At 38.9% G+C, this 72,089-nt stretch overlaps 3 protein-coding genes across 13 annotated transcripts in view; 2 read left to right on the top strand and 1 right to left on the bottom strand.

Annotated features, from left to right (window-relative positions):
- Positions 1–20,628: 20,628 nt before the first annotated feature.
- On the top strand, positions 20,629–34,937 carry LOC107759740 (putative late blight resistance protein homolog R1A-3). 4 transcript variants are annotated; one of them, XM_075223038.1, is made up of 5 exons: positions 20,629–21,755; positions 30,317–30,352; positions 30,434–30,896; positions 31,584–33,839; positions 34,646–34,937. In XM_075223038.1, the coding sequence occupies exons 3-4, from the start codon at positions 30,462–30,464 to the stop codon at positions 33,807–33,809; spliced, it is 2,661 nt and encodes an 886-aa protein (XP_075079139.1). In that variant the 5' UTR covers positions 20,629–21,755; positions 30,317–30,352; positions 30,434–30,461; the 3' UTR covers positions 33,810–33,839; positions 34,646–34,937. The 4 variants fall into 4 exon arrangements, with proteins under 4 accessions (XP_075079139.1, XP_075079140.1, XP_075079137.1 ...); XM_075223039.1 differs by lacking the exon at positions 30,317–30,352; XM_075223036.1 differs by having other exon boundaries at positions 20,630–21,755; positions 30,317–30,896.
- A 13,253-nt stretch (positions 34,938–48,190) lies between these two features.
- On the top strand, positions 48,191–61,195 carry LOC107759386 (3-hydroxyisobutyryl-CoA hydrolase-like protein 1, mitochondrial). Of its 8 annotated transcripts, none has more exons than XM_075223027.1 (8): positions 48,191–48,392; positions 50,366–50,449; positions 52,477–52,598; positions 53,305–53,365; positions 59,518–59,616; positions 59,700–59,800; positions 59,884–59,925; positions 60,912–61,195. In XM_075223027.1, exons 1-6 carry the CDS (start codon positions 48,303–48,305, stop codon positions 59,736–59,738), a joined length of 495 nt encoding a protein of 164 aa, XP_075079128.1. In that variant the 5' UTR covers positions 48,191–48,302; the 3' UTR covers positions 59,739–59,800; positions 59,884–59,925; positions 60,912–61,195. The 8 variants fall into 8 exon arrangements, with proteins under 8 accessions (XP_075079128.1, XP_075079131.1, XP_075079132.1 ...); XM_075223028.1 differs by having other exon boundaries at positions 48,380–48,506; XM_075223034.1 differs by lacking the exon at positions 48,191–48,392 and adding an exon at positions 48,513–49,929.
- Positions 61,196–71,548: 10,353 nt separating this feature from the next.
- The window catches only part of LOC107780508 (outer envelope protein 64, mitochondrial), a 14,315-nt gene continuing 13,774 nt past the window's right edge, over positions 71,549–72,089 (bottom strand). The window contains exon 13 of the mRNA XM_075223026.1: positions 71,549–71,989. Coding sequence (XP_075079127.1) covers positions 71,907–71,989 — 83 coding nt within the window. The 3' untranslated portion in view covers positions 71,549–71,906. The remainder of the gene's footprint in view (positions 71,990–72,089) is intronic.

Raw genomic sequence — 72,089 nt, 5'->3', positions numbered from 1 at the left:
ATTTTCCAAAAAATTAAAAAAAAAAAGAGAAAAAGAAAATCCAAAAAAGATTTTACATGTTTCATCATATTTCAAAAAAAAAGACAAAAAATATATTTTCTTTAAATCGGTGTTCTTTTTAAATTGTATCTTGTATCCAATCTTCCCGAACTACGCATACCTGATTCTCGTCTTTCGGGACGAGATACGTAGGCAGCTCACCTAGGGTCCGGTCTGCCTAGTAAGTCTTAGGTTTTTGGCTTCGCGGGGTCTTAGCCAAATCTTGTATGTTTAGCCACATTTGGCCACATCGACCGTTTTTTGCAGAATAGGGATATTCTCTCAAAGTATTTTGTTATCTCATATCTTAGAGTCTTTTGTCTACAATAAGGTGTCCTTTCAGTTTTAAGGTCCATTCCTATTGAATTTGCATATCTCGCCACTTTTGGCCACATCGGTCACTCTTGCAAAATGGGGTCATTTCCGCAAAAGTGGTTCATTGACCCATATCTCAGAATCCTGAGTTCGCAACTAAGTATCCCACTACCTTAAAGTCCGTCCTTTTGAGTTTGCATCTTTAGCCACTTCTGGCCTTATCGGTCATTTTTGCAAAATAGGGCATTTTCGCAAATTAATTTTGGGCCATGATATTGGGAGTTTGAATTCATATAAGCCTTAGTGAGTTATTTTCCATGTCTATGAGGTCAATCTTGTTGAGTTTATAGTTCTAGCCACTCTTGGCCACATAGGTTAATTTTCACAAATAGCTCAATCGTGTCTTGCATGTGTCCCGTAAGAGGTGTTGTGGCATCGCATAGTGTTTTGAGTCGCTAACTCTATTTGGTCTTATTTTTCTCATTCAGGTTTGGTCTTATTTATATTCTGAGTTCGTTTTCATATTTTCTTTTACTTTCTTGTCTCTCTAGTAGTTTTAATTCTTTTAGGTGGTGTAAGAGTTTGTCAAGTCTTTTGTCATCGCACTTCCCATTTGTATTCGAAAACAAAAAAAAAATAGTTATAAATGAAAAATCCAAAAAAAAAAAAAATTTAGTTTATTTTTTCCACTACTTTTCTAGAATTATGCTTGATCTGATTTATGTGGAACATGAAACGTAGGCAACCTACATAGGATTCGATCAAATCATTATTTTAAAATTTAAAAAAAAAAGAAAAAAAAGAGAAAAAAGTTGTGGGGTGTGAGAAATGAGAGAAAAGAAAAGAGTGACAATTAAAAAGAAAAAGAGGAAGGAAAATGAGCGAGCCAAGAAGTACTAGAAAAAAAAGAAAAGAGAAAATTGAAATAAACAAAATTGGGATAATGCCAAATGACCTTGTGACACTCGAAGCCATTCTAGAACCATTAATTGTTGCTAGGGGCATTGCATACAATGTGATATTTATATCTGATAAATGCCCAAATGCTAACATGTTGGCTTTGTTTTGCTCCCCTTTGTTACTTTCATTATTATCATAACAGAGGGTGGTTAGTTTGTGGCATTTTGACGAGTCATCTGTACAAAATAAGGTCAAAGAGCAAGGTAGACATGGCTAGCAAAGACGTGGACATAGGAGTTGTAGACCCACCGAGGGATATTGTCGAGTCGGAATCGAAACTGAAAGAGGAGGTCCGAAGGTTGAAAAATCATATGGCAGAAATGTATTAGGCCTAGATTAAGGGACATCCTCCACCTTCATTCCCTACCAATTATACAGAAAACCATGCATCCATTCCACCGCTGTCCCAAACCCAAATGCCCACTACCGTTGACCTTTCTCCTCAATATGCACCGGGAATTACCCCTTACCACAATTACCCTGACACTTCATCCCAAACTTTCCATGCTCCACCAGCCAAAACAACCGCGTTCCCAGCTCCAAATACCCAATACTATGCCCCGGAACCCACCTTCAAAGTCCCAGATCCTTACCCCTACACTCCCCACCTTGAGCCTCATGTTGAAACTGAGAAACCACCCAAGAACGTGGAGCAAGAGGAGAAATATGCAGGGGTTAGGAAGCCAGGTGAGTGTGGCTTATAAGGATATGTGTTTGTTCCCTGATGTTCAACTGCCTGTCGGGTTCAAGATGCCCAAGTTTGACTTGGATGACGAACATGGGGATCTTATAGCTCATCTGAGAGGTTACTGCAGTAAAATGAGAGGCACCGGGGGAAAAGATGAATTACTGATGGCATACTTCAGCCAGAGTCTGAGTAGGGCAGCTCTAGAATGGTACACCCAGCAGGACGCCAGTAGGTGGTACATATGGGATCATTTGGCTCAGGACTTTGCTCGGCATTTTCAGTACAACATAGACATTGTCCTGGATAGCCATTCCCTAACCAAGGTAGAAAAGAAGCCTAGTGAAAGTTTTAGAGAATATGGGTTCCGATAGAGGGAGCAAGCTACACGGGTCAATCCTCCGATGGAAGAAGATAAGATTTTTGAATACTTTCTTCAAGCCCTAGAGCCTACTTACCTCGGCTATTTGATCTCAGCCATCGGTAAGCCTTTAAATGATGTGGTAAAGATGGGATAAATTGTGGAAGAGGGACTAAAGTCAAGCAAGATCATGAGCTATTCTGCCTTAAAAGCCACAACACATGCAATTTAGAACGACACAGGAAGCTTGCTGGGTCAGAAGAAACATAATGATGTTGCCATGGTTGTCTCAGGATCGCGACATGGCCCAACGGGTCCTCCTCACCAATATACTCAGCCTCAACCCCGACCCCAAACCTATCCTCAAACTCCACATAATCCACCTCAGTATTATCCTCCGAACAACGTCCAATCATTTGTTCAACCACTAGGTCACTCCTTATGGCGAGCACCAGCACCGCATAATACTCTTTCGCCTTCACAACATTTTTGAGCACCCAACAACCCTAGGAAACAGGGGTATAGAGGGTAACAAAGGCAAAGAAATAGTTTCACGCCAATTGAAGAATCCTACACAAGCTTGTTTGAAAAGCTAAAGCAGCCTTGCCTGATTGAGCCGCTCCTCGGCTATACTCCAGACCCATATACAAAAGGTTTTGATCCTGCTGTATGGTGCATGTACCACTCTAATGTCCAAGGGCATATCATTGAAGATTGTCGTGCTTTGAAAAGGGAGATAGAAAGAATGATTCAAGAAGGGATAATTGTGGTCCAGGACAGTGACACCCAGAATATCGCGCAGAATCCTTTACCTGCACATGATGATGCACACTTTGTGGGGGGGTGTGTGGTGACAGGGAGTATGAGAATCCTCTTGGTAACTTGCTGACTGACGTTAATGATATTGAAATCGGTGAAGGCCCCAACAATTTTGATGTGCAATCTAGTGGCTAAGATGTCGAGTTTGGTAATTGGAAAGATACTCCTTTCTTGGCCAACCAGTGAGGAGTTTTGGTGGTTTTGTTTTGTTTTCATTTCTGTTTTTCGGGTCATTTCAGGGTTGTAGTCCGGACATTGTCTTGTGGCTCAAACTCTTCTGCTTCTTATTTTGCCAAGTTCATTTAGTGGTAGTAACTCGTCTAGTGTTATCTAGGATTGTTCCAGGGTTGTAACCCATGTGTATTCTGCTTGTTTTGTTCAAACCCTTTTCACCGTCTGTCTAATGCAGTCTCCTCACTCCTGTTTCCTGTTAGTTCTAGTCAGTTTTTGTTATAGGTCACTTTTCCTTTTATCGTTCTTTTCATGCTGACTCTAGTGACATGACATGCAACCATAATTCTCAGCCTGGTCTTGAAAGTTAGTTTAATCTCACAAAGCAATGACACAGTTTTGAATATGATAAAAGGATGTATTTGAGAAAACAAGTAAAGATTCACGCATTCTGAGATAACCTGAAGCTTGAATGGAGTGAAACTAAGGCAGTTAGTCTGAGAAATCAAGAGGTTGATAAGAGCATACAACAAGGAAATGTCTCTCAAGCAGTTTGAGGTAGATCAGTCAGTGTTGAAATGCATTCTTCCACATCAAGATAAGGTTGAGTCAAGTTTGCTTCTAATTGGCAAGGATCATTCATCGGGACAAAGGTATTGCCCGTCAGCACTTTCTGTTTGTGTTGATGCCATCACTAGATACTATGTATGATTTCTTTGCTTACCTTCAATTGCATGCCTGTACCTGACATTTTTAAAGTTTGGTATGACGAAGACATTTTATTTTGCTACCCAAACACTTTTATCTTTTGCTACCTCGTTTGAGCCTTAATTTGTTTTATTTCATACCCCTCTTTTGGAATCAAAAGTAAAGTTAGGAATAAGAAAAGAAAGAGAAAGAGAAAAGGAATAAAAAGTAAAGAAAATAGAAAATGAAGAAAAAGAACAGAAAAAAAAGAAGAAAAAAAAAGAAAAAAAGGAAAAGGAAAAAAAGGGAAAAAAAGAAAAAAAACAACTTTATGTTGGAACTACATTCGACCTGATTCCTTTCAAGGATACGTAGTCAGCCTTACTCTGAGGTTCGGTCCCATCAAAGCAAAAATCTAAAAAAAAAAAAAAGAAGAAAAAAAATCCAAAAAAAAGAAGAAAAAAAAATTCCTCAAAATCCAAGAAACTGGAGCAGAAATTTTAATTTTGGCCAAAAGATCTGATTCCAAAAGTTGTAATTTTGAACCCTTTCATCTTAAATTATTTTGAGCCTTCATGTCACCCTTTCTTTCCAACCTTGTCCAAAGGCCTACATTACGGTCCAAAGAAAGATATTTCGACCAATCTTTGAGGATGTCAAATCAAGTGTGTGGTGAAAGTATGATCTTCCTACATCATGGGTAATACCTTGTTCTCATCGCAAAGAGAGAAAATGATAAATGAGAGAGTCTTATCGGTGAAAACCCTCATGGGCACCGTAAAGCGACGGTGAGTTCAGAAAAAGAGCAAAATGAGAGAGGTTTGATGGTAAAAACCCTTTAGGGCACTACAAATCGACTGAGGATTGTGGATCAAATGGGACAATTGGAGTGTTGAAGCCCAGTTTCACAGCTTAGAGGCACAACAAGAGTTGAACATTAGACTTGCTTAACAGATTAGGCCACTTTAATCCAAAATGCGTGTCACAGTAATTAGAGTTGGTATTTACATCTTACAAGTTTCTAGTCGGTGATTTTATTGTTAGATGTCATCTCTTTTTGTTGTCCCCTTAACTCTGTTATTCTTGCTTTGTTTAAGTTCTCTGGAGTCTATTTTGTCAGAACAAGTAAAAAAATGACTTCAGAATCTACTACCAGCTTTCCAATTGCACAAAGCGGAGTCTGGATAGCATATTAAAGTGGCATAAGTCAGGAAAGAAAAGTATGCGCACTGAGTTGGTAACAATCAACATGCTTTGGGATTCATGTGAAATGCAAAGATTCGGTAAATGACAATTCGTGAGCACAATGCAAGAGATAAAGGGTATTGGGTTTGAACGGATCAGAGGTATTTTTTGTGATAAGGGTGATAGAGAAAGTGGTTAGTCAATAAACGAGCAAGGTCTTTCAAGTTGAAATCAAAGTTATCATGGGAACTGAAGGAGCAATTGCCCTCAAAGTCAATACCACAAACTAACCACCATGTTTTAAACTCACAAGTTTTCTTTGTCTGAAACAGGCATGAAGGCTATGTTCATATCAAAGCTTGAATTTTTCAGGTGTAATGCCCCAATTCTGCTTATGCAAAGGCTACTGAGAAGATCACACATCACCCCTAGGAGACGCACTTCCTAGTCTGGGTCTTTCAAGTTATATTTTTATTTTAGGAGACACACTTCCTAATTTGAGATTTTACTCCTAGGAGACACACTTCCTAGTTTTGGGTCATTTAAATTCATTCCTAGGAGACGCACTTCCTGGTTTGAATCATTGAAGTTTTACCCTAAGGAGACACACTTCCTAATCTAGGTCTTTCAGCTTATATTATTGTTATAGGAGACGCACTTCCTAGTTTGAGTCACTGAAGTTTTCACCCCTAGGAGACGCATTTCCTAGTCTAGGTTTTTCAGGTTATATTTTGTTTTAGGAGATGCACTTCCTAAATTGAGGTTTTACCCCTAGGGGACGCACTTCCTAGTTTGGGTCATTTAAGTTCACCTCTAGGAGACGCATTTCCAAGTTTGAGTCACTGAAGTTTTCACCTCTAGGAGACGCACTTCCTAGTCTGGGTCTCTCAGGTTATATTTTTGTTTTAGGAGACGGACTCTTTAAGTTGAGATTTTACCCCTAGGAGACTCAATTCCTAGTTTTGGGTCATTTATGTTCATTCCTAGGAGACACACTTCCTAGTTTGATTCATTGAAGGTTCACCCTTAGGAGACACACTTCCTAGTCTAAGTCTTTCAGCTTATATTGTTGTTATAGGAGACGCACTTCCTAGTTTGAGTCACTGAAGTTTTCATCCCTAGGAGACGCACTTCCTAGTCTGGGTTTTTCATGTTATATTTTGTTTTAGGAGACGCACTTCCTAAATTGAGGTTTTACCCCTAGGAGACGCACTTCCTAGTTTGGGTCATTTAAGTTCACCCCTAGGAGTCGCACTTCCTAGTTTGAGTCACTGGAATTTTCACCCCTAGGAGACGCACTTCCTAGTCTGGGTCGTTCAGATTATATCTTTGTTCTAGGAGACGCACTTCCTAAATTGAGATTTTACCCCTAGGAGACGCACTTCCTAGTTTTGGGTCATTTAAGTTCATTCCTAGGAGACACACTTCATAGTTTGAGTCATTGAAGTTTCACCCTTAGGAGACGCACTTCCTAGTCTATGTATTTGAGCTTATATTGTTGTTCTAGAAGACGCATTTCCTAGTTTGAGTCACTAAAGTTTTCACCCCTAGGAGACGCACTTCCTAGTCTGGGTTTTTCAGGTTATATTTTGTTTTAGGAGACGCATTTCCTAAATTGAGGTTTTACACTTAGGAAACGCACTTCCTAGTTTGGGTCATTTAAGTTCACCCCTAGGAAACGCACTTCCTAGTTTGAGTCATTGAATTTTCACCCCTAGGAGACGCACTATCTAGTCTGGGTTTTTCAGGTTATATTTTTGATTTAGGAGACGCACTTCCTAAATTGAGATTTTTCCCCTAGAGATGCACTTCCTAGTTTTGGGTCATTTAAGATCACCCCTAGGAGATGCACTTCCTAGTTTGGGTCTTTCAGGTTATATTTTGATTTAGGAGACGCACTTCCTACATTGAGATTTTACCCCTAGGAGACGCACTTCCTAGTCGGGGTCTTTCAAATTATATTTTTGTTTTTAGGAGACGCACTTCCTAAATTGAGATTTTACCCCTAAGAGACGCACTTCCTAGTTTTGGGTCATTTAAGTTCACCCCTAGGAGACACATTTCCTACATTGATATTTTACCCCTGGGAGACGCACTTCCTAGTCGGGGTCTTTCAAATTATATTTTTGTTTTTAGGAGACGCACTTCCTAAATTGAGATTTTACCCTTAGGAGATGCACTTTCTAGTTTTGGGTCATTCAAGTTCATTCCTAGGAGACGCACTTCCTAGTTTGAGTCATTTAAGTTCATTCCTAGGAGACGCTCTTCTTAGTTTGAATCATTGGAGTTTCATCCTTAGGAGACGCACTTCCTAGTTTGGTTCATTCAAGTTTCATCTCTAGGAGACGCATTTCCTTGTTTTTGTTATTTGAGTTCATCCCTAGGAGACACACATCCTAGTCAAGTCTTTAGTTTACTCTCACCATTGCATCAATAGCATAAGCGATTTACAGTTTTGCTAATAACTCACAAATCTTCCTAGTGCAAACTAGGACAGAAAATTTTGTTTGTTTTGTTGTTTTGTTTGCAGGCACCCAACAGGAGAACGAGTGAAGGCATTTCAGAGTCCATTTCAGAGTCATTTCAAGTTTCAAGTCAGTAGAGGCGCCCACCTGGAGAACGAGGGAAGTCATTTCAGAATTCAATTCAAGTTAGAAGTAGCAGAAGCTCGCCTCAAGAACGCGAGTCAACAGTCCGAGGTGACCAACAGAAATAGTCTCTTTCAGAAAAAAATGAAAAAGAAGAGATAAGTAAATCCAAATGCCAAAGCAGATGAAAGATGTGAACTGCTCAAGACATGGTTGAAGTTACGAGCACTACATGTCCGGTCTTGATCTGAAGAAGTCGTGGAAGAATGAATCAACACCTGCAGCTAGCAAGCATCAAGGTTCAAATCAAAAGTGTGCAAGAAGAACCATTCAAGATTCAAGATCAAGCTTCAGTAGACTTATAGATAGGAATCTTGTAACTCATAACTGATAGGCTTGCTTAGTTCTTTTAGATTTTGATTTGATGTAATAAGAGGACCGCGGACTGGAACCTCGGCGGCACCTCAATTGGCTCTCCACCTCGGTATACTCCATCACTGTTTCTACTCTTGAACTACACGTGGCCTGATTCCTTTATACAAAAGGATATGTAGGCAGCTCAGATATCAGGGCTCGATCACATTCTCCTCTCTTTTAGTTTTTGGTATCTCTAAATAAGGGTAGGGTCAAAAAACATGTCTCGTCATTCATTGTCTGAAAAATCTTCGTGTTTCCAGTCAAAGAGGGGTAGTTGTAGACATATAATTTTTGACTCTCCCAGGGACTTCTACACCTTGTAGTGCTAAATATTTCTTTTAGTTATAATATTGTTACTTTGCCTATTTTTGATACTTTTGCTTTATTTTCTCTTGAAAACAAAAACTACAGAAATATTTTTTGTTTGTTTTTTGTTTATTTATTTTAACTAACAGATATTATGCCTCATTATTTTAGTTTATCTTACTTTTAATAAAATTAAAAATTACAAAAATAATCACATGTGTTTTCTTAATTATTTCATGGAAATTTAGCATTTTTTTCTTATTTCTTATTTCGTGACCGTTTCTTTCCCAAAAGAAAAATAGAAAAAGAATATCATCTCCTTGGTTTTACCCAATCTAAGAAAGTTTTGTTTTGTAAAATAATTTTCGACAGTTACACTTAGTTGAAGTGTTTGCATTTGTTTAGCTAAAATATCTTTGTATTTTTTTAATTGAACAATTGAAAAAAATGAAGAAAAAAAAAAGGTAAAAGCAAAGACAAAAATCCTTATTTCTTTCACGTGGCCACTCAACTTGGGACCACTTCTTTTTCAACCTCATCAATTCATTTACATTACACATTCACATAAGCTTTGCCCACAAATTATTCACTGTGCATTTGTTTTTGCTTATATTCCTACAATCACATTCCACACACTTTGCACTTATTTTCTTTTATTGTGATTTTGATTTTATTTTTAATCCACCTGCACTCTTTTGTTTTGACCTCACTCCACTCACACCCACATTTTGGCAGTTGGCACAAAAAATATTTCTTATCATCCATACACTTCACACGGCAGATAATTATCAAGGAGGGGACCACACACTTTCTTCACACATTTTTCTTTCTTCTTGTCCAAGCACTTCAGATAGAAATAAAGATATATATCCATCATTCACACGAAAAGAGGGGGAGTATTTTGCAGAGAGATAGAAGGGATACACAAAAATACAGTAAGTCAGGGGGAGACATAGGAACTGGGAAAAAATTAGGAAAAAACGTAACCTTCTTCTTTCTTCTCTAGCATCGACAATACCATTTTCTCATCACCCAAGAATTCTCATCTACTCAACTAATCTCTAACAAAAACTAGTAGCACACACACTTGACTAATCTAGAGGACCTTAATCTCTTAAGAGACCAAAAAGAGAAGGCCAGCCGCATCAGAGATAAGAAAAACGGGATAGTTGCACCCCATTTTTGGACCTCTAATTTCTTTAATTTCATTAACCACCACACAACCGTCTTCCCCTCTAACTCCATCTTCCTGAACCTAATGCCTTTCCCTTTTTACATGAATCTTCATTCTCTCGAAAATACAAAATAGACACACACACAAACTAAAAAACAGAAAACAGAGTGAGTGAACGGACAACAAAGACAAGGAACGATCGAAAATCCAAAGAGAAAATTAAGAGAAGGACACGAAGCAGAGGGAACGGGGGGGTCGAGGAGGTTCCGCTGGGTGTTGTTCGAGTTTCTATTGCAATTTATTCGATCCGATTTCAATAGATGTAGTTCAGTTTTGCTGTTGGAATCTCTTGTGTGTACTACTCGGAGGAAATTTTTAATCGGAAAGCTTGTCTAAAGGTTCGATTCTTACTCTGCTTCCTGAATGTTTATTGTGTGATTTTGCTTAATATCATACTTAGTATTTGATATATTGCTTATTGCTCTATTTTAATAACGTCTTGTTATTGGTTTGCTCTCTTTTGTTCTTGTTGTTTAAGTTTAATATGTGTTTGAATTTGCAATGGCTAAGATGAATTTATAATTACCGTTGCAATTCTTTATTAAGAGATACTGTAAGGCTTCAAGATTACCATTTTTGTGACGGAAAGTTAAATTAATTAGTTAATGATTGGTTGGTGGCTTAGATTGTGAAACAAGTATTATGCCATGGGAGTTAGGCTCGGATTAAAGAAAGTTGGATTTAAGAGTGAATGTCCATGGGATAGTTTATTTCTTTTTATTTATTTATTTATTTATTTAATCTGGATCACTAGCATCATGTTTAGGTCGACCATACTCGGGTAGGAAAAGTTTAGGTTTTATTTTTCTCTTTTATTTGAGGTAAGAGGTCGTTCTCTTAGTTTAATTTATCCGGGGAATGCCTCGAAGGATTTGTATATATGTTATTCCAGGCAATGCCCCGTAGTATTCTATAATTGGAGGCCGAAAACGAACTCATAGTACTTTTATTCTTATTTTATTTTCATTTTTCTTTTATTATGTGGGAATAACTTCGAGCCTCTTGTGTGTTTATTTTTCTTTTATGTGTTTAGTTTTACCTCAATTCGAATATTTTAAAAGCCGATTTGATCAAGTGCGCAACCGTACTAGTTATGGGACTTGGGGAGTGCCTAACACCTTCTCCCCGAGTCAAATGAACCCCCTTACCCGAATCTCTGGTGCAGACTTAGTTTTGGAGTCTAACGTTTTTCAAAAGGAAAAATTATTTTTAAAAACGGTGACCTGACACACCGAAACCAATGTCAGGTGGCGACTTTGAAAAGTCCTTTTGAACAAATTTTTTTCATTTTCTAATTGGAAAACCCTTTTAGCTTTACTAATCTTTTTATTTATTTTAAGAGGGTTAGTGAGGTTGTAAAAAAGGGGTGTGACAGCTCTGGCGACTCTGCTAGGAAATTGCAGGTTCGAGCTGATACTTGATCTCGTTGGCTTTTAGGATTTTCGGTTAAGGTATTTTTTTTATTTGGTTTGTTTGTCTTATTTCCTGTTTTGTTAGTTATTTGTTTATCGCTTTTCCTTATGTGTTTACTGCTTTATAACTATCATCATTTGCATAACCATGGGTCTTCTTTCTGCAACAAATCTTCTAGAGTACGTTTGAGCGTACACGGCCTTTTTGTGAGTCACACGTATCTTTAGGGGTGGCGTGGGAGCGTGGAGTGGGCAGACAGCTAGAGCAGCCGCCATCGACCACGTACCGCCCTAAATTGTCTTGTTAGTAAACCCTAAGCTTAGGTCAGCCTTTAGGCTATTCTTATTTGCATCATGTCATTTAGACCTAGTAGGGCTCAGTTCTAGGTACCGTGTCCCTTTTTAGGAGGCCTATCCAAATTATGTCAAAACAGGCCCATGGCCTAGAAAGACATTCAATCATCCATGTGTGCTACAAGCTGCATTCTTTAAGGGTAAAAGGGTCATTTGGTGGACCAATGATAGTTGAGGGCAAATAAATAAGAAAAGAGGGTGAAGTATAAAAATGAAGTAAGTAGGGCCCAGTTATGATTTTCTTTCACAACTTTTTCAAGAAAAAGACAGAAAAAATGAATGAAAATGAAAAAAAAAATCCAAAAAAGATTTGCACTTTCCCATCATTTTCCAAAAATTAAAAAAGAAAAGAAAAAGAAAATCCAAAAAAGATTTTACATGTTTCATCATTTTTCAAAAAAAAAAGACAAAAAATATATTTTCTTTAAATTGGTGTTCTTTTTAAATTATATCTCATATCCAATCTTCCCGAACTACGCATAACTGATTCTTGTCTTTAGGGACAAGATACGTAGGCAGCCCACATAGGACCCGATCTTCCTAGTGAGTCTTAGGTTTTTGGTTTCGCGGGGTCTTAGCCAAATCTTGCATGTTTAGCCACATTCGGCCACATCGGCCGTTTTTTGCAGAATAGGGATATTCTCTCAAATTAGTTTGTTATCCCATATCTTAGAGTCTTTTGTCTTGAACAAGGTGTCCTTTCAGCTTTAAGGGTATTCCTGTTGAATTTGTATGTCTAGCCACTTTTGGCCACATCGGCCACTCTTGCAAAATGGAGTCATTTCCGCAAAAGTGGTTCATTGATCCATGTCTCAGAATCTTGAGGTCACAACTAAGTGTACCACTACCTTAAGGTCTATCCTTTTGAGTTTGCATCTTTAGCAACTTCTGGCCATATCGATCACTTTTGCAAAATGGAGCATTTTCGCAAATTAATTTTGGACCATGATATTGGGAGTTTGAATCCATATAAGCCTTAGTGAGGCATTTTCCATGTCTATGAGGTCAATCTTGTTGAGTTTACACTTCTAGCCACTCTTGGCCACATAGGTTAATTTTCACAAATAGCTCAATCGTGTCTTGCATGTGTCCCGTAGGAGGTGTTGTGGCGTTGCATAGTGTCTTGAGTCTATAACTCTATTTGGTCTTGTTTTTCTCATTCAGTTTTGGATCAATGTACCAGAGCTCGAGCATGACAAATACCCCGGAACCATTGCATTTGGAAGCTTGTTTGAAGAGACTTTTTATATTTTGAGTCCATTTTCATATTTTCTTTTACTTTCTTGTCTCATCTAGTAGTTTTAAGTCTTTTAGGTGGTGTAAGAGTTTTTCAAGTCTTTTGTCATCGCACTTCCCATTTGTATTCGAAAACAAAAAAAAATAGTTATAAATGAAAAATCCAATTTTTTTTTTAGTTTATTTTGTCCACTACTTTTTCAGAACTACGCTTGATCTGATTTATGTGGAACATGAAACGTAGGCAACCTACATAGGGTTCGATCAAATCATTATTTTAAAATTTAAAAAAAAGAGAAAAAAGTTGTGGGATGTGAGAAATGAGAGGAAAGAAAAGAGTGACAATTAAAAAGAAAAAGAGGAAGGAAAATGAGCGAGCCAAGAAGTACTAGAAAAAAAAGGAAAGAGAAAATTGAAATAAACAAAATTGGGATGATGCCAAATGACCTTGTGACACTCGAAGCCATTCTAGAACCATTAATTGTTGCTAGGGGCATTGCACGCAATGTGATATTTATATCTGATAAATGCCCAAATGCTAACATGTTGGCTTTGTTTTGCTCCCCTTTGTTACTTTCATTATTATCATAACAGAGGGTGGTTAGTTTGTGGCATTTTGACGAGTCATCTGTACAACATAAGGTCCAAGAGCAAGGTAGACATGGCTAGCAAAGACTTGGACACAAGAGTTGTAGACCCACCGAGGGAGAATGTCGAGTCGGAATCGAAATTGATAGAGGAGGTCCGAAGGTTGAAACATCATATGGCAAAAATGTATCAGGCCTGGATTAAGGGACATCCTCCACCTTTATTCCCTACCAACTATAAAGAAAACCATGCCTCCATTCCACCGCTGTCCCACGCCCAGATGCCCACTACTGTTTACCTTTCTCCTCAACATGCATCGGGCTTTACCCCTTACCACAATTACCCTGACACTTTCTCCTAAACTTTCCATGCTCCACCAGCCAAAACAACTGCATTCCCAGCTCCAGATACCCAATACTATGCCCCGGAACCCACCTTCAAAGTCTCAGATCCTTACTCCTACACTCCCCACCTTGAGCCTCATGTTGAAACTGACAAACCACACAAGAACGCGGAGCAAGAGGATATATTTAGGAAGGTAAAGAGTTTGGAGCGATCATTGATAAATATGCAGGGGTTAGGAAGCCAGGTGAGTGTGACTTATAAGGATTTGTGTTTGTTCCCTGATGTTCAACTGCCTGTCGGGTTCAAGATGCCCAAGTTTGACTTGTATGACGGACATGGGGATCCTGTAGCTAACTTGAGAGGTTACTGCAGTAAAATGAGAGGCATCGGGGGAAAAGACAAATTACTGATGGCGTATTTCAGCCAGAGTCTGAGATGGGCAGCTCCAGAATGGTACACCCGCCAGGACGCCAGCAGGTGGTACACATGGGATAATTTGGCTTAGGCCTTTGCTCGGCATTTTCAGTACAACATAGACATTGTCCCGAATTGCCTGTCCCGGATCGCCTGTCCCTGAACAAGGTAGAAAAGAAGCCCAGTGAAAGCTTTAGAGAATATGGGTTCCGATGGTGGGAGCAAGCTGCACGGGTCAATCCTCCGATGGAAGAAGATGAGATGGTTGAATACTCTCTTCAAGCCCTGAAGCCTACTTACTTCGGCCATTTGATCTCAGCTATTGGTAAGCCTTTCAATGATGTTGTAAATATGGGATAAATGGTGGAAGAAGGACTGAAGTCAAGCAAGATCATGAGCTATTCTTCCTTAAAATTCATAACACGGGCAATTCTGAACGATATAGGAAGCTTGTCGGGTCAGAAGAAATATGATGATGTTGTCATGGTTGTCTCAAGATCACGACACGGCCCAACGGGTCCTCCTCACCAATATACTCAGCTTCAACCCCGACCCCAACCCCAAACCTATCCTCAAGCTCTACATAATCCACCTCAGTATTATCCTCCGAACAACGTCCAGTCATTTGTTCAACCACTAGGTCACTCCTTATGGCAAACACCAACACCACATAATACTTTTTCGCCTTCACAACATTTTCAAGCACCCAACAACCCTAGGAAATAGGGGTATAGAGGGGAACAAAGGCAAAGAAATAGTCTCACTCCAATCGGAGAATCCTACACAAGCTTGTTTGAAAAGCTAAAACAGTCTGGCCTGATTGAGCCACTCCTCGGCTATACTCCGGACCCATATGCAAAAGGTTTTGATCCTACTGTATGGTGCATGTACCACTCTAATGTCCAAGGGCATGGCATTGAAGATTGTCGTGCTTTGAAAAGGGAGATAGAAAGAATGATTCAAGAAGGGGTAATTGTGGTCCAGGACAGTGACACCCAGAATATCGCACAAAATCCTTTACATGCACATGATGATGTACACTTTGTTAGGGAGATGCGTGGTGACAGGGAGAATGAGAATCCTTTTGGGAACTTGCTGACTGAAGTTAATGATATTGAAATTGGTGAAGGCCCCAACAATTTTGATGTGCAATCCAGTGGCTGAGATGTCAAGTTTGGTAATTGAAAAGACACTCCTTTCTTGGCTAGCCAGTGAGGAGTTTTGGTGGTTTTATTTTGTTGTCATTTCTGTTTTTCGGGTCATTTCAGGGTTGTAATCCGGACATTGTCTTGTGGCTCAAAATCTTCTGCTTCTTATTTTGCCTAGTTCGTTTAGTGGTAGTAACTCGTCTAGTGTTATCTAGGATTGTTCCGGGGCTGTAACCCATGTCACTTCTGCTTGTTTTGTTCAAACCTTTTTCACCGTCTGTCTAATGCAGTCTCATGTTTCCTGTTAGTTCTAGTCTATTTTTGTTATAGGTCACTTTTCCTTTTATAGTTCTTTTCATGCTGACTCTAGTGACATGACATGCATGCATAATTCTCAGCCTGGTCTTGATAAATAGTTTAATCACGAAGCAATCACATAGTTTTGAATATGATAAAAGGATGCATTTGAGAAAACAAGTAAAGATTCACGCATTCTGAGATAACCTGAAGCTTGAATGGAGTGAAACTGAGGCAGTTAGTCTAGGAAATCAAGAAGTTGATAAGAGCACACAACAAGGAAATGTCTCTCAAGCAGTTTGAGGTAGATCAGTCAGTGTTGAAATGCATTCTTCCACATCAAGATAAGGTTGAGTCAAGTTTGTTTCTAATTGGCAAGGATCATTTATTGGGACAAAGGTATTACCCGTCGGCACTTTCTGTTTGTGTTGATTCCATTAGTAGATACTATGTATGATTTCTTTTCTTACCTTCAATTGCATATGTGTACCTGACATTTTTAAAGTTTGGTATGACGAAGACATTTTATTCTGCTACCCAAACACTTTTATCTTTTGCTACTCCTTTTGAGCCTTAATTTGTTTTGCTTCATACCCCTCTTTTGGAATCAAAAGTAGAGTTAGGAACAAGAAAAGAAAAAGAAAAGATAAAGGAATAAAAATAAGAAAAAGAACAGAAAAAGAGAAAAAAAAAGAAAAAAAAGGAAAAGGAAAGAAAAGGAAAAAAAAAGAAAAAAAAAACCAACTTTGTATTGCAACTACGTTCGACCTGATTCCTTTTAAGGATTCCTAGGCAGCCTTACTCTGAGGTTCGGTCCCATCAAAGAAAAAATCTATAAAAAAAAAAGAAGAACAAAAATCCAAAAAAAATCCAAAAAAAAAAGAAAAAAAAAAGAAAAAAAAATTCCCCAAAATCTAAGAAACTGGAGCAGAAGTTTTAATTTTGGCCAAAAGATCTGATTCCAAAAGTTATAATTTTGAACCCTTTCATCTTAAATTATTTTGAGCTTTCATGCCACCCTTTCTTTCCAACCTAATCCAAAAGCCTACATTATGGTCCATAGAAAGACCTTCCGACCAATCTTTGAGGATGCCAAATCAAGTGTGGTTAAAGTATGATTTTCCTACATCATGGGTAATACCGTGTTCTCATTGTAAAGAGAGAAAATGATAAATGAGAGAGTCTTATCGGTGAAACCCTCATGGGAACCGTAAGGCGACGGTGAGTTCAGAAAAAGAGCAAAATGAGAGAGGCTTGATGGTGAAAACCCTTTAGGGCACTACAAATCGACTGAGGATTGTGGATCAAATGGGACAATTGGAGTGTTGAAGCCCAGTTTCACAGCTTAGAGGCACAACAAGAGTTGAACATTAGACTTGTTTAACAGATTAGGCCACTTTAATTCAAAATACATGTCACGTCATTAGAGTTGGTATCTATATCTGACAAGTTTCTAGTCGGTGATTTTCTTGTTAGATGTCATATCTTTCTGTTGTCCCCTTAACTCTGTTCTTCTTGCTTTGTTTAAGTTCTCTGGAGTCTATTTTGTCAGAACAAGTAAAGAAATGACTTCAGAATCTACTACTAGTTTTCCAATTGCACAAAGCGGAATCTGGATAGCACATCAAAGTGGCGTATGTCAAAAAAGAATAGTATGTGCACTGAGTTGGTAACAATCAACATGCTTTGGGATTCATGTGAAATACAAAGATTCGGTAAATGTCAATTCGTGAGCATAATGCAACAGATAAAGGGTATTGGGTTTGAATGGATCAGAGGTATTTTTGTGATAAGGGTGATAGAGAAAGTGGTTAGTCAATAAACCAGCAAGGTCTTTCAAGTTGAAATCAAAGTTATCATGGGAACTGAAGGAGCAATCGCCCTCAAAGTCAAGGCCACAAACTAACCACCATATTTTAAACTCACAAGTTTTCTTTGTTTGAAATAGGGATGAAGGCTATGTTCATATCAAAGCTTGAATTTTTCAGGTGTAATGCCCCAATTCTGTTATGCAAAGGCAATTGAGAAGATCACACATCACCCCTAGGAAACACACTTCCTAGTCTGGGTCTTTTAAGTTATATTTTTATTTTATGAGACACAGTTTCTAAATTGAGATTTTATCCTAGGAGACGCACTTCCTAGTTTTGGGTCATTTAAGTTCATTCCTAGGAGACACACTTCCTAGTCTAGGTCTTTCAGCTTATATTGTTGTTCTAGGAGACGCACTTTCTAGTTTGAGTCACTGAAGTTTTCACCCCTAGGAAACACACTTCCTAGTCTAGGTTTTTCAGGTTATATTTTGTTTTAGGAGACGCACTTCCTAAATTGAGGTTTTACCCCTAGGAGACACACTTCCTAGTTTGGGTCATTTAAGTTCACCCCTAGGAGTCGCACTTCCTAGTTTGAGTCACTGGAATTTTCACCCCTAGGAGACGCACTTCCTAGTCTGGGTCGTTCAGATTATATCTTTGTTCTAGGAGACGCACTTCCTAAATTGAGATTTTACCCCTAGGAGACGCACTTCCTAGTTTTGGGTCATTTAAGTTCATTCCTAGGAGACACACTTCATAGTTTGAGTCATTGAAGTTTCACCCTTAGGAGACGCACTTCCTAGTCTAGGTCTTTCAGCTTATATTGTTGTTCTAGGAGATGCACGTCCTAGTTTGAGTCACTGAAGTTTTCACCCCCTAGGAGACGCACTTCCTAGTCTGAGTTTTTTAGGTTATATTTTGTTTTAGGAGACGCACTTCCTAAATTGAGGTTTTACCCCTAGGAGATGCACTTTCTAGTTTGGGTCATTTAAGTTCACCCCTAGGAGACGCACTTCCTAGTTTGAGTCACTGAGATTTTATCCCTAGGAGACGCACTTCCTAGTTTTGGGTTATTTAAGTTCATTCATAGGAGACGCATTTTCTAGTTTGAGTCATTGAAGTTTCATCCTTAGAAGACGCACTTCCTAGACTATGTCTTCCAGATTATATTGTTGTTCTAGGAGATGTATTTCCTAGTTTGAGTCACTGAAGTTTTCACCCCTAGGAGACGCACTTCCTAGTCTCAGTTTTTCAGGTTATAATTTATTTTAGGAGACACACTTCCTAAATTGAGGATTTACCCCTAGGAGATGCACTTCCTAGCTTGGATCATTTAAGTTCACCCCTAGGAAATGCACTTCCTAGTTTGAGTCATTGAAGTTTCACCCCTAGGAGACGCACTATCTAGTCTGGGTTTTTCCAGTTATATTTTTGTTTTAGGAGATGCCCTTCCTAAATTGAGATTTTACCCCTTAGAGACGCATTTCCTAGTTTTGGGTCATCTAAGTTCACCCCTAGGAGATACACTTCCTAATCTGGGTCTTTCAGGTTATATTTTGGTTTAGGAGACGCACTTCCTACATCCGAGATTTTACCCCTAGGAGATGCACTTCCTAGTTCGGGTCTTTCAAATTATATTTTGTTTTAGGAGACGCACTTTCTAAATTGAGATTTTACCCCTAGGAGACACACTTCCTAGTTTTGGGTCATTTAAGTTCATTCCTAGGAGACGCACTTCCTAGTTTGAGTCATTTAAGTTCATTCCTAGGAGTTGCACTTCTTAGTTTGAGTCATTGAAGTTTTATCCTTAGGAGACTTCTTAGTTTGGTTCATTCAAGTTTCATCTCTAGGAGACGCATTTCCTAGTTTAAGTCGTTTGATTGCATCCCTAGGAGACACACATCCTAGTCGACTCTTTAGTTTACTCTCATCATTGCATCAATATCCTAAGCGGTTTACAGTTTTTCAAATAACTCACAAATTTTCATAGTAAAAACTACAGTAGAAAATTTTGTTTGTTTTGTTATTTTGATTGCAGTCACCCATCTGGAGAATGATGGAAGGCATTTTAGAGTCCATTTCAGAGTCAATTCAGGTTTCAAGTCAGTACAGGCTCATACCTAGATAACGAGGGATGTGATTTCAGAATTCAATTCAAGTTAGAAGTAGCAGAAGCTCGCCTCAAGAATGCGAGTCAACAGTCCGAGGTGACCAACAAAAGTAGTCTCTTTACGAAAAAAAACAAAAAGAGAGAAATAAATCCAAATGCCGAAGCAGATGAAAGATGTGAACTGCTCAAGACATGGTTGAAGTTATGAGCACTACATGTCCGGTCTTGATCTGAAGAAGTCGTGGAAAAATGAATCAGCACCTACAGCTAGCAAGTATCAAGGTTCAAATCAAAAGTCTACATGAAGAACCATTCAAGATTCAAGATCAAGCTTCAGTAGACTTATAGATAGGAATCTTGTAACTCATAGCTGATAGGCTTGCTCAGTTCTTTTAGATTTTGATTTTATGTAATAACAACACAGCGGACCGGAACCTCGGCGGCACCTCAATCGGCTCTCCACCTCGATACTCTATCACTGTTTCTACTTCTGAACTACACGTGGCCTGATTCCTTTATAGCCAAGTATATGTAGGCAGCTCATATACCAGGGTTCGGTCACAGTTTCCTCTCTTTAGTTTTTGGTATCTCTAAATAAGGGTCAGGTCAAAAAACCTGTCTCGTCGTTCTTTGTCTGAAAAATCTTCGTGTTTCCAATCAAAGAGGGGCAGCTGTAGACATGTAATTTTTGACCCTCCCCGGGACTTCTACACCTTTTAGTGTTAAATATTTCTTTTAGTTATAATATTGTTACTTTGCTTATTTTTGATAATTTTGCTTTATTTTCTCTTGAAAAAAAAACTACAAAAATATTTTTTGTTTATTTATTTTTATTTATTTTAACTAACTGATATTATGTCTAGTTATTTTAGTTTATCTTACTTTTAATAAAATTAAAAATTACAAAAATAGTCACAAGTATTTTCTTAATTATTTCATAGAAATTTAGCATTTATTTGTTATTTCTTATTTCTTGTCCGTTTCTTTCCCAAAAGAAAAATAGAAAAAGAATATCATCTCCTTGGTTTTATCCAATCCAAGAAAGTTTTGTTTCGTAAATTAATTTTTGACAGTTATATTTAGTTGTAGTATTTGCATTTGTTTAGCTAAAATATCTTTGTATTTTTTTAATTGAACAATTGAAAATATGAAAAAAGGTAAAAGAAAAGACAAATATCCTTATCTCTTTCACATGGCCACTCAACTTGGGACCACTTCTTTTTCAACCTCATCAATTTATTTTACATTGCACATTCACATAAGCTTTGCCCACAAATTATTCACTGTGCATTTGTTTTTCCTTATATTCCTACAATCACATTCCATACACTTTGCACTTATTTTCTTTTATTGTGATTTTGATTTTATTTTTAATCCACCTGCACTCTTTTGTTTTGACCTCACTCCACTCACACCGACATTTTGGCAGTTGGCACAAATAATATTTCTTGTCATCTATATACTTCACACCTGCAGATAATTATCAAGGAGGGGACCATACATTTTCTTCACACATTTTTTTTTCTTCTTGCCCAAGCACTTCAGATAGAAATAAAGATATATATCCATCATTCACACGAAAAGAGGGGGGAGTATTTTGCATAGAGACAGAAGGGATACACAAAAACACAGTAAGTCAGGGGGAGACATAGGAACTGGGGAAAAATTAGGAAAAAAACGTAACCTTCTTCTTTCTTCTCCAGCATCGACAATACCATTTTCTCATCACCCAAGAATTCTCATCCACTCACCTAATCTGTAACAAAAACCAGTAGCACAAACACTTAACTAACCTAGAGGACCCTAATCTCTTAAGAGACCAAAAAGAGAAGGCCAGCCGCATCAGACACAAGAAAAACGGGACAACCGCACCCCATTTTTGGACCTCTGATTTCTTTAATTTCCTTAAACACCACACAACCGTCTTCCCCTCTAACTTCATCTCCGTGAACCTAATACCTTTCCCTTTTTACATGAATCTTCATTCTCTCGAAAATACAAAATAGACACACACACAAACTAAAAATTAAAAAACAGAGTGAGTGAACGGACGACAAAAGACATGGAACGAACGAAAATCCAAAGAGAAAATTAAGAGAAGGACACAAAACAAAGGGAATAGAGGGGTCGAGGAGGTTCTGTTGGGTCTTGTTCGAGTTTCTATTGCGATTTATTCGATCCGATTTCTGTAGCTGTAGTTCTATTTTGTTGTTGGCATCTCTTGTATGTACTGCTCGGAGGAAATTTTTTATCGGATAGCTTGACTAAAGGTCCGATTCTTACTCTGCTTCCTAAATGTTTATTGTGTGATTTTGCTTAATATCATGCTTAGTATTTGATATATTGCTTATTGATCTGTTTTAATGACGTCTTTGTGTTGGTTTGCTCTCTGTTGTTCTTGTTGTTTAAGTTTAATATGTGTTTGAATGTGTAATGGCTAAGATGAATTTATAATTATCGTTGCAATTCTTTATTAAGAGATTCTATAAGGCTTCAAGATTACCATTTTGGTGACGGAAAGTTAAATTAACTAGTTAGTGATTGGTTGGTGTCTCAGATTGTGAAACGAGTATTATGCCATGGGAGTTAGGCTCGGATTAAAGAAAGTTGGATTTAAGAATGAATGTCCATGAGATAGTTTATTTTCTTTTTATTTATTTATTTAATTTTGATCTATAGCATCATGTTTAGGTCAAACATACTTAGGTAGACAAATTTTAGGTTTTCTTTTTCTCTTTTATTTGAGGTAAAAGGTCATTCCCTTAGTTTAATTTATCCTGGGAATGCCCCGAAGGATTTGTATATATTTTATTCCCGGGAATGCCCCGTAGTATTCTGTAATTGGAGGCCGAAAGTGAACTCTTAGTACTTTTATTCTTATTTTATTTTTATTTTATTAGGTGGGATCGACCTTGAGCCTCTTGTGTGTTTATTTTCTTTTCTGTGTTTAGTTTTACCTCAATTTGGATATTTTAAAAACCGATTTGATCAAGTGCGCAACCATACTAGTTACGAGACTTGGGGGGTTCCTAACACCTTTTCCCTGAGTCAAATGAACCCCCTTACCCGAATCGCTAGTGCAGACTTAGTTTTGGAGTCTAAAGTGTTTTAAAAGGAAAAATCGTTTTAAAAAAATGGTGACCTGGCACACCGAAACCAATGTCAGATGGCGACTCTGAAAATTTCTTTTGAACACAAATTTTTGTCACTTTCTAATTGGAAAACCCTTTTAGCTTTACTAATCTTTTTATTTATTTTAAGAGGGTTAGTGAGGTTGTAAAAAAGGGGTGTGACAGAGTAGGTAGTTGTGTGGGTCAAAATCTGATCACAGGTGGGTTATCATTAAAAGAAATTATAAGGGGTCGACCAAGCCATAGTCGTACCCATGGGACGTAACAACGACGAGTAACTCGGCCATTGCCGAGATCGAGCCATCAGAAGGCTTACACGGCAGAACACATGTCGTAACACTTGGGCGAGTAAGGAAGAGTATAGTCAAGAGAGGGTATGCTGGTTAAAGACCGTTATATAAAGATGAGGATTGGTAATATATGTATGACAGAAGAAGACAAGAAAATGGGGTTCCAAGAAAAAGGGAAAAAGGAACTGAAGAACGGGATGAGACCTCCAATAACAAAGTAAAAGCCTAGATTTTGGTTACAAACCTTTGTAATCGTCTTTGTTTAATTAAAAAAGATAGATCTTATTGTTTTCAACGACATTTCTTCCTTTCCTTCTTTGCGCTTACAAGTACAGAATAATATATCAAAGATGTAAACTTATCATTTACGTTTGATGTCTTTTAATCATCCTAAGAAATGTTGTACAAGCTCGGCTTCATTCGATTCTCGCATTCAATATGCTTTGATCTAAAGTTATTTATATTTGGCTAAACTTTATCCTCCATTTTATTTATTATTAGTTTAACGAAAAGCTTAGCACTTTTAGTCAAATAATTTAGCGCCGTCTGTGGGGATTTATTAGCCAAATTTTTTAGTTTCCTTTAGATCTAAAACCAACCAAGTGTCACATTCAGGTTGTCATAGCCTCACCATCTCGGGATAAACACCAACTCAAAAGAATAGTAGATAAGCTTTTGAGATAACCGTACCAATCTAGGTCAGATCTCTACATAAAATAGAAATTGTGACCAATGTCTATGCAAAACCCATGCCTCACCTGTAGCGATGGGTTTGGCACGTCATGTGCATGTTTAAAGTAGAATCATGGTCACTATGCGCTTGGCATGACCGCAATCCCATTTGATGTATTCACCTTATATACCGACACGTACTTCCACCTCTTAGGAAGGGACAATAGCCTACTGTGTGATCCTTTGAAATAGCGGTCATATCCTGCCTTATTTTTGTACCCACATGCACTGGATGATTTATGAACAAAGTATGACATGTTTCCCTTATTGTTTGCGCATATCAGACTGGGACTTGGTCTCGATATCCCAACGGGCGAGGTAAGTCCAACCCACGAGAAACCTAGACGTGATTAACGATGAAGCCAAACACGGCTGCCAAATCTGAAACCATCATTCGAGAACAAGGCGAAGCGAGCGACCCTACAGCTCGTTCCTCCTTTCACCGACTTGCTAGGCCAAGGTAAGGCAATTTCGTTTGGATTTAACTTATCACGCTCTCTTGTTGGTTCAAAATAGGAACACGAGCACTCTCGTAGGTGCACGAACAAGGGGCGAACGCCATCAAAACACCCCAGGAAAAGGTTCCGTACCATGCCATCTCGCAAGCAACAACCGAGCAAAGCCCTATAAGCCGTACCATACAACAAATAAAAGAAACGGTTCGGCACGGGTCGACTATTGAGAAATAACCTCCAGAATAAGGGACTCACCCATGAAACACAGAGTATTCTCCAATGAAAGCAAAGTTAAGCAAACTGGAACTCACCCATGAAACGAACAGTGCCTGGGACTCACCCATGAAACACACAGTATTCTCCAATGAAAGCAAAATTAAGCAAATCGGAACTTTCCCCGATGCACGCGTAAACAATACGGCGACGAGTAATGTTCTCCAATAAAAATAATACAATGGGTTACAATTCCGACTTCGCTCGAATTAACACCTTTATGGCATCAGTCATTGCCAAACGAAAGGAAAGTTTGACCTCGCTCGAATTTACAATGGGTTATAATTCCGACCTCGCTCGAATTAACACCCTTACGTCTATTGGCCATAGGTCATCGCCAAGCAAAAGGAAAGTTCGACCTCACTCGAATTTACAACGGGTTACAATTCCGACCTCGCTCGAATTAACACCTTACGGTCACCGGTCATCGTCAAATGGGTTACAATTCGACCTCACTCAAGTTAACACCTTACAGTCATCGGCCACCATCAAATAAAAGAAAATTTTGACCTCGCTCGAATTCATAACGGATTAAAATTTTGATCTCTCAAATTTACATCTTACGGCCATCGACCACCGCTAAGTAAAAGTAAAAATTCGCCCACCCGAATCGACAACTTGAAGTTCGACCTCGTTCGAATATATAAGTCAGAAATTGACGTCGCCCAAGATGGCGACTCCAAGTTCGACCTCGTTCGAATATATAAGTCAGAAATTAACTTCGCCCAAGATGGCAAGTCCAAGTTCGACTTCATTCGAATATTTAAGTTAGAAATTGACTTTGCCTAAGATGGCGACTCTAATTTAAACCCCGTTCGAATATATAACTCAGAAATTTTCGCCCAAGATGGAAACTCCGAGTTCGACCTCGCTCGAATACATATGGAAAAATTGACTTCGGCTAAATTGGTAAGTCCGAATTTAATCCCACTCGAATATGCAAGTCGAAACTGACTTCGTCAAAGATGGCGAGCCTGAATTTGACCTCGTTTGAATTAAGGTTGATTCTGCCTAAGTTTACAAATCAGAAGTCAACCTCGCCCAAACTTGCAGATCCAAAGTGACTTCATTCAGACTCACACGATGAGATCCTACTCGATCCGGGCAAGGTCGAATTCCCAATTAAAAAGATCAGGGACTCATCACAAAGAAATATGAAGGTCTACGCAAAAAATATAACAAATGGGAGGGAAGGAAAAGAAAATCAAAAGACACACAAACGAAGCCGAAGCAACTATTTCATTCAAATTTACATGCGCAACAGTCGCACCTTACAAAAGGCCAAAACATGCCCTCAAGAAAAAGATGAAAATAAATAACAAAAGAACAAAAAAAACTAATTACAAAGGTTGCAGCAAAAGTTTCACTCGGCGTCATCCCCACCGCCGTTCTCCCTAACATCATCATCATCATCAGAAGAGAGCCCGTCCTCAATATCAATGCCCTCACCAGCCTCCGGCGTTGCAAGGTCGTAACCGTAGGTAGCACGAGCCTCGTGCACCTTCGCCCGAGCATCTTCAAAGGCGGCCTCTGGAACATTCCACGCCTCCCATAAACCCTTGTATATATCACGTTGGGCCTTGGCATGGACCCATAACTCATACATGCGGCAGGGAACAGTGGCTGAAGCAGACTCTTGAGGGGGAGCTTGAGCCAATAATTGTGCCTTCTCAGCTTCAAGAGCCGCAACTCGGTCTCCCAAGATCGAAATGTCCCGATCAAGTTCACCAATTTGCTCCTCGAGCCGTGCTTCCCTTAGTGTGGTCGTCACTTTCTCAAACACCTGCTCAGACTTAAGGATGCAGATAGTATCCTCTAGTGCCGCCGCCCTTGCTTAAGCCGACACTTGAGAATTCTCGGCTCTCTCCATCTCGGCCACTTTCTTTTCTACCTCGGCTACCTTCTCCGTCCATTCTACACGCAGAGCATCGACTTTAGTAGCATTTTGCTCAAGCTTAGCTCGTAAAGATAGCACCTTCGCCTGAAGGTCCTATCGTCCTTGGCATGAAGCAGCTCCTCAAGCTCACTTCATCTGCGGATAGACCGAATCAGTTCCTTATCTCTTTTCTCCAACACCTCCCTGGAAGACTGGGTACTGGCGCCCGCTCTGAGCTGCTTGTGCATCTCACGACATCTATTGCAGTACAGTCGATACTTCTAGACCATCTTCAGAAAAATCTCTGCTCGCGTCTCGGCCCTACGAGCACTCTTGACCTCCAACATGTAAGTCTAAAAAAAGAGGAGGAAGAAGAGAGGGAAGAAAAGAGTCAATAAAGACAAAGGTCACAAAGCAAAGAAAACAAAAAGGTACTCACCCTTAGGCCCATCATGGCCACACCGCGTGACAACTCGGTGTCACTGACATCCTGAAGAGCTCCATTTTCAGCAGCGGAGCACAGAAGATCGAGCTGCGGCACCAAATCCACTATGTCTTGCAGCAGGTTGAGATCCAATAGAATTTCAAGTATTCGGGAATGGCCTTCCGCTCTTACCACAGTTTGGGTAAAGCCCTCCTCGAACATCCTCATGTCCTCGGGGTCAATGTAAGATTCGGATTCATAATCCTCAACCATGACGCCCTTCCCTTTCTCATTGGCCAAAGAGGGGGCACGGTTCTGCCGAGATGTTGAAGGTCCACCCGAAACAACAACGGCAGCCTCGGAACTCTGTCTCTTCTCCATATTAGCCCCTTAAAAGCTCGCAACAGGCGTTGTCTCCACGGCCGGGTTGGCACCACCGCTGGTTCCGGGCATCATTGGGGCAAGGTCGCCCCTCAAAGATGTTTCGGCTGGAGAAGCCTCCTTCAACACTACCCTTCGTCTCTTCGACGGGGCCTCTCCACTACCAACGCGGTAAGATTCACCCGTTGAACGAGCTGTGGGAATCGGTGTCTCTAGCTGAGAAGTAACCTCAAAACGTACAGCTTCAGCCACGGACGTAGGTCGGGCAGTAGTTCTCGGTATTGGTCGGGCAGCAGCCCTCGGCGCAGGCTGGGTAGAGGGCGCTGGTTGACAGAATGCGAGCAGAGGAGCCCTCGTCCTTCTCGCTCCTCTCCGACCTGTCAACAAGGAGGGATTAGATCATATAACGACAAGGTTAAAGAAACTATGAAGCGGAGAACAAAGCAATACTACAACAAGCTGACTCACCAGTAAGAGGTTTGCACCCAAACGTCTTATGGAAAGGCGCCCACTCATGAATCCCCATGTGTGGGGGAGAATCACTCTCAACCACTCACAAATATCGGCAACTAGCGGAGGAGGTAGTCTCTCGGCTGCAAAAGCAAAAAAACAAGTCCTCAGCAAAGTCGCTAAAAGGAAGACAATCGACGACCATCTTAAGAAAAATCACAAAGTAAATAGGGGAAAACTTACGAGCGAAGTTCCATATCTCTGGAAACCCTGCCGAGTTCACCACTAGCTAATCTGTCCACACATAGAAGTAGCTTTCCCAAAAGCAGCGATTGGCCTTATCGTCCATATTCACCACCAAACTCTTGGTTCCTCTATGGCGTATATGAATTATCGTACCCCGAAGAAAATGAGGGGTGAAGATGTGGAGCATGTACCCTAGGGAAATTCCTCGGCCGGCCAGCTTCGCATACTTGATGAGCATAAGAAAGATCTTGTACGCATACGGAGAGAGTTGAGTCGGGCACACTTTGTAGAAATGGCATAAATCCACCACCTGAGAAGGAAGGGGGAGCGTGTACCGATAATAAAGGGATATGCATAAAATGCGCAGTAGCTCGGGCAGTGCAAATGTACTATGTCCTTCCCCGCCGGCACCGTTTTGATATGATCGAGGATTCCCCACTTGGCGTTGAGCGTCGTGATCACCGCATCATCCATAATGGAAGGAACGGGCTCCAGTTCATTTTCGAAAAGGCTGTTAAAATTAGTCCTCGTCTTCCCCCGACGGGGGACTACCTCATCCACCGTCGGAAACCCCTCGCCTTCCACCACCTCCACTCCCTCTTCGAGTAGGGATACGTCACTTTCCGGCATCGGAGCACCAACAACTTTATCAGACTAGGAAGGAGCACTAGCCATTTGTCTTCTTTGATTGAAATAAACTAAAGCGACGAAGGAGAAAAGGTAATGGTCACAGCGAATTCTAGCGAAAGCAGAAGTATGAAAGACTAGAGAAGGAGGAGGAAGTTTGCAAAATTCTTTCTTAGATAATTGAAAAGCACAACAACCAAATGAGAGGCTTCTCCCATATTTATAGGGACATAAATGCCCTGAGCAAGAAAACCAAGAGCCACCAATCAAAAAATGGAAAGGGCACAGGAAACGATACGGTGCCTGGGGAACGTGCGCCATAATGATGCATAATAAGCATTCATGATATCCTGTATTGGTGTGGCGGTCCAATTCTGAACCGACGTAACGGTCCAATGAAACTCTTGAAGCATCACGTCGCTACCTCGCCATATGGACCTCGTTCCTCGCATAACATGTCCAAATTTCTCCTTATTTTTGAATCAACAGAATCCGCCCATCGAGCTCGCCAAGAGGCGACCCCAACGGGCGGAGGGACTAATTGTATGGGTCAAAATCTGGCCACAAGTGGGTTATCATTAAAAGGAATTGTAAGAGGTTGACCAAGCCATAGTCGTACTCACGAGGCGTAATAGTGGCGAGTAGCTCGCCATTGCCGAGATCGAGCCATCAGAAGGCTTACACGGCAGAACACATGTCGTAACACTTGGGTGAGTAAGGAAGAGTATAGTCAAGAGAGGGTATGGTGGTTAAAAACCGTTGGATAAAGAGGAAGATTGGTTATATATATATATATATATGACAGATGAAGGCAAGAAAAGGGGGTTCCAAGATAAAGAGAAAAAGGAACGGAAGAACGGGAGGAGAGACAACAAAGTAAAAGCCTAGATTTTGGTTACAAACGTTTGTAATCGTCATTGTTGAATCAAAAAAGATAGATCTCATAGTTATCAACGACATTCCTTCCTTTCCTTCTTTGCTCTTACAAGTACAGAACAATATATCAAAGATGTAAGCTTATCATTTACGTTTGATGTCTTTTAATCATCCTAAGAAATGTTATACAAGCTCGACTTCATTCAATTCTCGCATTCAATATGCTTAGATCTAAAGTTATATGTTTGGCTAAGATTTATCCTCCATTTTCTTTATTAATTAGTTTAACGAAAAACTTTGCACTTTTTGGTCAAACAGCAGTAATCTTTAGAAATGCTTCACTCTCATGGAAATACAGTAATTCTGTTAATTCTATGACACAGTGTTTCCTTGTTATTTTTGAAAAAGTGAAAGTGCTCAGAGATGGTTATGACTTAAGTTGATAAAATTTTATAATTAAATTCATTACACCTTTGAAATTGTAAATTCACTTTTTGTTGAATTTTAATTAAATTTTCATAAAAAAATATTAAATTTTCATACTAATATCTATACTTGATATAAAAAAATATTAATGAATTTGAACCCATTATTTATACGCTACCTCCTCCACAAAATAGTAAAAGCACAAAAAACTGCTAATCCCTATGTTTCTCTTTATTTGAACCTTGTTTGATTAGACACAAAGTTTAAAAAAAATGAAGATTTTTGGAATTTGTGGTCCTAAACAAGTTAAAAAGGGGTCAGAGTATTTGTGTGGTTATAAAAGCTTCCCATTGAGGATAGAATTGTAAGTTTAAACTAAAATTGTTATCAAATTTAGAAAGAAATCATTCTTTTTAAAACGGAAAAAAAAAATAAGTTAACGTAACTAGAACAGAGGGGCTAGTATTTGACAAATTTGCCCAATCGTACTAACCCAGCAATTGCGTCGAAGACACGAGCACTGGCCGTCTTTTTTTTAAGTGACCGGGAAAATACCCGAGCAAAAGTGCAAAAACCAACATTCTATGCATATATTTGGTTTGGCAGCTGTCAGTTTCTCTTTTCTATTGCTTTTAATAATGCAGGGATGATGGTGGAGAATATAAAAATCAGAAAAAAAGGTAAGAGGAGACTTTGTCTGAACAAGTTGTGGAGTCAACACCACTCATTTACACTTAAAAAGTCTCTGCTCTCTCTGCTAGAGCTTAACATTTTGGTCGATCGATCGACATGGCGAACGTTGCGGTGGAATTTCTGGTGCAGAACTTGATGCAGCTGCTGAGAGACAATGCAGAGCTGATTATTGGGGTTAAGGATTCGGCTGAGAGTCTGCTTCAAGATCTCAATGATTTCAACGCTTTTCTCAAGCAAACTGCTAAGTCCCGCAGTGAGAACGATGTCCACAAAGAATTGGTGAAGAAAATTAAGACTGTGGTCAACTCTGCTGAAGATGCCATTGATAAGTTTGTGATTGAGGCCAAGCTTCACAAGGACAAAGGGGTTGGCAGATTTGTGGATGTTAAGCATTATAAAAGAGTGTATGATGTAGCAGGTGAGATTAAAACTATTAGAGACAAAGTCAAAGAAATCCGTCTCAATAATGCCCTTGACCTTCAGGCCCTTCAAGATGAAGATCAATCTGCCAAAGGTGTCCAAGAAAGAAAGGTATCACAACAATGGAAATGTTTCTACTTGTTGTAGATTTGGGATGGTTTGAAATGTAGGCAACATTAATTGAGTATGCATATCTTCGACTACTCTTTAATCCATGCGTTACTACTAACTGCTGCTAGTATTAAACAACTCAAATTCATTCGTTGGAGTACCAACATAAAACTACTGCATTATTGACTAGTTGTCTTTTCAAATATTTCGACTACGCTTTGTTTTTTGTTTTGGATTGGGGAAAGGGGAAAGTGAATAATCTAGTAAAATTGAATCATCTGTTAACAATAGAACTGCCACTCAATTTTGCTAAAAGGTCTGTCAATATCTAAACAAAAGAGGGCCAAGATCAAATAATTAAATGGTCAAATCGAACTCATAAATATGACATTGCTTAGCCAAAAACTTTTTCTCAGAAAGCAACAGTGCGTTGAAATATGAGAGTACATTTAACACTCTTGATTAATGACTAACGCGTAGATACCCTCCTAAAATGCAATGCGATTTAATTCACATTCACAGTCACTGTTCTATGTGATTGAGAATCTGCTTTTAGGCATATCACTTGACCAACTAACTATTACATTTTCAAAGACAGAAGCACGTATCTTTTTGTAGTTGTACAAATACATGATGTTTTTTTTTTTAAATTCATATATCTGATCTTTATCTTTGCTATTTTGAAAGCCTCCAGTGGTAGAGGAAGATGATGTGGTTGGATTTGAAGAGGAAGCAGATAAAGTAATCAACCGTCTTCTGGGAGGATCGAGTGGACTAGAAGTTGTTCCAGTTGTTGGAATGCCTGGTCTCGGCAAAACGACACTGGCAAATAAGATTTACAAGCATCCTGACATCGGGTACCAGTTTTTTACTCGCATTTGGGTTTATGTTTCTCAATCATACAGGAGAAGAGAATTATTTCTCAACATCATCAGCAAATTCACTCGCAATACCAAACAATACCATGATATGTGTGAGGAGGATTTAGCTGATGAAATAGAAGATTTTTTGGGCAAGGGAGGAAAATACTTGATTGTCTTGGATGATGTATGGTCTCCTGACGCTTGGGAACGTATCAGAATAGCTTTCCCAAACAACAACAAATCCAATAGAATATTATTGACCACTCGAGATAGCAAAGTTGCTAAGCAATGCAAGCAGTGCATTGGTATACCTCATGATTTAAAATTTCTGACTGAAGATGAAAGTTGGATTTTACTGGAGAAGAAAGTTTTCCATAAAGATAAATGTCCTCCTGAATTGGAACTATCTGGAAAGAGCATAGCCAAAAAATGTAATGGACTACCCCTTGCGATTGTTGTTATTGCAGGAGCACTAATTGGGAAAGGTAAGACATCAAGAGAGTGGAAACAAGTGGATGAGAGTGTGGGCGAACACCTCATAAATAAAGACCAGCCTGAGAATTGTAACAAATTGGTGCAACTGAGTTATGATCGCTTGTCTTACGACTTGAAAGCATGTTTTTTATATTGTGGTGCATTTCCCGGAGGCTTTGAGATCCCTGCTTGGAAGCTAATCCGTTTGTGGATCGCAGAAGGGTTCATACAGTATAAAGGCCACTTATCTCTTGAGTGTAAAGCAGAGGATAACTTGAATGATCTCATCAACAGGAATCTAGTGATGGTAATGCAAAGAACATCTGATGGTCAAATCAAAACATGTCGTCTTCATGACATGTTGCACGAGTTTTGCAGACAAGAGGCGATGAAGGAAGAAAATCTTTTCCAAGAAATAAAACTAGGTGCTGAGCAATATTTCCCCGGAAAACGGGAACTAGCCACCTACCGTCGCTTATGCATTCATTCCTCAGTTTTGGAATTTATCTCTACAAAGCCCTCAGGTGAACATGTCAGGTCATTCTTATCTTTTTCTCTAAAAAAGATCGAGATGCCATCTGTCGACATCCCAACCATACCAAAAGGCTTTCCGTTGCTGAGGGTTTTTGATGTCGAGTCCATCAACTTCAGTCGCTTCTCCAAGGAGTTTTTCCAGTTATATCATTTGAGGTATATTGCTTTCTCATCTGACACAATCAAGATCATTCCTAAACACATTGGAGAACTGTGGAACATCCAAACACTCATAATTAACACGCAACAACGCTCTCTTGATATCCAAGCAAACATATGGAATATGGCACGACTAAGGCATCTGCACACTAACTCTTCTGCTAAATTGCCTGTTCCTGTGACCCCAAGAAGTAGTAAAGTTCCTTTGGTAAATCAAAGCCTGCAAACTCTCTCCACCATTGCTCCCGAAAGCTGCACAGAAGAAGTGTTTGCAAGGACTCCAAACCTGAAAAAACTGGGTATTCGTGGGAAAATAGCTGTGCTTCTTGAACCTAATAAGTCATTGTTAAAAAATGTGAAGAAACTAGAATCCCTTGAAAACTTGAAGCTGATAAATGATAGTAGTCAAACAGGAAAAGGGTTACGCCTTCCACCCTCATATATATTTCCCACGAAGTTGAGGAAGCTATCTTTAGTAGATACCTGGCTGGAGTGGAATGATATGTCTATATTGGGGCAGATGGAACACCTTGAAGTCCTGAAGCTGAAAGAGAATGGGTTTATGGGAGAATGCTGGGAGTCAGTTGGAGGTTTTTGTTCCCTACTGGTGTTGTGGATTGAAAGGACAGATCTAGTTTCTTGGAAAGCATCAGCTGATCACTTTCCAAGACTTAAGCATCTTGTTCTCATCTGCTGCGATAAGCTTAAGGAAATCCCCATTGGCCTGGCTGATATACGCAGCTTCCAAGTGATGGAGTTGCAAAACTCCACCAAAACAGCAGCAATATCTGCACGGGAAATACGAGACAAAAAAGACAAGCAAACTCAAGAAGGGACTAACAACAATGGGTTCAAGCTCTCTATATTCCCTCCCGATCTCTGATTGCAACTGGATGTGCAGCTTCCTTGAGAGGTCAGTTAAATCTTTCCTTGACCTTATTCAGATTGGTTTTAATTTCTATTTCATGTTTCTAGAGATTGTCGCAACCCCCTCATCTTCTATCCATTGTCCACATCCATACAATATAAGTTGAATAGGAACAGGGATTTCCATCCGTGCATTGCAATGCTAATCACCAAAAGTGGTCCTTAAAATCCAAAATTAGAAGCCAATAGGGGGCAAAAAAGAATATTAACTAACTATGAATTCTAACAAGTTCAAACCACCCAGTTCCTGCCTCAAATTGCAGTCTGATAACAGTTAATTAAAACTGAGCCAGAAATGTGGATGGTGATGCTCAGCTATTCCCCTTGGCACTTAATATTTGTAATTGTAACTCCTGAAATCAATTTTCCAAGTGTTCTCTAAATTCCATAAACTTATATAAAAGAACTGACAAATCACAATCTATATAACATTCAAAGTAGTATTAGTCACCATCAAATCTTGAGATTCTGTATAAAAGCAGTCTGTGAAAAAGAAAAACTAAATGCAGTTTTACATAACGCAGTAACAAGCTTATGCGTAGCCCTTCCCCTGACAAGCTTTATAAATTAGCAATATGACATAGATGTTTACGAACTACCTACTGGATTTTTCCTCTTTTGCAATTTGTTTTTCCCTTTTGGTTTTTCTTTTCGCGTTTGTTCGTTAACCTGAGGGCTGCAATGAAGATTCACTAACATTTGTTGGCATGGTTTCCTATTTTTCTTTGGTAACCTGCTACTACAATGCATTTTACTGAGAAAAGGAAAATTGATTCTTTGCGATTGGTGCAGGTCTTCAATGAATCAAACTGTATGATGCTGGTACTGTACCATGGATAAGAAACTTCTACTAGGTGTTATAATAATTCTTGAATCGTTGTCTGTCACCAACTTATTTGGGACTGAGGCGTCATTGTTGTTGTTGTTCAGTCGTTGTCTGTCTTTCTTGCCTTTCATGTGTTGTCTTCTTGATTGTGGTCATAGCTTTGAGCTGAATAATTGTATGTTTTCCATTTGTGGTATGTTATAATCCATAAGAACAGTGTACTTTGCGCTTGCAATAACAATTGATTGATTGTGTGGTCGGAGCTCGTACAGTTTTTTTTCTTTTTTTTCTTTGGCCAGTATTATGACACTACAATTATATAAATGGAGGAAATACGCTTGAATATTGCTTTGTTTGGAAGCTGGAGAAAGTAAATGAAAGACAAAAAATGATACTTTCTCCTCCATGGTTGAAGAGTGCAGAAGGGAAAAGAAAGAAGAAAAAAGAAATAAAAATATAGCAGTCCTTCTCTTAATTAATTGAGGATGTTAATGTAAAGTATGAATTTCATATTTTTTTGTGTTATCTATAAAGTTTGTTACTGTTTTATATCATAATGTGATCAGGAGGTCACAGGTTTAAGCCGTGGAAACAGCCTCTTGCAGAAATGCAGTGTAAGGTTGCGTACTATATACCCTTGTGGTCCAGCCCTTCCCCGTTTCTCGGATCCCCCGCATAACGGGAGCTTAGTGCGTCAGGCTGCCCTTAACTGTTTTATATCATATTCTAGTACCAATAGACATTCTAATTATGTCTGTTTTTCTAGAAATAAAGTACCATTATGTTAAACAAACTAAAACAATGTCAGAAAAAGATTGTGATAATAGGAATAATAAAAAAAAAGGCTAAATTTAATTATATACAATGTATTAATTGAAAAATTAGCATGATAAAAATTTATTAATAAATGAGTGACGTGAACCATTGAGACCTAACTATTCCTTCTAGTAGCATACAGTAGCTGGGACGGTAAATGAATTGGTTAAGCTAACTTCTGGAGTTTGGTTTTGGACCAATCTAGGAAGGTTTAACATAAATATACCAATTAATTAGGATTTGTAAAACGCGGAGATGATTTGGGACCCGTTTGGCCATAAATTTTGTCAAAATAATCTTGGATTTTATTTGGTAAACACATGTTTGGCCATATAGATTTTGCCTATATTTTGGCAAAATCCCAAATCCCAAAACCAGCTCAATAGTTGGTTTTGGGCCAAAATCTTTACAAACACTAGCTAGCGTTTGGCCATGGATTCCAAATTTGTTTTAAAAAATCTGATTTGGGTAAAGTTTGGTTTGAAGATAAAAATGTGTTTGGACATACATTTTCAAAACATATTTTCCAATTTTATTTTGGAAAAACATGTATATAATTCCAAGTTTTGGGATTTTGGCACAAAATCAACAATTGGGGTGATTTTGGGATTTGGGGTTTGGGATTTGAGATTTGAGATTTTGCCAAAATGTGAGCAAAATTTATGGCCAAACATGAGTTTTGAAAATAAATCCCAAATTTATTTTGGCAAAACTCATGGCCAAACGGGGCCTAATAGTATACATGTTTTTCCAAAATAAATTTGGGAAATATGTTTTGAAAACGTATGTCCAAACACATTTTCATCTTCAAACCAAACTTCACCCAAATTAGATTTTTCAAAATAAATTTGGGAATCTATGGCCAAACGCTAGCTTGATATTTTCATTTTGCTTGAATAGTTCCTATGGCCAAACGCTATTTATTAGTTCCTATAAAAGAATAAATGATACTCCCTCCGGTCCACAATAAGTGACCAATTTGCTTTTTTATTTTGGTCCAAAATAAGTGTCTATTTATATAATCAAGAAAGAATTCAATTTGTTTTTATAAAATTACCCTTATGTACATATCCCTAAAAAAAATTCTTACTCCTCACATTAAATATTTAATTAAGGGTAGTTTAGTCATACTAGGTATTTTTTGTATAGAATTTAGTATTTTCTTAATGGGCGTGAAAGCAAATTGGTCACATATTGTGGACCGGAGGGAGTAATCAATTTGGCACGAACAGTTTGGCCCCTATAACTTAATTGAAAATTGAACTAGGTACACGATTTTTTTAAAAAAAACTATATGTGTGTGCGTCAATACACACTTGGTATCTTGAAAATAGAATTTTAAGAAATCAAAAATACAAAATATACTCTCCAACGAATTTTAAGATTTTAATACTAACTACACTATTGTGTGGCAATATTTACTAGTTTCTTCTAGTATTTGTCGAGCAGATGTGGACTTGGTGGCTCGTGCTTCACTCTAGTTGAACTCATGATACAAAAAATAAGGTATCAAAATTTGAATATAACACGATTTTAAAAAAGAAAAAGAAAACAGGCATGTTATTTTAAAAAAAAATATTGCAAATATATAAATATAACTAATGGACCATTAATTAGATAGTTATTGAAACGATTTTCTAATATATTATGAACACATTAAGAATTAATAAAAATCAAACAACTTAGAAAAAATGCTTAGAATGAGTAGGATTTTAATGCTACACCATTTAATTCAGAGTTCAATCCCACCAAATGCTCCCATCTCTTATAAGAGTCTACTTTTCGCCTATTTAAAGTTAATTTGATTAGCTTCGACAGCTAAATTAATAAATTTATTTATTTTTCACTAATTAAATTTAGATAGTTGGTAATTATCATGATGATTATTATCATATTAAGTGTTGCAACATCCAAAAATGTGGTTTAACGGTCAATGCAATTAGAATGTAAAACTACATGAGACTAGGATTCGAATCTAAGCAATGCAAACGGGAGCCGGAGTCCGAGGCGCGAGTTCGGCCGAACCCAGTAACTTAGATTCACATTCTATTTATCTTAAGAGATTAATTTAATATGTTCAAATTGTTAATTTAGAATTCAGTAACTTAAAAGGGCTAAAATCATGAACCCAGATTCTTCAGATTTTGGCTCGAAGATTACTATTATAGAACAAAAAAAACAATATTATGCAAAATAATAATAATAATAATAATAATAATAATAATAATAATAATAATGCATTTTAAAATGCCAATCAGAGGTTTTCAAAAATAAATGACTTTTTGGCTTTGGGTATCAGTTATTTACCAAAAGAGAAAAATTGACGAAATTATTTTTGTTTGTAATTATCTTAACTCATAACTTCATATCGATATTGGAATCAAAATTATATTATTATCAAATTTTATAAATTATTATCACAAATATATTTTGAAAACTATTCCACTCATCGACTAAGAGCCCGTTTGGATTGGCTTAAAAAAATAGTTTTTCAGCAGAAATAAATTTTAAGCCAAAAAACAATAAATTGGGGTGGCCCAACTTACTGTTTTTGGCTTGTTCTAAGCAGTTTTTAACTTATTTTAAGCACTTTTTAACTTTGTATAACACTGGAAAAAATTAGAAAGAGCTTAAAAGTTGATTTGACGAGATGAAGAAGGTGTTTGGATGGGCTTAAAAGCTGGTCAAACTAGCTTTTAAGCACCTTTTTATTTTATGGAGTGTTTGGCAAAAAAAAAGTTGCTTAAAAAATGTTATAATTAAAATATAAATTATTTTTTATTTGCATTAATTCATAATTAAATATTTTGTAGTAATCAACTCCTTTATAATGTTAACAGCTTTAAGGATATTTTATCCTTTAAATAGAAAAAAGTGCTTACCAGCACTTGTTTAGCAAACACTTCAATAACTTTTTTTTAAGCTTCAGCACTCTTATCCAAACATGTAACTGCTTATTTATAAAATAAGTTTCAGCACTTAAAAGTTGATTTTAAGCAAAGCTACTTTTATTAAGCTAATCCAAATGGACTCAAAGCCACTCCAAACACCCTCTAAATCTTAGAGCCCGTTTGGACATCCAAAATTTTGCTTTTTTTCCAAAAAAAAAAAATTGAAAACAATGTTTGGTTATCCATATCTTACCAATTTTTCCAATTTCACTTGAAAATGCATTTTCACTAGTTTTTAATTTTATAAATTTACCCTATACTTTTAAAATTTATAACATGACCCCATCAATTATTAACCTACAACTACCCACGTGTTTTCCCTGGACTATCAAATGAAGCTACTGCAGCGGATAATGAACCCTTTTTCTTGTAACAACTACCATGTTGCTAAACAATAACATGTTTGATTGTTTATTTCAAGTAGTATAATTAAATTGGGATGATTTTAATGTTCTTTACAAGTTATAGGGTATAAATCATATTTCATGGTTTTGCAAAAAAAGACATTTAAATATGTTGCAAAAATTATAACCAAACACAACTTCATCTTCAATTCAAATTTTAGTGAAATTCCAAATTTAAAAATTTATTTTGAAATTCATGGCCAAACGACTACTTAGATGTTTCTAGCCATGCCAAATTTTTTAAAATATAGGGGATGGTTAAACGTTTTGGAATAGAGTAACTTGTTGCTGACGAAACAAACAAAAAAAAGTTGTTGCTATTTAGTGGTAAAGTATGGTGACACCAGGAGCGTACGCAGGATTTTTTGCAAGCGGTGTCGATGCTAAAAAGCCTAAGAGGCACAAATAACTGATTCTATAGGATATATATATATATATATATATATATATATATATATATATATATTTCGCTTTAGCTCACACAATCAAGTCTTAGCCTATTGGTTTAGCTAATTCTTTTCATCTATGGAGAGATCAGAAGTTCGATCCCGACGTCCATTTTTAGAAACAAAAAGAGCTCTAAAATTCATTAAAAATTCAGAGCCTATTGGGATCGAACCTTGATCTCAAACATGATAGTTAGTCGCTTAACCTTTAGGCTACAAATAAAGAATTTTTAAGCAGTGTCATTCCTGTTTATATGCAGTAATTTGCGTATTAATTATACATGTATGTTTAAAATTTTCCGACAAAGCCGTATCGGATGACACCACTTAATATAATATGCATCCGCCCATGGGTGACACTGCTCGGAAGTGTAAGTGGGAACTTTGTCTGTCTCCGAGAAATGCAGAGGTTCAGATCACTCTTGCCGCGTCCTGTTGTACGCAGAAGCCTTTGTACTCTGTCCAATACCGATGTCATTGTCGACCCAGTAGGCTAGCTCACACACTTTATCAATTACTGTATTTGACACTTCCACTTTAACCAATGCAATGATCCACAAATAATTAATATTTCTTGATTTCAGGTAATAGTTGAAGGGAAAGGTTCTAATAGGACTGTTATTCTCAATAGGCCCTCTGTGCTTAATGCTCTCAATTATTCCATTGTCAGTTTTTTCACCTTCAAATTATGCATCTATATTTTGTTGTTGCTGTTAACTGTTTGTTTTTTTTCGTCTCGTTGAATGACTCTTTTTGTTGTTGTTGTTGTTGTATACAGTTGTCTAGGTTATGACAGCTGTACAGAAGTTGGGAAGATGATCCTGCTGTTGGGTTCTGATCACGCCCAACTCTAGTCCTAAAAAGGATAAGCGGTCGCTACAAATATAATCCGGTCTAAAAGTCCGGAGTCGAATCCCACAGAAAACTAATGCTTAGCTATATCTGTTTAATATCACTAAAAAGACAAGTTTGAACAATTTTCTAAATTATAAAGATTGATATTTATATTTCTAACTAATTAACTAGCAAATACTAGAAAACGGTAAAATTATCAACTAACGAGACAAAGGGTTGGAGACTAAATTAAGGAGGTCTAGAGTTATGATTTCCCCAATTGTCGGAATCCTTCTAGCTATGTTCCCTATCATTTTTCCAATGTATTCTCTACTGATCGTGAGCACTTTAGGTGTCGTAATTCTCTCTCGAGCAACTACAACAATTTACTAGACATATTCTTTCGAACTACGCTAGTTGACTTTATCTAATCGCTCATTATGACCACGCCAAGGCTTTGTTATTTCTAAACCTACCTTTAAACCCACTGTATTGATTTCTCACATACGTTAGGAGTGACGTTGTTCAACAATCACCTAAATATGTATCCTTTCTCAAGCAACACATAATAAATAGGCACAGTCAATCGATGGTCATTCAATCAACAACAATAAACACGTAGTTGAACAAGTAGAGAAATCCAACGGCTCAATTATATAAAAACATAACAAGAATTTATCCTACAAAAGGTTCTATCAAAACCCTAGATAACAATTTAGCTATTCATAATAGTATGTAAAACTACAATACTAAAAATCATAACCAACAATGAAAAATAGGAAGAAGAAGGAAAAACTCGTTGAAGAATTCCCAGCCTTGCTCCTATCCTTAGGTCGAATCCTCAGTCTTCTTAGCCTCTTTAGGTCTAATTTTTATGTCAAAAGTGTGTCCCACCCTTAAAAATACCATTTTTCCATGTATATATACCAAGTAGGGTTGGGCCCAAACAATTATACCTTCTCCTACGCGAAAAAGGACAATATTTCACGTCTGGACTGCCGCGACCGCGGTCAACCGCGGTATATGGCAGGTATACTGCCTCAGCCCGCCTCAGCTTCGTGGTCGCGGTTTCGACCACGCTTTTCACCCTGTTCCGTTTAGAATTTGAAAACACGTAAAACATAAAAGTTGTATACCTTTGAGTTAGCTTTCCAACCATATATTGTGGAGCCCAAATGGAGTTTTGAGCGAAAAATTATGTGTATTTTACTAGACAGTACGCAATATGCCTACTCGAGTCTTCGTTTTGTTGCTTTATCATTCGTTGATCCCCGAATACGATCCCGGATTAATTCCTTGGGCTTTTACTCAGATTTCAAAGCTCCAAATCATTTGAATTCATTATATAACATCTATATAGCTCGAAATCACTCCTACAAGGCATAAAACACATCGTTAGTGCAAAACACTAGCGATTAAAGCGCAAACTCAACTAAAGTGCAGTAAATTAGAGTGTAATAATCGACTAAAATACGCAATTATAGCCGATCATCAACACAACACCCCACACTTAAACAATTGCTCGTCCTCGAGCAATTAAATTATACTTTATATAGACACGACCTTTTAAAACAATTTTCCTAACTCATCACACTAAGAATATTTAAAATAGACTAAGCACAAAAGCGTAACATCTTCACCTCAAGATTTGACTCACAAGTACCACGCATTATTCACAACTCACCTACTTACTCTAACATAGAGGTCACTGACATTACCTTTCCTTCATGAATCAAGTGCCCTCACACAACAAAAGAGAGTAGTTCCACACAATAAAATTTAAGAACACTTAGGAACTCAAGATAGAAAGAATTCACTCACTCTCAGAAATAATATTCATATGCCACAAAAGATGCACCATAAGCTTGCCCGTAGTGTATTACTCCACTAATAAAGCTCATTCAATCTAAGATCAATTAGGACTTTATTTGGTTATAATGTAGGCTACGGGACGGGTAGGATACATTTATATATAAGAGTGACTACACCTCCCTAAGCACTTTAATACATATACTTTAATACTCAAACACAATACTTATGTCAAACCAAAACTCCACCTTCACATCAATGTATATTACCCCATTCTTTTTTTAAGCGCACTTACATCAAGAGCCACCACTTATCAAGGAATTTTTTTTCACAACAATCCAACTGTTTTTTTTTTAATTCAAGTGGCTCTTACTTTTTCAAAACAGTGCACCTTTCTCCTTATTTAATTGTTCCACTCAAAAGCCAAACCAAACACCCCACACTTTAACCTTTTCAAAGTTCATTAACAATTCAAGTGCTCATGAGAGGTTATAATGGTTCAAATAGATGGTTAATTCGAACAAATGAGTAAGGCTTGTAATGTGGTTGCCAAAGAAACAAGATTACAGGCTCAAAGGGGTTAACTACGATATATAACAATTAGGCGGATAAAATATACATATCTGGCTCAACAAAGAAACACCTATATCACTTCCAAGACTGAACAAAACTACTATTTCGCTTTGTAAATACACGGGGCAAGTTCTATGCATCAAATGCAATGCACAGAATGACACAAAGCCTTGCACACACATGGCACATAACTCACTCAGGATTGGATTCATAGACACTCTAGTCAAAGCAGTTAAGCAAAGTTAAGATCATACAATTTAAGGTACTTATACAAGAGTCAAAAACTGAGTCTAAACGTCATAACCAAAGTACTCACTATTCTCAAGGCATAACAAAGTCAAAAGATATTTCTTCAATTCAAAACACAACACAATGGCTCCTACTCCAAAAAAAAAATAACTACACTCGGTTCAAACAAAACCCTTGAAAAAGAACCGTGGTTTAAAGAAAATCCAAGGGGTAATTGCTACACTACCTAACAAAAGAAAATCTTTTTTGTTTTTTTTCTTTAGACTTAAATCCCTCAAAAAAATTGTCTAATAGATCCATTGTAGGGAGAAGTCCAATCTTTTCTATTTAAAAAAAAATTATTCAATTAAATTAACACAACTAAAATAGCATAGAAAGTCACCCAGACAATCTCCTCAGCCCACACTTAAAATTGTGCATTATCCCAAATGCACACCATAACTAATAAAAGGATAAAAGAGACTCCCTGGTAGACCAAAGGCCGAAGCACTAACAGCTCATGGGGGTACTCAGACTTCTCCCAAGCTTGGTCCTTCGTGCGGGTACCTCACACTTAGTTCCAACCATTTGGTTTGTTGTTGCATCTTTCCAATACCTTTGCTTTCCATGCTCTTAGAAAATAAAAAATTGACACTACAAAAATAATTCAATTAAAAAAAATAAAAAAATAAAAGAAAGCAATAAAGTTGGGTTGCCTTCCAACAAGCGCTTGATTTAACGTCGCGGCACGACGCGAATCACTTTTTGCCTCCACCTTGATCTTATAAATTGAACCCCCAATTTGGCATCAAGTTTTCGGCTAAGATCTAGGGGTGGAGGGAATAAATCTAATTGGCCCAAGCAACCATTGTACTATTCTACACTTTTTGGCTTTTAGATGAGGTATGTAGTCCTGTCTTTCTGGCAAGAAAAATTCCAGACTGTAGGCACCTTGTTCCTCATTCCTTGACTCCTCAATCGGCTCGGATGACTATATTTCCATATCATCATCCAAGCCAATGTGGAAAAATGTTTGGAGTGAGGACCAATGCGCTCAAACACATGAACTTCAGGACTTTCAGCATCCTCAACATCAATGATACTAAAGTCAACAAAATTTGTATCCTCAACGTCCTTGGCTGACTCTAGTCCCACTTCTTCAACATTGACATCCTCAAATTGTAGTTGGCTAGGTTGTTGATGTTCTACTCTGGCCTCCCCAATTAACACCTCAAATTCATGCTCTTCTTGGCTACTATCCCCAATATTGGCTTGTTGAGCATTAACAGCTCCAACCACTTGACTCAATTGAGCCTCCAAGTTGCGAATAGTTGCCTCTTGTCTCTCTATCTGCAGTTGTTTCTCATTATTTTGTTCCAGAAGACACTTTAACATATCCCTGATCTCCTTCAGGTCTGCATCCCCAGGCTCTTTGTTCCTGCTAACTTCACAAGAAAAGGTAGAACCATCATAATAAGGGGTTAGGGGAAGATAAGAAATATAAGCACAACCATAAAAATGACCATTTTTACCACCACACACATCACACACATTCCACAAATAAGATTGAGTTGGTGCACATAACTCGCTCTTAGGAACGTTTTGAAAATTTTGCCATGGGTGGTTTCCTTCACAATATGTATGGAGATTAATAGTAGAATTATCTACACCTAAATTCCCATAATTCCAAGATGTCATGTTTCTCAAATCAATAGCTATAAAAAAATAAAAATAAAATAAAAAAATAAAATAAAAGTTCAAACTCGAAACCTAGCAATATATACAGTTACAACTATACCGTTAGTTTCCCGGCAACAACGCCAAAATTTGATCACGCCCAACTCTAGTCCTAAAAAGGATAAGCGGTCGCTGCAAATATAATCCGGTCTAAAAGTCCGGAGTCGAACCCCACAGAGAACTAATGCTTAGCTATATCTGTTTAATATCACTAAAAAGACAAATTTGAACAATTTTCTAAATTATAAAGATTGATATTTATATTTCTAACTACTTAACTAGCAAATACTAGAAAACGGTAAAATTATCAACTAACGAGACAAAGGGTTGGAGACTAAATTAAGGAGGTCTAGAGTTATGATTTCCCCAATTGTCGGAATCTTTCTAGCTATGTTTCCTACAATTTTTCCAATGTATTTTCTACTGATCGTGAGCACTTAGGTGTCGTAATTCTCTCTCGAGCAACTACAACAATTTACTAGACATATTCTCTCGAACTACGCTAGTTGGCTTTATCTAACCGCTCATTATGATCACGCCAAGGCTTTGTTATTTCTAAACTTACTTTTAAACCCGTTGTATTGATGTCTCACATACGTTAGGAGTGACGTTGTTCAACAATCACCTAAATATGTATCCTTTCTCAAGCAACACATAATAAATAGGCACAGTCAATCGATGACCATTCAATCAACAACAATAAACATGTAGTTGAACAAGTAGAGAAATCCAACGGCTCAATTATATAAAAACATAACAAGAATTTATCCTACAAAAGGTTCTATCAAAACCCTAGATAACAATTTAGCTATTCATAATAGTATGTAAAACTACAATACTAAAAATCATAACCAACAATGAAAAATAGGAAGAGGAAGGAAAAACTCGTTGAAAAATTCCCCGCCTTGCTCCTATTGTATTCTTGACTCCTTAGGTCGAATCCTCAGTCTCCTTAGCCTCCTTAGGTCTAATTTTTATGTCAAAAGTGTGTCCCACCCTTAAAAATATCGTTTTCCATGTATATATACCAAGTAGGGTCGGGCCCAAACAATTATACCTTCTCCTACGCGAAAAAGGACAATATTTCACGTCTAGACTGCCGCGACCGCGGTCAACCGCGGTATATGGCAGGTATACTGCCTCAGCCCGCCTCAGCTCCGTGGTCGCGGTTTCGACCGCGTTTTTCACCCTGTTCCGTTTAGAATTTGAAAAAAAGTAAAACATGAAAGTTGTATCCCTTTGAGTTAGCTTTCCAACCATATATTGTGGAGCGCAAATAGAGTTCTGAGCAAAAAGTTATGTGCATTTTACTAGACAGTATGCAATATGCCTACTCGAGTCTTCGTTTTGTTGTTTTATCATCCGTTGATCCCCGAATACGATCCCGGCTTAATTCCTTGCGCTTTTACTCAGATTTCAAAGCTCCAAATCACTTGAATTCATTCCATAACATCTATATAGCTCGAAATCATTCCTACAAGGCATAAAACACACCGTTAGTGCAAAACACTAGCGATTAAAGCGGAAACTCAACTAAAGTGCAGTAAATTAGAGTGTAATAATCGACTAAAATACGCAATTATAACCTATCATCAAGTTCCTAGTATTGAAGGTAATTAGTTGAAAATGTTCTCGGCTTGTACAATCATTTTTCCATTGAATGATCAGTTTCCTTTTTTATTTTTCAACTTTTGAAAGGGGAAGGGCCGTGCATTTTGTGCTGGCGGTGATGTTATCAATACTTATAATATGATACAGAAAGGTACAACTGCTATTCCTCTTGCTATTTTTTGTTCAAAAGAAAAAATCAGCCCAACGTATAACCAAAGGATGTTTGAAGATAAGTTTCGAAAAAAAGGAACAGTTTTTATGGACAAACGAGTCCTGTCTTCCTTCCGCGGACGCATTCTGAGATGTAGACACTATCTTGTCCAAAACCTTCTTTAGTCTATAGAAAGCACCTTAGAAATTATCTTATAGATACCAACTTGTCACGACCCAAATTTTTCACTTTTGAAAATTGTGATGACGGCTACTCGTGAAAGCTAGGCAAGCCGAGTATTATAAAATCATTACCCTTTTTATTAAGCATGTTCAATAATTCAAAGTAATAAGTGATTAATCAGCGGAATAAATTAAATAATCAGAAATGCGGAAGACGAAAACTTAATCGTTTAACCAAACATTGCTACATAATCTGAAGTACAATACTACCCAGAATTTGGTGTCATAAGTCACGCACCATCTAAGAATACTACAAATAAGGTCAGAATAAAAATACACAAATCTGTCTCTAAATAAGTAAAAACAGAAAGAAAAATGATAGGAGGAGACGCCAAAGCCCGCGGACGTCTGCAGGGCTACCTTGGGTCGCATGAGTGGACTGAAGACAGCACCCTCACTGCGGTCCAAACGCTCCGGTATCAGTATCTACACACGGTGCAGAGTGTAGTATTAGCACAACCGACCCCATGTGCTGGTAAGTGCCTAGCCTAGTTCAGCCACGCCCGGTGCCACGAAATGATTGAGAACTACGACGGGGTCGAAATGAATTTTGTTCTTTGTATTCAATAAGTATTGCATGACTCGTCGACAAGATCACACTAGTGTTAGAACCCGCGTGATGCGCGGATAATTTGACGGAATATTAATCTTATAAAATTATGATTTAATATATCATATTATTTTAAAAAATATTAGTTACTATTTTATTATTTAATGTAGTGTACATAAATATAATAAAATCTATACAAAACCAAAGGATACAAAGCATTATAGTAATTAAATAAATTATTTATTCCTTGTTTATTCTTTATTAAATTAGTAAGTACTTAGTAGTATACATTTAGTAATGTGATTTTTTATTAATTTGTCAACTAGCTTATCTTATTCTGAAAATATATATTTTTATACTTATGTTATACTGTTTAAAATTCTTCAATTGTCTAAATTTATTCATAATTTTCTTGAGTGTTATATATTTATATTTTGTTTATTAATTAATTTAAAATATAAATATTATAAAATTATCTCTATCCACCTCTTTTCGTACATTCTTTTCTACTATAATATTTGATTAGTTTTTTCATTTTATATTTTACTGATAATTTAAATAATATAATTATTTTTACTAAATTATAATTTTTAATTCATCAAAAGTATAAAGAGATAAGCTTTTTATTATTTTTATAAAAAAACGTACTAATATTTTTACTAATTAAATAAAATGTTTTTTTATATAAAATATATATCTTATGTATAATATCCTAATTATTTATTTTGTAGTATTCTTCATTTATGACTAATTTTTTATTATTATTTTAGTTATGTGTATACGTACGACTTTTCTCATAATAATTATAATTATTTTATAAGTCTTATATATATATATTTGTTCCTTGATTACCTAATTGTATTATCCATTATTTAATATTGTTAAATCGATATATGAATCTATTTATCTATATAGAATAGGAGAAGCAAAAACACTACATTAAGACAAGTGTCTTAACCACAAAAAACCAAGTGGCATTATTAAGAAAAAATAAACTAATTTTTTTTAAATTTTAAATTTTAAATTAATTGGTTACACTACTTGAATTAATAAATATAGATATCTTATACTAATTATCAATAAAAAAACAAAATACAAAAAATATCCTACTCACCTCCTCTTTATATAGCGTTCAAAATCATGATATATTGATTTTTGCGCTAATTGTTACACAAATGCTACAGGGAACCTTCTTCTGTTGTTATTAATTTTGGGAGCTATTTTCTCCCTTATAGATCTTGTTCTTTTTTTCTCATTAATTATAATATATTATGCAGGTAACATTGACGAGTGAGTGTAAAGAACTTTACCAGAAAATATACAGTCTAGCATATGTTATTGGCACATACTCGAAACCACAGGTGAGTGTGTGTGTTTTTTTTTTTTCCTTTTCTCCAGATAATAGATAATAGATGACAGAAATTTTTGTAATCATTGGATATTCCTCTTGTTGTTCTCTGGGTCCAAAGTTCCAGGTGAGATACTGGTCTCCAATTAGAACAAATCCCTGTAACCAGTCTATCACACATTTGCATTACCTCTCTTTCAGATTCTTCCTTTACTTTACCTAGTGTACTCAATGTCTCCCCGTTCTTAGAGTCAAGGGATTGTGGTTTTAGTGGTAAGATAAAGAATTATGCACTGTTGCTCGGTAGCATACACACAAATGTTCCAAGTCCCAATCAAGTGATAAAGAATAAGAGTATCGTCTCACAGAGAATTGTTAGTAATTAATTCTTCAATTATTTAGTATCAAATTTAGAACAACTTCAATTTGTGCAAACAGTAATTGTTGAATTAATTTTCTAACACTACTCGAGAATTTAGCTGACAATTAAATAAGAACAATGATACGTTATGGAATTCACGTACAATTTACTAAGATTACACGAGAATTTAAGTTTAAAGCCTAGAGTTGTGACCTCCCTCGATTCATTTACTACTTGCATTCTCTTTAACTTGCTTCAACGAATTGAGTCATTAACCAAAGGCATAACTGTGCTAATTAATATATCTCGGATTGCTCATAAGTTTATCTTCTTTAATTTATTATCTATATCTCTATGAGAATAACACTATTTAAGATGCTTAGTTTTACACCCTAATGATGGTTGCAGTTAAGAATTATGAAGGTGTTAATAGGGCAAGCGTCAATTCCTACGATTGTGTAATTATGAAGATATTACTTTCTTTTCTTATTTAGGATTACATATAACACTATTTTAACCCCAACATACTTGAGGAGATAATCAAACAATTCAATTACCAAATCACTTCTGCTCTTTTTCTTTACATGGTAGAGCATTAGGAAGATTAGCTACATTTGATGATGCTCAACCGAAGCAGGGAATGTCCTGGAAGTAGGCTATGAGTCACATGAAGGACTTTGTTTACCTGTATAATGGGTAGAAATATCAGCTTATTAGCGGGTGGACGTTTAGTTGAGGTCATCTGGAATAGGCTAGAGGTCGTTTGGATTAGACTTAAGGAGGAGAAGCTGGAGTCAAACGAGTTGGAATGGCAAGAACCGTGGGGATGGCCTTTTGATTGTGTAATTTGGTGAGAAGTAGAGGATGTCTAAAAATCATTACATCTGCTGAGACAAAGTACTTATGTGTAGCAGTATCATAGCATTTGTAACCTTTTTGGTGATGGGAGTACCCAAGAAAGTACATTTGATAGACTTTGACTGGAGTTTGTCATTTCCGGGAGTGAGATCTTGGATGAAGCTTGTGCACCCAAACACCAGTTGAGAAGAGGAATCAGAGATTGATCCGACTAAAGGATAGAAGAAGGACCTTTGTGCTGTAAAACAGAGGAAGACATGCGATTGATTAGATAACAAGCAGTTAGTAACAGTGTCACTTCATAGAGGAACCGGATCATGAGAATGAATCAGTATGTGCAAGTTGTCTCGATCAATTAACTTTCATTTTAATACTTGTCAACATAGTATGGCTTATTTGAGTAGTTTATAAGGTTCTGAGTTCTCCACTACTAGTGATTGGGACTTAAGCTTTCGAGTTAGCAGGGACAAACCCGAATAGCTTGTTTGGGCCAGTGTTGGACTAAGGATGTTATTCACATCCATTATTTTTCTGTCAGCACTCTGTGATCTGCTAATCTCTAGTGTGAATGTGTGATGCATGGAGTCCCACACTCATTTATGAAGATCTTCATCTATATTAGCTTTAAGCTAGGATTTCTTCCCTTTTTGATTGACAATAACTTTCCATTACCTTTTCTATTTCTTCTTTTGGGTGACTGTATTACACCTCTTTTGGCAATGGGAGTAGTTTCTTGCAATTAAAGGACTCAACTGATTCTCACGCAGGTAGCTCTTCTATATGGAATCACAATGGGTGGTGGAGCTGCAATTTCAATCCCAGGAACATTCCGTGTTGCGACTGAAAAAACTGTAGTATATCTGCCCTTATTCTGCAATTTTGTTCTTTTTAAGTATCTTTCATTTGCTTTGATGTATCCCTGTCAAGCGGGTGCAATAAGGGTGGGAATACTTAGTGTGGATTCTTCAATATACACTATAAATTAGCAAAATGTTTGGTGTTTCCCACATTGAATACTTATGCACATACATACTTAATACGTACCCATAAATGAATAACATAACTTCTGCTGTTCTTTGTTAGTTTTACCGTTAAATTGACCAAATTTAATACTTTTTGACTCTGGTATTCTACCTACTGGGGGTGCCTATGTGACTAGTTGTATGGGCATGCATATTTTGAGTCCAGATTGCAATTTTCATATTGTTGAACAGTCTTAATCCTTTTTTTTTTCCTAAATATTTGAACAAATTCTTCCTTCTGAGTTGAGGTAAAGAGATTTTGAGTCCCTAACAAGGATGATCTCGAGAAAGGAAAAAGAAATTTCTAGCTTACCTTTACTTCTTGGGATCAAAAGAAGACACTTTCGCTTGCAATCAGCTTCGTTTCTTAACTTTGCCTCTTGCTCCTCCATGTAATTCGTCTGTCATATCACAAATTGAGTACCCTATGTTTTGCGCTGCTTTATGCCGAACTATATTCGTTTCTGATCTTATGGTGTAGCACCTGTTGGTTTCAACTTCACTCTCTTTCATATGATTCATTTTCCATTATCCACTCCTATTCTCTCACCATTTTTCATGCAAGTGATAAGGCTGTGATCCTGATATCCATGATTGACGTTTTGGACTTCTTTATTTGAACCAAAGATTGATCTAACTTGTGATTTTCCATATTGATAATCTTTTCTGAGAATTTGCTTAAACATGATATTTGCTTGGTAAGAAAAAATAGGTTTACTAAAGTTGGATCGTGGAATATGTGATAGTTAAAGTGAATGTATTCAATTTGTAAGAGGGTGCTGCCCAACCCTCAAACAAAGCTGTCAGACTTGTCTTCCATATGCCTAGATCACATATTCTGGATTTGTTCCCAACATTAGGTCTCTTATTCCATCTCCTCAAAGAAAAAAAAAATTGTTCCCAGAGTACTTCTGTCCTCATCTCAGCCACATTTTTGGATACGAAATGTTGAATGCTGGAGTGAAATAAAAACTGTGCTGCTGATGTTGGAAGGAGTGAAGACATCAATGATTTGTTAACCTTTATGGATGGACAGGGTGGAAAGGGAAGTTGTGGATATTTTAAGGGAATGGCATTCTGGCGATGCTATTCTCATTGGAACAAAGAAGAGGAGCAGCGGGGTGCTGGTCATCTGGACAGGAGATGGAAAAGGAAGGGAGGAGAGCTTGGATGTGATTGAGTTTCTTTAAGTGGTCTATCTAATGAAATAATATGTGCTCAACTCTTCAGCTTTTAAGATATCTCTTTTTGATGATGTTCAGCTTTTAAGATATAGATATCTTTTCTTACCTACATAACTGCTCCACCTTTTTTCGGAAAGGTCCATGAATTTTGATTTCCTTCCAAATTCTTTTCTCTTGCCCATCCCCCAGTGTTTTGACACAGGAAATTCTTTATGTTGGTATCTCTTTTAAAGAAAAGGTAGGAAATATAAAACAATGAACTGCAGCTAGTAATTCCTCTTTGGATTTATCAATACTCAATTCACGATATTGCGAAACATACTCTATTATCGTCATGAATATTATTCCTTCACTGAGCATTCATACATTCAATGCCATTGTATTGCTGTGTGTACCATGGCTCACCCTGGTTCAAGATTTGTCGCAACAGGCAATATTAGTTGCTAGGGAGCTGATTATGTACTGCATTTGCAGGAGAGTACCTGGCCCTAACAGGAAACAAGCTCAGTGGAGCTGAAATGATGTCCTGTGGTCTTGCTACACACTACTGTCTCAGTGTAGTCAGTTCCTTCCACTGAATCATATGTTTTTCTGGTTGCTGTACAATTACTAAGATTACCTGATATATGTATCATCTGGCTATGTCACCTTTCTTCTTTTCAATCCTCTCAGAGGCTTCCCTTAATCGAGGAACAACTCGGAAAGCTTATAACGGACGAACCTTCTGTCATTGAAAGTTCCCTTGCAAAATTTGGAGATATTGTCCATCCGGATAGAATGAGTGTACTTCAAAGGTACTACTTATCTTGTGAACCAGTTCCAAATTAGAGATCCATACTGTTTGAGCTTCCCTTCACTGGGTTTCATTAAGCTTCTTTAGGTGTCTAGGCTTCTTTAGAAATTCAGCGCCGCCCTCCCTCTTGTTGGAGAAACCACTTGAACCAGTGTATGGACCCTAAAGTTTTCATGCTTCCTAGTTCTCGCAATGCTTCGTGCACTAACCTATTTTGAGTTGTTCTCTGCCTTCTAGCAATTATTTTAGCTAATTTTTATAATTAATCAGCGAAGTGACATTCACTTCGTATAGCAACGTCTTTTTTGTGATACATAGACATGCTTATTGGAGATTATGCCCTATGCAATCTTGATAAAAGAATTACTAATTACAAAATTAAAATGTTTGGCATTGTTAGTTACTTTCTTTAGAACTCTTCATTGCGCCTTGAGCTCTGTTTGTTTTATCATTCTTCTGTATCTATTAATACCTTGCTTGCCTAACTCCTGATGCTTTAAAATTATGCAATTTGAGAAGTATGAATTTTACAAGCTGATGATTATGGATTAAGCTTTCTCATGCTTTCATGAATCTTCTAATTGTGGTTTTTCTTTAGTTTTCAAAAGTTTTTGGTTATCTATCCTGTTTTCCTTCTGCGTCGTTTCTGCTTAAATACCAGCCTATATCTGATGTTTTTGTTAGTTCGTCTTGTTTGTCCTGTGTAGGATTGAAACACTTAATAAATGTTTCTGCCATGAGACAGTGGAGGAAATCATTGATTCTCTGGTAAGCATGTAATCTTTACCTCCTGTTTCTGTAAAAAAGATGTAATTCTATTTTGCTAAGCAAAATGTGATAACCCGCCATGTCATCATGCCACATAGGCGCCATTTGGCATATATTAATGCCATGTGGAAGCTTACATAAGAAGAAGGCTAGCATTTGTGAGAACATTCTAGAGAGGTATGCACATTTCCTTAGGAAGAACCTAGATCCTTATGGATTTGCTAAGAAAGTCCTTGGAATCTTCTAGGTTTGTAGAAAATTCTAGAAAAGGCCCTTATCTTGTAAATATCAAGGACTTGTGTAATAATTAATATTTACACACTAGCCCCTAGGAGACTAGTATATAAAGGGGGCCATTCATTTGTAATTCATCAAGCAAACAATTCAAGTTCTCTCTAATACAAAACTTCCTTTAACAATTCTCTTGTGTTCTTTCTTCCATTCTCTTAGCGATCTTGAGAGTAGTAAGGCTGACTTGACATAGCAAGAACGTGAGCAAGTTGTGCAAGATCGTGAGCGAGTTGTCAAGTGCCGCACGTGTACTTAGTTAACAACTAAGGACGTGACAACGTGGTATCAGAGCAAAGGTTTCAACTAAGGGACTAGCGAACGACGGAGAAATTAACGCTGCCAACACCCAAGCCAACGTCATCCAGGATGCTGCTGGCAAGAGCGGCCGTAGCAAAAGAGGAATGCCACCAACAAGAGCCATGAGGTGCCACCCGAGGTTGTGTCAAACGAAGGGCTTACATCCCAAGAACCATCTGCCACTGAGGCGAGCGAGGATGAAGTGAAGGTCCTTCCAGAGGACGTCTCGCTCGGTAAAGAGTGGGTGATGAAAATGAACACGGGGATGGACGCTTTGGAGATCTTTGGCCAACGCTTGGGGAATGTGGAAGGCACCCTTAACGTTCTTGAGGGGCACACTCTTGAAGAGATTGAGAGTATCCGAAATGACTTGGAGGGACGTACACAGACTGAGATGGAACTAAGGCAAACCATCACTGCCTTAGAGTGCAGACTCATGGAGGCTTTGAGTACTATCGATGCTATAAAGGCAAAAATAGAGTCACTCGAGGAGCATGTCAATGCTGGCGTGACCGAGGTAGCAGCAATGTTGTGGTGACGAGGGAGGCCAAGATCGAGGCTCCCAAACCCCCGGTGTTCAAAGGTGTTCGTGATGCACAAGAAGTGGAAAACTTCCTTTGGCACTTGGAGAACTACTTCAGGCACGACAAAGTGAGGGACGACGAGGCCAAGATCAACACTGCGGTATTGTGCCTCTTAGAGACTGCCATGCTATGGTGGAGAAGGAAGATGGCCGACGTGGATAAAGGTCTATGTACTATTAGCACATGGGATCAGTTCAAAGCGGAGTTCAAGCGACAGTATTTTCCAAACAATGTCTTGTACGAGGCAAGGCGCAAGCTTAGGGAATTGAAGCAAACAGGGAGCATATGTAACTATGTCAAGGAGTTCACTACCCTTATGCTTCAAATCCCCAACCTGACCAATGATGACTTGTTGTTCCACTTCATGGACGGGTTGCAAAATTGGGCTAAGCAGGAGTTGCAACGCCGACAAGTCACTGATATAGACCAAGCCATAGTGGAGGCCGAATCATTGATGGATTTCAGGCATGACAAGCATGACAAAGGCAATGTCAAGGAGTCAAAGGTTAACAATGCCAAAGGTGGGGGAGACCGTGGCAAAGTCAAGGAGATACAACAACAATACTCAAAGACTCAAGATTTCAAAAAGTCGAGTGGTCGTCAGGGCTACGCCGAGAAGAAGGCGCAGGTCGAGAAGAAGGGATGCTATATATGCGGAGGGCCACATGGCTTCAGGAATTGTCCTGACCTCAAGAGCCTCAGTGCCATGGTACGTGAGCGGAAGGAGCAGCCACAAGGAGAGAGTCCGGGAACCGCACAGTTGGGTATGATCGGATTATGTGGTGTTGTCACGAAGCAAGCTATCCAACCTACCGAGAATGGCAATCAGTACGTGGATCTCACCATCAACAACAAGCCCGCTCGTGCAATGGTGGATACTGGAGCAACTCATAATTTCGTGATTGAGGCTGGCGCAAAGAGACTCGAATTGAAGCTTGCTCCAACCAACTCTCGCGTCAAGACCGTGAATGGCGAGATACAGAATGCTCGGGGGGTAGCTAATGGAGTTGGTGTCAAATTGGGAACTTGGAAAGGTATGACAAACTTTATCGTAACCGCTATGGATATCTTTGACATCATACTGGGGCAAGAGTTCTTTAGACATTATCATACTTTAATCGACCCCTACCTCCAGCGTCTCTTGGTTATGGAGCGAGAAGGAGCTTGCATGGTACCTATAGTGACTATGCCACACGGACAGATCCAAGCACAACTCTCAGCTATGCAGGTTGTCAAGGGGATCAAGAAGGGGGAGCCGACGTTTGTGGCAACCATTGCAAGTCTAGAGGAAGACAAAAATTTTCAAGAAACAGTACCGCCTTGCATAGAGAAGTTGCTTAAGGAAAACAAAGATGTCAAGCCCGAGGAGTTGCCTAAGCACTTGCCGCCCAGGCGAGAGGTGGATCACAAGATTGAGTTGGAGCCAGGGGCTAAGCCACCCGCATTTGCCCCATATCGTATGGTACCTCCCGAGCTAGAGGAGCTCAGGAAACAATTGAAGGAGCTGCTAGATGCTGGTCACATTCGCCCAACAAAGGCATCTTTTGGCGCACCAGTATTGTTCTAGAAGAAAAAGGATGGATCGTTGCGTTTGTGCATAGACTACCGAGCACTTAATAAGGTCACCGTGAAGAATAAGTACCCGATCCCGCTCATTGCTGACTTGTTCGATAGACTTGGGCAAGCCAAGTAATTTACCAAGGTGGATCTTCGAAAGGGCTACTACCAGGTTCGCATTGCGGAAGGAGATGAGCCAAAGACAACATGTGTGACGAGATATGGAGCTTTTGAGTGGTTGGTGATGCCCTTCGGCTTAACCAATGCATCGGCCACATTTTGCACCCTTATGAACAAGATTTTTCATCCCTACCTTGATCAGTTCGTGGTAGTCTACCTAGATGACATAGTCATCTACAGCAACACCTTGGAGGAACACATGGAGCACTTAAGGAAGGTTTTCCAAGTCTTGCGGGAGAACGAGCTATACATCAAGAGAGAGAAGTGCGAGTTTGCACAATCAAAGGTGCACTTCTTGGGCCATGTCATTAGCAATGGCGAGCTACACATGAACGAGGCTAAGGTACGTGCTATCCAGGAGTGGGAGGCACCCATAAAGGTAACTGAGTTGAGATCCTTCCTTGGCCTTGTTAACTATTATCGTCGGTTCATCAGTGGATACTCAGCAAAGGCCGCACCATTGACTGAGTTGCTAAAGAAGAACAAGCCATGGGTTTGGACGGAGCATTGCCAAAAGGCGTTTGAAGGCCTTAAGGCAGCTGTAATAGAGGAGCCAATCTTGGCATTACCTGACTTTGCCAAGACTTTTGAGGTGCACACAGATGCCTCAGACTTTGCCATTGGGGGTGTCCTGATGCAGGATAAGCATCCCATAGCATTTGAGAGCCGTAAGTTAAATGAGACGGAGCGGCGTTACACGGTACAAGAGAAGGAAATGACTGCCATTGTGCATTGCCTTCGTACATTGAGACATTATCTGCTCGGGTCGAGGTTCGTGGTCAAGATTGATAATGTGGCTACTAGCTATTTTTAGACACAGAAGAAGCTCACACCAAAGCAGGCTAGGTGGCAGGATTTCTTGGCCGAATTTGATTATGCGCTGGAGTATAAGCCGGGCAAAGGTAACGTTGTAGCCGATGCCTTGAGCCGGAAAGCCGAGCTTGCTGCAATCACTTCAGCGAGATGGGATATTCGGGAGGCTATAAAAGAAGGCATGCAACATGATCCAGCAGCCAAACAACTTATCGAGTTAGCCAACCAGGGCAAGACGAGACGTTTTTGGGTAGAAGACGACATATTGCTTACCACGGGTCGGCGGGTCTACGTACCTAAGTTTGGAGACATTAGACGACGGATCATAAGGGAGAGTCATGATACAATGTGGGCTGGTCATCCAGGCCAACGTCGCACCAGGGCCTTGGTTGAGTCAGTCTACTATTGGCCACGCATGCGAGATGATATAGAATGTTATGTGCAGACTTGTCTTGTATGTCAGCAGGACAAGGTTGAGCAACAACAGCCCGGAGGACTTTTGGAGCCACTACCAGTTGCAGAGCGTCCATGGGAGAGCGTGACTATGGACTTTATCACTTGCCTACCAAGGTCCGACGGTTATGGTACAATTATGGTGGTCGTGGATAGATTTTCCAAATATGCCACCTTCATGCCCGCCTCACCAGGTTGCGCAGCCAAGGAAGTCGCCAAGCTATTCTTTAAGAACGTGGTGAAGTATTGGGGCTTACCAAAGCATATAATCAGTGATCGAGACCCCCGCTTTACTGGAAACTTTTGGAGAGAGTTGTTTGACATACTTGGTACGGAGCTGCACTTTTCTACTAGTTTCCACCCACAGACGGATGGACAAACGGAACGAGTCAATGCCTTACTAGAATGCTACTTGTGGCATTATGTAAGCACGCATCAGAAAGATTGGGCAAGGCTCATAGACATCGCCCAATTCTCTTATAACTTGCAGCGGAGTGAGTCCATGGGACGGACACCATTTGAGCTAGCCACAAGCCAACAACCACAAACTCCACATTCCTTACCAGCCGCGTTTGAGGGAAAGAGTTTGGGGGCTTATCATATGGCCAAAGGATGGGAGGAGCAGCTCGACACTGCTAAGTCCTACTTGGATAAGGCAGCTAAGAAGATGAAGAAGTTTGCGGACCGTAAGCGGCGTCCCACATACTATAGAGTTGGGGACATGGTCATGGTGAAGTTTAACCCAAGACAGTTCAAGGCACTACGGGGCATGCATCAGAATCCGATTCGCAAGTATGAGGGGCCATTTAAGATCGTCGCCAAGGTAGGCAAGATCTCATACAAGCTTGACATGTCATCGTATCTTAAGATCTACCCTGTCTTCCATGCCAGTATGCTTAAGCCATATCATGAATATAAGGATGATCCGAGTAGGGGCCAATCAAGTCGGGCGCCAATGACTGTCACCGCCTCGCATGATCGGGAGATCGAGGCTATCATAGATTACCAGGCCAGGCGAAAACAATGGCAAAAAGCCACCGCTATGTTCCTCGTCCATTGGAAAGGGCAATCACCAGAGGAGGACACGTGGGAACGATATGAAGACTTGTGGCAATTCAAAGATAAGATCCGAGAGTTTATGCAGCAATATTGCGCCGCGGTCGTCGCAATATTGGGTGGGGGAGACTGTGATAACCCGCCATGTCATCATGCCACATAGGCGCCATTTGGCATATATTAATGCCATGTGTAAGCTTACATAAGAAGAAGGCTAGCATTTGTGAGAACATTCTAGGGAGGTATGGACATTTCCTTAGGAAGAACCTAGATCCTTATGGATTTGCTAAGAAAGTCCTTGGAATCTTCTAGGTTTGTAGAAAATTCTAGAAAAAAGCCCTTATCTTGTAAATATCAAGGACTTGTGTAATAATTAATATTTACACACTAGCCCCTAGGAGACTAGTATATAAAGGGGGTCATTCTTTTGTAATTCATCAAACAAACAATTCAAATTCTCTCTAATACAAAGCTTCCTTTACATAGCAAGAACGTGAGCAAGTTGTGCAAGATCGTGAGCGAGTTATCAAGTGCTGCACGTGTACTTAGTTAACAACTAAGGACGTGACAAAAAGCTCTTAAAATTATATGGGAGTTAATATCTTTATTTTTATGTTCAATCAAACAAAATTCTGAAGGATGAGAACTTATAGCAGAATTCAAAAACAGAGTTTTTGTCTGTCTACATAATAGATATCTACATCTCATCTTTGTCTGAAAACAATATTCAGAACCATATAGAAATCTTTCTAGGTTTGTGATTTAATAGCACATCCACCCAAGCTCGCAAATCTATTCAAAATAGTTTCTACAGGACAAGAGTTTTCTTTCCTGGCAATACACATAGGGTCTAAATTTCTTCTCTTGTTTTCTAAATATTTTTTTGGCACACCTCTGATCACTAATTCCTAAAGAATTTAGGAAAGTGAGGCAGGTAAAACAGCAGATGCCTGGTGCATTTCAACCCTGAAGAGACTAAGAGAGGTGTCACCATTGAGCTTGAAGGTTTCTTTAAGATCAGTAAGTTCCTTTTGAACATTTTATCCTGTAACATGCCCACCTGCATTCTTGGATGACACTCCACAAAGTGCTTTTTCTAACAGATACGTGAAGGAGATTTCAAACTCTTGACCAGTGCATAATTCGTGAGTATCGAATGACATTACAAGCATTCTTTGGACGAATTACTCGTGACTACTGTGAGGTACAGCATGTTTCTTGAATCTGGTTCAATTAGTAGAAGCTATGAGTCCTTGCAACTGAAACTGCACCCATGTCTTCTTACAGGGGGTTCGAGCACGGATGTTGGATAAAGATCTTTCCCCCAAGGTAAACCCTTTTTTTTGGGCACTTCATTGAGTTTGATGTGTCTTCACAGAAATAATTTATGTGTAGAATCAATTTTTTGAAGTCATTGATTAAAGATAAACGTTAGGGGCATGTGATGGTAGTATTAAGTGGTGGGTGAGGCATAAGGATTCATCATGAAGGCTGCCAGCCTACAAAACAAGGGTAAGGCATAAGCCTAATCTTCTATGATAGTCATAAATAGTAAAGGGTGAAAATAATTTATTCATGTGGAGCAACTGTATGGAGTAAGATTGTAGGTAGTTGTAGAAAACAATTTACACCTCTAAAGCATGCATTTTTGTAACTCATTCGGGCAGAAAAACATTCTCAATAGTTTGTTACAGTTTAAGCCGAACCTTGAGGTCCTATACAATTGAACTATTCTTTTTCCAGTTTCAAAAACACATATACAATTGAAAGGGAGAACAAGCTGACACAAACAATAAAAAACACACACAAATAAGCACAAATCAGGGAATATTGTTACATAATGCTAATCAGAGCATCCACTCTGTTGGGGTCTGTCTTATGAGCACTCAAGGGCATGGCCTAGCGGTCAATGAGGTGGGAGAAAATCTTGAAGACCAGTGCTCAAATCCGAACAAGGACAAAAAACGTTAGGTGACTTGTTCCCATTTGTTAAAGTTTTGGTGAGTAAAGTTACCCAGCACATGATGTTACCACCTCAAAAAAAAAAAGGGAAAGAAAAAAGAGTTACCTGGTGCTATGCGGTGGGAAGTAGCAAGTGCTTGGTGCCCTGGTGGAATAGTCAAGGTGAATGCAAGTTGGTCCAAACATCACCGTTATATCTGTCTTGTGGATAATGCCGCCTAAGTCCATTTTCTGTAGTAATCTGGCCGTGCTTACCTACTGGAGATTTTTGTTTCAGCTAACAATAGTTCAGTTCTTAGAGCAAAGCTAGTTGCCAGTTTTTGAATTGACTTACTGTTTGACATCACATGCAGTGGGATCCTCCAAGCTTGGAACATGTAACGAGTGACATGGTAGATGAGTATTTTTCTCCTCTAACAGCGTTGGAACCGGATTTGGAGCTACCGACACAGCAACGGGAAGCTTTCGCGTAGCCTCTGGGAAGGACAACAGTAATTTCCCTATTATTCTTCCCTTGGCTGACCACAGGCCAAATAAAAGAAAGGCTTACCTGTGCTTATGTAACATTCTTATTACTGGTTTCATTGGATGAATGAAATTAAGAGAGCATTGAATATGTATGCCTTCTATATAACCTTAGTTGAATTCTGAAAAAGGACAACGGATCTAAACTGCCAGTGAATTGGTCGAGGAAATGAGCAAGCAGCAGTACTTTCTGACAGAAACTAAATAAAAATGAATCAATAATACATCGAAAAATGTTATCCAAAAGAACGCCAATCCTCCAGGGGATTAAGACGGAGATCCCATCTCCCCTTCTCTATTGGTCTTATCCTCTGAACTCCTCTCCAGAATGGTCAATGTGATTACTCAATGCCAAGATTTTATCCCTTACAAGATGAGGAAACAAGGTCCTTGTATCGCTCATTTAACTTATGCGGATGATACTATCTTATTCAGCTCTACTGACACCACTTCTGTTGAGATCATCAAGCAATGCTTAGATGATTACTCCAATACTTCTGGGCAACTGATTAACCTCAGCAAATCTCATTTTTTCTTACATCCTAATGCTCAGGATAATCAAGTACAGTTTATAAAAACCTTACTGGTTTCTCCAACAAGAACTTCCCATTTACTTACCTTGGTGTCCCTATCTACTTGGGAAGAGAGAAAATTGAATTCTTCAGTGATTTTTATGATAAGGTGGGTAGAAGAATTCAAGGCTGGAATGGAAAACTTATGTCCTTTGGAGGTAAACTATCCTTATGAAGGTTGTCCTCTATTCCATACCCATGCATATCCTTGCAGTTTAAAAAACCACACTCCAAATTATTGAAAAGCTGTCTTGTAACTTTTTGGGACAATTCAGGAGAAGGTAAAAAACATCACTGGTTCTCTTGGTCCTCTATGTGCTTTGGTAAAAATGAAGGAGCTGGTTTTAGGTCCATCCATGACATAGACAAGGCCTTTGCAACTAAGTCATGGTGGGTCCTTAGAACAAAAAATTCTCTATGGAAACCTGGTCTTTCCCATATTTGGAGAAGAATGATGGATATAAAAGCTGAGTCTGAGAAACATATTAAGGGGTCGTTTGGTATGAGGTATAAGAAGGTATAAGGGTGGTATAAAAATGTAATACCACCTTAATACTCTGTTTGGTTAGCAAACCATGTATAAGTTATCCCGGTGTTAATTTGAACACTGGGATAACTTATACCTTATAGAAGGTGGGGTAATTAGCACCGGTATAACTTATACTTTCTTCTTAAAAATTATACAATTATCATTCTTAATAAAACATACCAAACAATGAATAAACAACAATCCCAGCATAACTAATCCCAACATAACTTATCCCAATATAACTTATACCGGTATAAATCCTATTCGAACCAAACGACCCCTAAGTGGAGACTTTTTAATGGAAGGGCCTCTTTCGGGTGGGATAACAGGTCAGAACATGGCTCCTTAGCCAAGTTTATAAATGACCCTAATAAAGGGAAGGAGACAGTTGTAGACTTCATTCATAAAGGTCACTGGAACCTTTCTGCTCTTGAGAATGTTCTTCCTAGTTCCATTGCCAGGTATCTCTCTCTGATTAAGGCTCCTGATGGCTCCAAACTAGATCAGCCTATATAGACCATTACCAATGATGGTTCATTTTCCTATAAATCTGCATGGCATCTTTTCAAGCAATCTAGAAAGGTTACCTACTCTACTAGTAATATTTGGTATAAAGGGATCTCTTTCAAAATATCTTTCTTTATGGTGAGATTAATTCATAACAGATCGCCTATTGATGAGAGATCAGTAGAAAATTTGGATTTGTTGGTTCATCTATGTGTTCTTTCTGTAAAACACCTAAATATGAAATCATTGAACATGTTTTCATTAGCAGTGAAGGGAAGGGGCATCAACTGCTTGGGACTTGTTTGGTGGTTCTTGTGGCTTGAAAACTACCAACAGATTGGGACAAACTCTTTCCAACTGGTGGTTAACAAAGTCCAAGAACAATTTTCACTCTTTTTTACTTTACTGTCTTCCCATGCATATGTTGGGAATTTTGGAAACAAAGATGTGCTATTAGATATGGAAGTGGAAAATATTTTGTTAAGAAACTTTTGCTCCAAATCCAGAACAGGATCTGCGTTCTTATTAATGTCAAGTTCCCATTTTTGCCCATCTTTTCTGAGTGGAAACATTTGATCCAAGCTGTGGAAATATGTAAACCTTTACTAAAGGTTATCGCTATCACATGGATTAAACCACCTGATGGTTACCTAAAACTTAACATTGATGGATGCAGCAAAGGAAATCCAGGCTTTGCGGGAGGAGGATGCTTAAGAAATTACTATGGAAATCTAATTATAGCTTACTCAATTTTCTTTGGTTCCTACACTAATAATATGGCTGAAGCAAAGGCTATTCTAGATGGCTTGGAGTGGTGCATTGTCAATAGATACAAGGAGGTCGAAATTGAATCTGATTCTTGTTTGACCAAAAATTGTTAAGCTTTTTGTTAAACTAATTAATGAGAAAATAGAGGATAAATCCTAGCCAAGGATAATTAGCTCTAGATCAAAGTGCATTAAATAGGAGAATAAGATATAGTCTTGATGTATGACATGCTTACATTCTTGATGTAAGCATCAAACCTTTAAGACTTATAAAAGATATCGAATATAAATGACATGCTTACATTCTTGATGTACTGTTCCATAATGTAAGAATAAAGAAGGAAAAGAAGGAATGCTATTAACAGCTGTGAGATCTATCTTTATTGATTCAAGAAAGATGATTACAAAGATTTGCCGCCTAGATCCGAAACTTCTCTTATTTTTCTCCTGTAGCATTCTCCGGTTCTTCTGCCTCTTTTTTTCTAAAAGAGACCAGACCCCCTTTTCTGGTTATCTTCCCCCTATATATATAGTAAGTATTCCCTTTTATCCAATGGTTCTTATCCAGAATGCTTTAATCCATTGATTGTACGTTGGGTTGTTCCCCTTAAATGTCTCGACATATACTTTGTTGTACAAGCTTTCTGATAGTTCGATCCCGGCAGCAACCGAGATACTCGTTGTTATGATATCTTATGAATACGACCACAGCTTAGTCGACCCCTCGCCATTCCTTTTAATACTGATCCTTGTGTAGTCAGATTTCAACACATACAGCTAGTTCCCCTATTGAGGTCACCTCTTGGCGAGCTCGATGGGCGGACTCTGTTGATTCGAGAAGGGGAAATCTGAACGTTTATTCAAGAGACAAGCACCTCATGGAGAGGTAGAGATGTGACGTTTCGAGAACTGCGTCAGACCGTTACGTCAGTTCATAATGTCATTAATATTTTTCATGCGTCATTATGGCGCACGTTTTCTATGTTTTGCATCGTTAATCGTGCCTTTTCCATTTTTTAACTGGCGGTGCTTGGTTTTCCCGCTCAGGGCATTTATATCCCTATAAATAGGTGAGAATCTCTCATTTGAATGTTACGCTTCTTAATCGCTCAAGAGAGAACTTTGCAACTCTTCTTCTCCAGTTTCTTAAATTTCTGTTTTTGTTAGGATTTGCTGCGACCACCACCATTTTCCCTTATCATTCTCATTTCTTTAGACCAAAGAGAAAATGGTCAGTGTTTCTTCCTACGCTGATAGAGTTATTGGTGCTCCGGTGCCGGAAGATGACGTACCCCTACTTGGAGAAGGAGTGGAAATGGCGAAAGACAAGGGTTTTCCAACGGTGGATGAGGTGGTTCCCCGCCCAAGGAAGGAGAGGACCGACTTTAATAGCCCTGCCATAGATGAGCGGGAGCCCGTTCCTTCTACGATGGATGCTGCGGCGCTCACGACGTTCAGAGCCAAATGAGGGATCCCTGATCATATTGAACTGGTGCCGACGGATCAGGACATAGTGCATTTACACCGTCCGAGCTACTGCGCATTTTATGCGTATCCCTTTGTCATCGGGTACACGCTTCCCCTTCTTTCCTTGGTGGTGGAATTTTGCCGCTTCTATGAGGTGTGTCCAGCTCAACTCTCTTCGTACGCGTACAAGCATTTCCTTATTCTCATCAAGTACGCAGAGCTGGCTGCCCGAGGAATTTCTCTACGATACATGCTTCACCTCTTCGCCCCCCATTTTCTTCGGGGTACGATAATTCACATGCGTCACTGTGGAGCCAAGAGTTTGGTGGTGAAAATGGACGACAAGGCAAATTGCCGCTTTTGGAAGAGCTTCTTCTACATCCAAACAGAGCACGTCGTGTCGAACCCGGCAGGGTTTCCTAAGACGTGGAATTTTGCCCGTAGGTCTTCTTTTTCTTTTTACTATGCATTTTCTCTTAAGATCTCGTCTCCCTTTAATGACCTCATTGAGGGTTTGTTTTTGTTTTTGCAGCCGAGAGGGTACCCCCTCCGCCAGTTGCTGATATTCGCGAGTGGGTGAGCGCTATTCTTCCCCATATGGTGGGATTCACGAATGGGCACCTTTCCATGAGAAGTTTGGGTGCAAGCCTCTTGTTGGTGAGTCTGCTCGTTGTGGACTGTTACTTTGTTCTTTGCTCCGTATTTTCTTTTACCTTATCTTTACTTGATAGAATCTCTTTTCATTGGTAAGTCGGAGAGGAGTGAGAAGGACGAGGGCTCCTGCGCTCGCTTTCTGCCAGCCGGCTTTCTCTACTCAACCCGTTCAAAAGACACATGTGGGTGAGAGCACCCAACGTGTGGTTGCACGGAAGACCATGTCAGCGATCGGGCTTGTTCGTTTGGAGGTTGCTCCCCGGTCAGATATTCCAGTTCTCGCCGTCCGTTCAACGGGCGAGCCTTCTCGCAACAGTAGCGAAGAGGCACCGTTAAAGATGCGGAGGTTGTCAGAGGGAGCGTCTTTGGTTGAGACGTCCTTGAGGGGAGACCCTACTTTGGCGGTATCTGGAGCTGGTGGTGACACCGATCGGGGTGCGGAGGCAACGCCTATTCCGGTTGCGGAAGAGACCACCGTGGCGGGGGATAGAGTTCGGAGGCTGTCGCGATTGTTCCTAGCGGCCCATCGTCATCTCTGCAGAACTGCTCCCCTTCTTTGGCCAATGAGAAGGGGAAAGGCGTGATTGTGGATGATTATGAATCGGATTCCGACATCGACCATAAGGATATGAGGATGTTCGAGGAGGGCTTTACCAGGGTCGATGTAAGGGAGGAAGGTCCTTCTCGTGTGCTCGAGATTCCATCAGATTTCAATCTTTTGGAGGACACAGTGGAGTTGGTGCCTCAATTCGACCTTCTGTGTTCTGCCGCCGAAAGCGAGTCTCTTCGGGAGATCAACGATTTCACTTTGTCACGAGGTGTGGCCGAGATGGCCTTGAGGGTGAGTTTCTTTTTTATATTTTCTTTATTTGTGCTATTTTGCCTTCGCTAATTCCTCCCTTCTTTTTCTTCCCACTCCTTTTTTTTTGCAAACTTACATGCTGGAGATTGAGAGTGCTCGTAGGGCTGAGACTAGGGTCGAAGTCTTTTTGAAAATGGACGCGAAGTATCGTCGGTACCGCGACAAGTGTCGTGAGATGCATGCGCAACTTAGGGAGGACAGTAATACTCAGTCTGTTAGGGAAGAGTTGGAGAAAAGGGATGAGGAGCTCGAAGTGGGCAAAGGGGTTGCGACGGAGTGTGAAAACCTTCAAGCGAAGGTGCAGTCTTTGCGGGCCGAGCTTGAACAAAATGCTACTAGAGTCGCTGATTTAAGTGTTGAATGGACGGAGAAGGTGGCCGAGCTAGAAAAGAAGGTGATCGAGTTAGAGATATCCGAGGGGGCTCGGGTGTCGGCTTTAGCGAGGGCGGCGGCGCTAGAAGATACTATCTGCGTCCTCATGTCTGAAAAGGAATCTGAGAGGGCGACGGCCACACTGAGGGAGGCACGGCTCGAAGAGCGTATTGGGGAACTTGATCGGGAGGCTACGAACCTCGGAGACCGAGTTGCGGTTCTTGAGGCCGAGAAGGCGCAGTTGTTGGCTCAGGCTACCCCTCAAGAATCTGCCTCTACTACCGTCCCCCGCCGTTTGTATGAGTTATGGGTCCATGCTGAGGCCTAATGAGATATATACAAGGGTTTGTGGGAGGCAATGAGCGTTCTTGAGACCGCTTTTAAAGATGCTCGGGTGAAGGCACACGAGGTTCGTATTGCCTGCGGTTACGACCCTGCGACACCGGAGGCCGGTGAGGGTGCTGAGATTGAAGATGGACTTCCTTTTGATGATGATGATGATGATGATGATGATGGGGAGAACGGCGGTGGAGATGATGCCGAGTGAAAAACATTTCTTGCAGCTTTCGTACTAAGTTTTTTTTTCTTTTGTTGTTTGTTTTCATCTTTTCCTTGGGAGCCCGCTTTTGGCCTTTTGTAAGGCGCAGCAGTTGCGCATGTACATTTTATGAATAAAATAGTTGCTTTGCCTTGGGTTATGCATCTTTTGACTTTCTTTCTCCCTTCTCCCTTTTTTTTTTGAAAAAGATCTTCGGACTTCCCCGCAATGAGTCCTTGATTTTTACTTGGGAATTCGAATAATGTCGAACTTAGAGCAATTCGAGCGAGATCAAATGTGAAGTAATTCGAGCAAGGTCGAATATAAAGTAATTCGAGCGGGGTCGAATGTAAAGTAATTCGAACAAGGTCGAATGTAAAGTAATTCGAGCGAGGTCGAATGTAAAGTGTAAAATCACTTGGTGGGGTTGTGCGAAGATGCTGCTTCATTTATTTCATTCGATGGAGAATATTACATATTGCTGCTTGTTTCATTCATACATTGGAGAAGTTCTAGTCTACCTAGTCCCTTCATCGTTCGGCCTGGAGAAGTTGTCGATAGGCGCGGCGATGAGTTTCACTCGAATTTAGTTTGCTTGATCCGAGCGAGATTGAATCTCGTTTTGTGAGTTCGATTGAAGTCGCTTTTGATCTGAAAATTCGAGTGAGGTTGACTTCTGATTTTCCATTTTGGGCGAAATCAGTTTTGACTTATATATTCGAGCGAGGTCGAATTTTGCTTTCACCTGGTGATGGCCGTAAGGGTGTTAAGTCGAGCAAGGACGAATTGTAACCCGTTTGGCGATGGCCAATGGCCGTAAGGGTGTTAAGTCGAGCGAGGTCGAACTGTAACTCATTCGGCGATGGCCGTAAGGGTGTTAATTCGAGCGAGGTCGAATTGTGACTCGTTCGGCGATGGCCGGTGTAAGGGTGTTAATTCGAGTGAGGTCGAATTGTAATCCGTTTGGTGATGGACGATGGTCGTAAGGGTGTTAATTCGAGTGAGGTCGAATTGTAACCCGTTTGGTGATGGTGCGGCTTTGCCTGTTGCATTACTTTTATTGGAGAACATCACTCATTGTTGTATTGTTTATGCATGCATTGGGGTGAGTTTGCTTTCATTGGAGAGTATCGTGCGTCGGGATGAGTCCCGATTTGTTTAATTTTGCTTTCATTGGAGAGTATCGTGCGTCGGGATGAGTCCCGATTTGTTTAATTTTGCTTTCATTGAAGGGTACTGTGCATCAGGATGAGTCCCGATTTGTTTAATTTTGCTTCATTGGAGAGTACTGTGCGACGTGATGAGTCCTGATTTGTTTAATTTTGCTTTCATTGGAGAACGTTATGCGTCGTTACAACGTGTACGTGTCGGTGGAGTCCCAGTTTACCTAGACCCTTCTTTGCTTGGCTTGGAGAGGTCGTTGTCGGGACAAACGACGAACTTATTGCTTGGGCTTCTAGGCACCTTGGACTAAACGATGTTCGGACGCGATTCACAATATTTAGTTCGCTGAATTGGCGTAGGATTGCCATGGCGAATATGCATGCAAGCTTTTCGAGTTCAAATTCTGCTTGTGTCGGAGAGACAGTATGTTCCACGTGCTCACCGCTTAGTCCCAGCTCATGGAGATTTTCTTAATAATATCAGCTTGTTTTGAGCCGTTTGTCTGCTATTTGCAATACGGTATGGTGTGGAGGGTTTTGTTTGGTGTGTTCGGTGTTGTTTGTTCCTTGTTCGCGTACTTGTGAGAATGCTCATGTTCCTATCCCAGTCCAAAAAGAGAAAAATGACAAGTTAGTTCCAAATGAAATTGCTCGTTACCTTGACCCGGTAAGTCGGGGGGGAGGGCGCTATAAGGCGACTCGTTCCACCCCGTACTCGAATGGCGATTTCAGATTTGGCAGCCCCATGTTTGGCTTCACCATTAGTCGCATCTAGGCTTCTCATGGGCTGAACTTACCTTGCCCGTTGGGATCTCGAGCTCGAGTCCTGGTTCAACCCCGTCTGATGTGCGTAGATAATAAGGGAAACATGTTATACCCTGTGCATATGGGTACAAAAACAAAGCACGGTAAGTCGGTTATTTCAAAAAATCACACAGTAGGCTACCGTCCCTTCCTAAGAGGCAGAAGTATAGATCGGCATATAAAGTTAATACGACAAATAGGATTGTGGGCGTGCTAAGTGCGTAGTGGTCGTAATCCCACTTTGAGTACACATACGACGTGTCGAACCCATCACTACAGTCGAGGCATGGGTTTTATATAGACGTCAGACCTAATTTTGATTTCATGTAGAGACCTAACCCTAATTGGCTTAGTTATTTCAAAAGCTTGCCTATAACTTTCTCAAGTTGGTATTTGGTATTTATACTGAGAGGGTGAGCTACGACAACCGGGAAGTGAAACTCTGGTTGACTTTAGATCTAGAGGGAATTAAGATTTTGGCTAGAAAATCCCCACAGATGGCGCCAAATTGTTTGACCAAAAGGTGTTAAGCTTTTTGTTAAACTAATTAATGAGAAAATAGAGGATAAATCCTAGCCAAGGATAATTAGCTCTAGATCAAAGTGCATTAAATAGGAGAATAAGATATAGTCAAGCTCATGAACCTTTAAGACTTATAAAGGATATCAAATATAAATGACATGCTTACATTCTTGATGTATTGTTCCGTAATGTAAGAATAAAGAAGGAAAAGAAGGAAAAGAAGGAATGCCATTAACAGCTGCGAGATCTATCTTTATTGATTCAAGAAAGATGATTACAAAGATTTGCCGCCTAGATCCGAAACTTCTCTTATTTTTCTCCTGTAGCATTCTCCGGTTCTTCTGCCTCTATTTTCTAAAAGAGACCAGACCCCCTTTTCTGGTTATCTTCCCCCTCTATATATAGTAAGTATTCCCTTTTATCCAACGGTTCTTAGTCAGAATGCCTTAATCCGTTGATTGTACGTTGGTTGTTCCCCTTAAATGTCTCGACATATACTTTGCCGTACAAGCTTTCTGATAGTTCGATCCCGGCAGCAGCCGGGATACTCGTTGTTATGATGTTTTATGAATACGACCACGACTTAATCGACCCCTCGCCATTCCTTTTAATACTGCTCCTCGTGTGGTCAGATTTCGACCTATATAATTCTCTAGTCCTAATCAATGCTATAAACATTCATGCTGGAACACCTTGGCGGATTGGACTCACTAGCAAACTGGAGCTTACATAAGAAGACTTCTATTTTCTTCATGGGAGCTGACGCTTACCTATGATTAAAATCAGTTAGTCAACTTCAAAATTAGGACGAGAAAGAATTCCTTCGCTGTTTAGCCATTTTCATAATTGGTTTAGTTTAGCTGGAAGGATTAATACCTTGCTCAAGCTTTTACTTTGGAGCACTTTATTTTATACTCCACTGGGACATTTTGTCCCCAGCTGTTGACTTGGGAGTTGTTTAGTTTAGATTTACGAACTCCTCATGTAATGATAATTTAATTCAGAATTATGGAAATTAAACTAAGAAGAAAAAACTAGTATGACAGACAAAAAGGTGACCGGGTAAATGACAATATAGCCACATAAATACATAAATGGGCTGTACTTTACACAAATCAGACGATGAAACAAACAATGACAATGCCAGTGATTAACCTCCCCATACCAAATGGCTTATTTTTTAAGAAAACAGTTTCCTAAAAGCATCTTCCAGTGCCTGGTTAGTAAGTAAGAGATATCTTAGGAAGAAAACGTAAGTTTAATAATATTGTTAACAAATCAAATAGTGCTTGATGAACTACTTATTATTAATGAGTGATGATGTATCGTTCAACTATTGAGTTAAGCAATGATATACCGTCAACAAATCAGACAGTCGTGGTGAAAAATGACGTCTACCACAGATCTTTATCAAAATTTACAAGTTTTTAAAGATTTTTGGAAATTTTTTATCAAAAACCAAAAAGTAAAATGCATGTCCAAACATAATTTCAAAAGAAATTCTCGCCCATAAAATTATAACATTTTTTCAAGTGAAATGTATGTCCAAACATAATTTCAAATTTCAAATATCATTTTTCAACTTAATTTCAAATATTACTTTTTCTTTAAAAAATCAAAATATTTATGTCCAAACACCTACTTCTTTCTTTAAAAAATCACAATATAATCAGTACGCGGATCGCTATAAAAGTGGACAACATAGTCATAATGAGAATACCATGTCTTTGCATCCAACGTGTAAACCCAGCTCCAAAGTTTATCCTTAGAAATTCTGTTTATCAAATGGGCAGGGGAAGGGCAGCAAGATGATTTTTAGCCAATGCTACCACCATTTTTCTCCAATGGATGAATTAATTACATTTGGAGACTTGACAACGAAAACGAGATATCCATGAGAAAATACATGCACTTCTATTTTGAAGCTTGGTTTCCAAGCCAAGCATTCTCAGGAAAATTTGTCCCTATAAATTATCCTCGGCCTCAAGCGGTATAGAAAGAAGCAAAAATGAATCCGCTAATCTTCCTCTCGGAGTATTCCCTCTCATCATCTTATACCACTTTGATCAACTAATTAGCTTTCTGAGTCTCTTTTCAGCCAGACTGGCAACCTTATTCTGCGGTTCCAGAACGAGTGCATGTCTGAAATCTGGAATGTCCAAATTCACAGTAAATTAATGAACAACCAAACTAAAAGGAAAACAGAATCCCATCTCTGGGGAGGATACACCATCAACCTAAAACTGATA

Source organism: Nicotiana tabacum, chromosome 10 (genome assembly GCF_000715075.1).
Source record: "Nicotiana tabacum cultivar K326 chromosome 10, ASM71507v2, whole genome shotgun sequence".
Classification (NCBI taxonomy): domain Eukaryota; kingdom Viridiplantae; phylum Streptophyta; class Magnoliopsida; order Solanales; family Solanaceae; genus Nicotiana; species Nicotiana tabacum.
This window is presented reverse-complemented; position numbering and strand designations above follow the sequence as displayed.

Coding starts and splice junctions, on each gene's coding strand:
- LOC107759740 (XM_075223039.1), top strand. CDS start 30,462: ATGGCGAACGTTGCGGTGGAATTTCTGGTGCAGAACTTGATGCAGCTG. Junction 30,897..31,583: donor AAGGTGTCCAAGAAAGAAAG/GTATCACAACAA, acceptor CTATTTTGAAAG/CCTCCAGTGGTAGAGGAAGA.
- LOC107759386 (XM_075223027.1), top strand. CDS start 48,303: ATGCAGGTAACATTGACGAGTGAGTGTAAAGAACTTTACCAGAAAATA. Junction 48,393..50,365: donor GCACATACTCGAAACCACAG/GTGAGTGTGTGT, acceptor ATTCTCACGCAG/GTAGCTCTTCTATATGGAAT. Junction 53,366..59,517: donor AGGAAATCATTGATTCTCTG/GTAAGCATGTAA, acceptor TAAAGAATTTAG/GAAAGTGAGGCAGGTAAAAC.